Below are 72089 nucleotides of genomic sequence, written 5' to 3' on the forward strand. Positions count from 1 at the left end.
TAGCAGACTTTGTACCTCTTTTGACTTTTTCCTTTCTTGCCAGTTTGGGGAACTTCTCCTGGAAAGTGTTGCCCTGGTACGATGCGTGTGGCCTTGCTTCCAGAAGTACTGGGTGTCCCCCCTTCTTGGTCCCTAAAAATTAGTTTCTTGATAACCACCTCTTGAAATTCCAGGAAAGTTCCCGTCTGGCCTGTACATGGATGTAGCACGTACGCATTGTACAATGCCATCTGTATGATGTGCACGGCCAGCTTCTCATACCACACCGCATGGCGCAGTAGGGCTTCAGGACTTGATCTGACAAGTCCACCCCTCCCATGTACCTATTGTAGTCCAGGATGCAGTCTGGTTTGGGGGTCTCTGTACTGGTACCTCGTACAGGTACATGGGTACTGGTGTGGCATCTCTCTTGTCTTGTACTTGACACACAATCTGTTGCTGCTAGATTGTGCCCTGCTCTCACCCCTTCTGAGTGTTTGCCCTGCAGAGTCTTAGGGAGGCCTCTCAGATTTGTTCTAGCAGTGCCGCATGCCGCCGGACTTCTGGAAGCGAGGCACTTGAAGAGTGGGACGCTGGTATAAAAATTATCCAGGTAGAGGTGGTAACCCTGGTCCAGCAGTGGGTGCACCAAATCCCACACAATTTTTGCATAACTCCCAGTAAGGCCTCATGCACACGACCGTAAAAACACCCGTTATTGCGGGTCGTTATTACGACCCGCAATAACGGGCTCATAGGCTTCTGTTAGCCACGGGTACCTTCCCGTTTGCTCACGGGAAGGTACCCGTGCCGTTAAAAAAGATAGAACATGCCCTATTTCATGCCGTAATAACGGCACGGGCATCCCATAGAAGTCTATGGGGCTCCCGTAATCATGGGTGGCTCCGTGTGTTCACCCGTGATTACGGGAGCGTTGCGAGGTGAGGCGAGGTCAGGGGACTACCCGGTCTGCAGGCCACAGCCCAGTGGCGTAACTACCGCCGGGACTACAATGAAAACTATGGCAGAGCGGGGAGGTATCTCCCCGCTCTGCCATAAACAAAAGACATGTATCCCCTATCCTGTAAAAAATAAAAATAAAAGACGTTCATACTTACCGACAACTTCCTGCTTCCTCCAGTCCGGTCTCCCGCCCGTTGCCTTGGTGACGCGTCCCTCTCGACATCCGGGCCGACGTCCTGGATGACGTTTCAGGCCATGTGACCGCTGCAGCCAATCACAGGTCAATCACAGGCTGCAGCGGTCACATGGACTGCCGCGTCATCCAGGGATGTCGGGCTGGATGTGAAGAGAGGGACGCGTCACCAAGACAACGGCCGGGTAAGTATGAATTTCTTTAACTTTTATTACAGAAAAGGCTGTCCCTTCTCTCTATCCTGCACTGATAGAGAGAAGGGGCTGCCGATTAGTGCAGTGCTATTTTGCTGCCAAAAACGTGCTCGTAAATACGGGTGGAATACGTGTGACACCGGACCCATATTTACGAGCACGGGTTCGTAAATACTGGTGCAAAACGGGTGGAATACGTGTGACACCGGACCCGTATTTACGCCAGTATTTACGGGTGTGAAAAAATACGGTCGTGTGCATGAGGCCTAAGGGGGGGGGCATTCTGGGGGCTGAATACTGGTGCCCTTCCCTTCATGTATCCTAAATCTGTAGGTATACCCTGATGCACTCACACAGCTTACACATCTTCACGCCATACCTTGCCCTCTTACCCGGCAGGTACTCGAGGAATTGAAGCCTCCCTTTAAAATGTACCAAGGACTCATCAATAGAAATACACTTCTCGGGGGTGTATGCTTGGGAAAACCGGGCACTGAAACGGTCTAATAGGGGTCTCCGTTTATACAAACGGTCAAAACTGGGGTCATCTTGGAGTAGCCAATGCTCATTAGGATTTTTTTTTTTTTAGGTTCCAGTTCAGTTCTGATGTTGCTTTGAGGGGCCTATATATTAGACACCCCATTTTAGAAACTAGACCCCTCAAAGTATTCACAACAGCATTTAGAAAGTTTATGAACACTTTAGGTGTTTCACAGGAATTTAGAGCAAAGTAGAGGTGAAATTTACATATTTATTTTTGTCAGAAAATCATTTTTATACCTTTTTTTTCTATAACACAAAAGGTTTTACCAGAGAAACCTCAATATTTATTGCCCAGATTCTGCAGTTTTGAGAAATATCCCACATGTGGCCCTCGGGTGGTAATGGACTGAAGCACCGGCCTCAGAAGCAATAAAATAGTGGATTTTGAGGCCTCTTTTTTTATTAGGCACCATGTCCGGTTTGATGAGGTCTTGTGGTGCCAAAACAGCGGAATCCCCCAAAAATGACCCCATTTTGGATACTAGACCCCTTGAGGAATCCATTGTAGTTTTCTTGGGGTGCATGCGGCTTTTGGATCAGTTTTTATTCTATTTTTAGGTGGCGCGGTGACTAAAAAACAGCAATTCTACTATTGTTTTTTTATTCTATTTTTTTTACAGCGTTCACCGTGCGCTATAAATGACATATTCACTTTATTCTGCGGGGCAATACGATTACGGCGATGCCAGATGTTTATAGTTTTTTTTTATGTCTTATGGCGTTTGCACAATAAAATAAGTTTTGTAAAAAATCATTCACTTTTTGTGTTACCTTATTCTAAGAGCCAGAACTTTTATATTTTTCCATCAATAAAGCCGTGTGAGGACTTATTTTTTGCGTAACGAACTGTAGTTTCCATCAGTAACATTTTTCGGTACATGCGACTTTTTGATCTCTTTTTATTCCATTTTTTGGGAGGTGAAGTGACCAAACAATTGTGATTCTGGTACGGTTTATTATTATTTTCTTTTCGGCGTTCACCACGCGGGATAAATAATGAAATCATTTTGTAGTTCAGGCCGTTACGGACGCGGCGATACCAATTATGTATAGTTTATTTGTTTATTTATCTATTTTTATTAATAATAAAGGACTGATAAGGTAAAAAGGGGGATTTTTACTTTTATTACTTTTGCATCTTTTATTTTCTTATTTTTACACATCTTTTTTGTACTTTTTTTTAACTTTATTACTTTGTCCCATTAGGGGACATGAGGGCAGGAGGTCCTGATCGCTATTCTAATACACTGCACTACATGCGTAGTGCAGTGTATTAGAGCTGTCATCTACTCACTGACAGCAAGCATAGTGGGTCCTGACTTTGTCGATGGCATAGCCGGACGCCATTGTTTGGTGTCCGGTTGCCATAGTTACAATCGCCGGCCGCTATCGGGGGGACCCAAACATATCTGCTAGAAGCGAGGGTGCCCATATTATACCAGGACAACACTTCCCAGCAAAATTCCACAAACTGCAAAGGTGCGGAGTGTGGACCAAAGGGGGATAAGAAAGGACGCCATATATGAGTGCGACACGGGCCTGTGCAGAAAGGATGGCTTCACTGCGTAACACACATCTATGGATCATTTTATTGGTTTTTTACCCCATTATTATGCCACCTGACTATGCCCCTGATGTACTCTGCCCAGCTTACATGTACCCCCACATTATAAATGGAAACACCAGTAATACTCAAACAAAACTACTACCAAGCAAAATATTCGCTTCAAAAGCCAAATGGCGCTCCCACCCATCTGAGCCCTACAGTGTGCCCAAACAGCAGTTTACTTCCACATATATGGCGCCGCCATACCCGGGAGAACCCTTTTAACAATTTTTGGGGTGTGTGTCTACAGTGTCCTAAGCTGGGCATGACATACTTGCCACTGAATTGGCAATTCTGGGGAAAAAATTTAATTTTTACTTTGCACCATACGCAGCACATTTATTTATGGAAAAAAACCTGTGGGGTGAAAATGCTCACTACACCCCTTACTAAATGCCTCGAGGGGTGTAGTTTCTAAAATGGAGTCACTTCTGGGGGGTTTATTTTATTATTTCCCATCTGAGCCTCTGCAATTGTGAACCAATTCTGTGTAAATCGCCAAATTAGGCCTCAATTTCGCATGGTACTCTCTCAATGAGCCCTGTCAAATGTCCAGGCTAAAGATTAGGGCCCAATGTAGGGTGATTCTAAAACCGGGAAACACAGCATAATAATTAGAGCGCGGTCTTGTTATGGTGGTACAAGCTGGGCACCACATATTGGCATATCTATTGAAAATATCCCATTTTCACTCTGCAATATCGAGTGCACACTAATTTATGCAAAACAGCTGCAGAGTTAACATGCTCACTACACCACTAGGTAAATGCATTGAGGGGTGTAGTTTCCAAAATGGGGATCACTTTTGGGGGGGTTTCCACTGTTTTGGTCCCACAGGGGTTTTGCAAATGCGACATAACGACCAGAAACCAATCCAGCAAAATCTGTACTCCGAAAGCTAAATTGCGCTCCTTCCCTTCTGAGCCCTGCTGTGTGGCCAAAAATGAGTTTATAACCGCATATGGGGTATTGCCGTAGTCGGGAGAAATTGCTTAACAAATTTTGGGTTCTTTTTCTGCTTTATTTTTTGAGAAAATGAAAATTTTTGAGCTAAAGCTACGTCTTATTGGGAAAAAAAATGTAATTTTTATTTTCACTGCCCAATTCAAATAAAATCTATGAAACAGCTGTGGGGTCAAAATGCTCACTACACCCCTAGATTAATTCCTGAAGGGGTGTAGTATCACAAATGGAGTCACTTTTGGGTAGTTTCCACTGTACTGGTACCTTAGGGGCTTTGCAAAAGTGACATGGTGTCAAGAAACCAATCCAGCAAAATCTGGGCTCAAAAAAGCGAAATGCCGCTCCTTCTCTTCTGTTCCTTGCCATGTGCCCAAACAGCAGTTTATGACCACAAATGGGGTATTGCCGTACTCAGGAGAAATTGCTTTACAAATATTGGGGGGGGGGGGGTTCTTTTTTTCCTTTATTTGTTGAGAAAATTAAAAATGTTGACCTAAAGCTACATCTTATTGATGAAAAAGGATTGTTTTTATTTTCACTGCCCAATTCTAATAAATTCTATGAAACACCTGTGGGGGTCAAAATGATCACCACACACGTAGATCTTCAAGGGGTGTAGTTTCCAAAATGGGGTCACTTTTTTGGCGTTTTCATTGTTTTGTCCCCTCAAGGGCTCTGAAAATGTGTCCTGGCCATTCCTGCTAAATTTGAGCTCCAAAAGCCAAATGGAGTTCTTTCCCTTCTAAGCCTTGCCGTGTGTCCAAACAGCAATTTATTGCCACATGTGGGGTATTGTTTTACTCTAGAGAAATTGCTTTACAAATTATGCGGTGCTTTTTCTCCTTTAATCCTTGTGGAAATGAGAAAAAATTAGCTAAACCTACATTTTCTTTGAAAGAATATAGATTTTAATTTTCACGGCCTACTTCCAATAATTTCTGCAAAAAACCTGCAGTGTCAAAATGCTCACTATACCCCTATATAATTTCCTCAAGGGGTGCAGTTTCCAAAATGGGGCCACTTGTGGGGGGTTTCCACTGTTTTGGTCCCTCAGGGGCTTTGCAAATGCGACATGGCCTCCGCAAACCATTCTTGCTAAATTTGAGCTCCAAAAGTCAAATAGCGCTCTTTCCCTTCTAAGCCCTGCTATGTGTCCAAACAGACGTTTATGACCACATGTGGAGTATTCTTTTACTCGGGAGAAATCGCTCTACAAATGTTGCGGTGCTTTTTCTCCTTTAGTCCTTTTGGAAATCAAAAAAAATTTGCTAAACCTACATTTTATTTGAAAGAATGTAGATTTTCATTTTCACAGCCTACTTCCAAAAAATTTCTGGAAAAAAACTGTCTTGTCAAATTTCTCACTATACCCCTAAATAAATTCCTTCGAGGGGTGTAGTTTCCCAAATGGGGTCACTTTTGGGGGGTTTCCACTGTTTTGGTACCACAAGAGCCCTTCAAAACTGACGTGAAGCCTAAAATATATTCTAATAAAAAGGAGACCCCAAAATCCTCTAGTTGCTCCTTTGCTTCTGAGGCCGGTGCTTCAGTCCATTAGCACACTAGGACCACATGTGAGATATTTCCTAAAACTGCAGAACCTGGGCAATAAATATTGAGTTGCGTTTCTCTGGTTAAACTTTGTGTTACAAAAAAAATGGATTAAAAATTAATTTCTGCAACAACAAAAAATTTAGTTTGTAAATTTCACCTCTACTTTTGTTTAATTCCTGTGAAACGTCTAAAGGGTTAAGAAACTTTCTAAATGCTGTTTTGAATACTTTGAGGGGTGAAGTTTTTAAAATGGGGTTACTTTTTGGTGGTTTCTAAGATCTAAGGACCTCAAAGCCGCTTCACAACTGAACTGGCCCCTGTAAAAATAGCCTTTTGAAATTTTCTTGAAAATGTGAGAAATTGCTGCTAAAGTTCTAAGCGTTGTAATATCCTAGAAAAATAAAAGGATGTTCAAAAAACGAGGCCAATCTAAAGTAGACATATGGGGGATGTTAATTAGCAATAATTGTGTGTGGTATTACTATCTGCAGGCAGATACATTTAAATTTAGAAAAATGCTAATTTTTGCAATTTTTCGTTACATTTTGGTGTTTTTCACATTTAAATACTGTATGTATCGAGCAAATTTTGCCAGTAACATAAAGTCCAATGTGTCATGAGAAAACAATCTCAGAATCGCTTGGATAGGTTAAAGCATTCCGAAGTTATTACCACATAAAGGGAAACATGTCAGATTTGAAAAATGAGGCTCTGTCAGGAAGGTCAAAAGTGGCTAAAGAGGGAAGGGGTTAATATTATGTGTGATGTACTGGGAAGCTGGAATTTTTTTTTTAGAATGGAGTGGAATTGGAAAAAAACAGCAGGCCGGCATTTTCTTATGGATTTCGTTTTTACGGTGTTCACTGTACAGTGAAAGTGACGTGTTACCTTTATTCTGAGGGTCAGTACGATCGCGGTGATACCAAATTGATATAGTTTTTGTTATGTTTTATTACCTTTAAAAAAACGACAAAGTTTGAAAAAAATATTTGCACCATATTGTGACCCCCATAATAAAGTTTTTATATTTCTGTGTACAGGGCTGTGTAAGGCGTCTTTTTGTACGTGGAAAGATGTGGTTTTTATTGATACCATTTTGGGGAATATCGGGCATTTCAAACACTTCATTCAATTTTGTGGGTGGTTGTAGTGGCAAAAAAATAGCGATTCAGACATTTTTTTTTTTTCACGCTACGGTGTTCACCATATTGGATAAATATTTTTATATTATTATAGTTTGGGTATTTTCGGACGCAGGGATACCTAATGTGTTCATGTTTATTTTTATATTGTGATCTAGGGAATTATTTTTATTGTTTTTTAGCCCCTCTAGGGGATTTGTACCTGCGATCATTGGATCGCTTGTGCCATAGACTGCAATATCACAGTATTGCAATCTATGGTGAAATCAGTACTTTGTTATTGAGACCTGCCACAGGCAGGTCCTAATAGCAATCTTCCTATAGCAGGGCTGGGAGCGTTCACAAGGCGGCCAGCTGCTAGAGGAACACACCGGCTCCCGCCATCTTGCCGCGTGTGAGCCGGTGTTACACAGCAGAGACCCAGCGGCTATGACGCCCGCTCTGCTTCTGAGCAGGCGCCATATTTAAATACCCTTTCCTTTACATAAATAGCCAGTGCAGCGACAGGAAAGGGTTAACAGGAAATAACTCAGAAGCAAAACGTTCTTCTTTTCTGCCTCCCTTCAGCCCCCGTAGCATTGATTTTATCATATCTCTATATAAATAGTAAATCTGTCTAGCTATGAAGTGATATGTCACCTCACCATACTGTAGCGTTACATTACTAAGCAGTCTTGCCATTCAGGAGTGTGGACAATTTGGGTGACAACAGTTGTCTGGGTTTTCTCTGGGCAGATATACAGAAGTGTTCTTCCTTAAAGAGGCTCTGTCACCAGATTGCAGCTGCGCTGCAATGTAGATTACAGTAACGTTTTTATTTTTTAAAAAACGAGCATTTTTGGCCAAGTTATGACCATTTTTGTATTTATGCAAATGAGGCTTGCAAAAGTACAACTGGGCGTGTTTACAGTAAAAGTACAACTGGGCGTGTATTGTGTGTGTTACATCGGGGCGTTTTTACTTCTTTTACTAGCTGGGCGTTAGGAATGGGAGTGTATGATGCTGACGAATCAGCATCATCCACTTCTCTTCGTTACCACCCAGCTTCTGGCAGTGCAGACACACAGCGTGTTCTCGAGAGATCACGCTGTGACGTCACTCACTTCCTGCCCCAGGTCCCTCATCGTGTCGGCCACATCGGCACCAGAGGCTACAGTTGATTCTGCAGCAGCATCAGCGTTTGCAGGTAAGTAGCTACATCGACTTACCTGCAAACGCCGATGCTGCTGCAGAATCAACTGTAGCCTCTGGTGCCGATGTGTCCTCGCTCGTCCGACACGATGCAGGACCTGGGGCAGGAAGTGAGTGACGACACAGCGTGATCTCTTGAGAACACGCTGTGTCTGCACTGCCAGAAGCTGGGTGTTGTGAAGAGAAGTGGATGATACTTCTCGTCAGAACGCCCAGCTAGTAAAAGTAGTAAACACGCCCCGATGTAACACACATAATACACGCCCAGTTGTACTTTTACTGTAAACACGCCCAGTTGGACTTTAGAAAGCCTCATTTGCATAAATACAAAAGTGGTCATAAATTGGTCAAAAATGCTCGTTTTTAAAAAATAAAAACGTTACTGTAATCTACATTGCAGCGCCAATCTGCTGCAATAGCAGATAGGGATTGCAAAATCTGGTGACAGAGCCTCTTTAACTTATGTCTTCGGCCCCATGCAAACGACCGTATTTTTCATCCGTAATTACTGACCCATTCATTTCTATTGGCCACGGACACATTTCTGTATTTTTGCTGAAAAAATGATAGAACCTGCCACTCTCCCATAGAAGCCTATGGGCGCTTCCGTATATATGGACGGCTACGGATGTGTATGCATAAACCATCCGTATTTACAGAAGCGTTGCTAAGCAACATGTTAGTGACATCATTTGCAGCCTCCCTTTTTTTTTACGTATACGTATATACGGATCAAATACGGATGCACTATAGACCGTATTTGCGGATATCGTTCCATATATATGACTACGGATTCGTATTTACCGACAGTATTTACGGATAGATGAAAATACGGTCATGTGCATGGGGCCTAACCCGAGATATATGGCGCGAGATGTTAAACGACGATGTAAAAGAAAGTATTTACTCCGACGGATGCCATATGTCGCCCATAGACTCCCATGTTAAAAACAAGTGTATGTTGCTTTTTTTTGCTAGATGGCACGAGATTGTATTGAATTGGTATTATGATACATTGTATAACTTGATGCAAGTTAAGGGTTAACACATCTGTATGGCCCAGTTCACACAAAGTTTTTTGATGCGGAAACCGTATCAGATTTAGTGTAAAAAAAAGTCCCAAACCACCTCCCATTGTTACAAAAAAGCGGCATACTCTTTCTTTCCGCCGTTTTTTACCCGAAAAATGCAGCGAAAAAGGCCACGAAAATAGCGGCAAGAATTTGCAGGCAGATTTTCCATTCCTGAATGAATTTTGAGGCAGATTTTTCGGCCTGCAAAAAAACTCTGTGTAAACGGGGTCTAACTGAGAATTATTATTTTTATTTACAATCTATTTACTGTTTTTTCTTCCCTTTTTAGAGATGACGTGTCTTCATATGATGTCATCAGTCCTACTCCTATGTGGTGAACAGGTAAGTTACAAGAGGTAGGTGACTATTTAATATGAATGTATTGTCTGCGTTATTCACATAGAGTATATATGTATACTGCTACACATGGCCCGACGTGTTGCACCCATAAAATGGCGTAATCAGGAAAGATTGGTGACATATTTAGGAATGAATTACTCTCTTTTATGGACAGTTGTAGACACATGAAGGATTTTTGTGGGAATGATCTTCTACATGGGGAATAATGCCGGGGTTGCAGATATCTTGTAATGTCTGCCCCTTACATGAAGAGAGTCTCTATAATGAGACATATGAGAATGCGTGTACGATTTGGAGCAGATCCCATCTACAGCCCCCATATCCTTCCAAATCACTTTACTGCATCATGGGAAATACCTATTTTTGTTGGCAGCTTTGCCCATGAAGGAACTTTATGCTTTAGGTTGGGGCTACATGGGAATTTCTAATCATGTGCAACACAAATGACTACTAGTACTACAGGGACTCAGCAAATGTGACATGGCGCCCAGAAACCATTCCAAAATCCAAATGGTGCTCCTTCCATTCTGATCCCTACCGTGTGTCCAAACAGATGTTTATGACCACATGTGGGGTATTGTTTTACTTGGAAGAAATTGCTTTACAAATGCTTTTTCGCCTTAAGTCCTTGTGGAAATGAAAAAAAATTAGCTAAACCTACATTTTCTTTGAAAAAATGTAGATTTTCATTTTTACGGCCTACTTCCAATAAGTTCTGTAAAACGCCTGTAGGGTCAAACTGCTCACTGTACCCCTAGATAATTTCCTCATGGGGTGTAGTTTCCAAAATGGGGTCACTTGTTGGGGGTTTCCACTGTTTTGTCCCCTCAGGGGCTTTGCAAATGCAACATGGCCTCCGCAAACCATTCCTGCTAAATTTGAGTTCCAAAAGCCAAATGGCGCTCTTTCCCTTCTCAGCCCTGCCGTGTGTCCAAACAACCATTTATTACCACATGTGGGGTATTGTTTTACTCGGGAGAAATTGCTCTACAAATGTTGTGGTAAAAAATGTAGATTTTAATTTTCATGGCTTAGTTCCAAAAATTTTTGCAAAAAAACTGGCGGGTCAAAATGCTTGCTACACCCCTAAATAAATTCCTTGAGGGGTGTAGTTTCCCAAATGGGGTCACTTTTGGGGAGTTTCCACTGTTTTAGTTCCACAAGACCTCTTCAAAGCTGACATGGTGCCTAAAATATATTCTAATAAAAAGGAGGCCCAAAATCCACTAGGTGCTAATTTGCTTCTGAGGCCGGTGCTTCAGTCCTTTATCACACTAGAGCTACATGTGGGATATTTCCTAAAACTGCAGAACCTGGGAAATAAATATTAAGTTGTATTTCTCTGGTAAAACCTTCTGTGGTACAAAAAAAATGGATTCAAATTGAATTTCTGGAAAAAAATAATGAACTTTGTAAATTTCACCTCTAGTTTGCCTTAATTCCTGTGAAATGTCTAAAGGGTTAAGAAACTTTCTAAATGCTGTTTTGAATACTTTGAGGGGTGCAGTTTTTAAAATGGGGTGACTTATTGGGGGTTTCTAATATATAAGGACCTCAAAGCCACTTCACAGCTGAACTGGCCCCTGTAAAAATAGCCTTTTGAAATTTTCTTGAAAATGTGAGAAATTGAAGTTTCTAAGCCTTGTAACGTCGTAGAAAAATAAAAGGATTTTCAAAAACAGAGGCCAATCTAAAGTAGACATATGGGGGATGTTAATTAGCAACATTTTTGTGTGTTATAACTGCCTGTCTTACAAGCAGATACATTCAAATTGAGAAAAATGCTAATTTTGGTGTTTTTCACAATTAAATACTGAATGTATCGGGGACATTTTGCCAGTAACATAAAGTCCAATGTGTCACCAGAAAACAACCTCAGAATCGCTTGGATAGGTAAAAGCATTCTGGAGTTATTACCACATAATTGAAACATGTCAGCTTTGAAAAATGAGGCTCTGTCAGGAAGGTCAAAAGTGGCCACAGCGGGAGGGGGTTAAAGAGGCTCTGTCACCACATTATAAGTGCCCAATCTCATACATTAGGAGATCGGCGCTGTAATGTAGGTGACAGTAATGCTTTCTATTTTTAAAAAAACGATCTATTTTCACCACTTTATTAGCGATTTTAGATTTATGCTAATGAGTGTCTTAATGCCCAAGTGGGCGTGTTTTTACTTCAGACCAAGTGGGCGTTGTACAGAGGAGTGTATGACGCTGACCAATCAGCGTCATGCACTCCTCTCCATTCATTTAGGCAGCACATAGGGATCCTTTTAGATCGCTATGTGCTGTCTTATACTAACACATTAACAATACCGAAGACAGTTTTGACAGTGAATAGACATTCCACGGGATGTCTATTCACAATCCCTGCACTTCGTTAATGTGTCTATGGTAGTTACAGTAGAGCACAGCGTAATCTCGCGAGATTACGCTGTAGATGAAAGGTTACAACGAGATGTTGCCCTAGAAAAGGGCCAAAACAAAGAGAGCCCTAAAGAGGCCAAATAAATGGTACCCAAATGAGGACCATAGAAATGGTTCCTGAGTAAGAACTATATAAATAGTGGCCGAGGACCACTGAAATGGTGCCTGCGTGTGGCCAAAAACAGATGATGCCCTAGAAAAGGGCCAAAACAAAGAGAGCCCTAGAGAGGCCAAATAAATGGTACCTAGATGGAGACCATAGAAATGGTTCCCGAGTAAGGACTATATAAATAGTGCCCGAGGACCACTGAAATGGTGCCTGCGTGTGGCCAAAAACAGATGCCCTAGAAAAGGGTCAAAACAAATAGAGGCCAAAATAAATGGTACCCAAATGAGGACCATAGAAATGGTGCCCGAGAAAGGACCATATAAATAGTGCCCGAGGACCACTGAAATGGTGCCTGCGTGTGGCCAAAAACAGATGATGCCCTAGAAAAGGGCCAAAACAAAGAGAGCCCTAAAGAGGCCAAATAAATGGTACATAGATGAAGACCATAGAAATGGTTCCTGAGTAAGGACTATATAAATAGTGCCCGAGGACCACTGAAATGGTGCCTGCGTGTGGCCAAAAACAGATGCCCTAGAAAAGGGTCAAAACAAATAGAGCCCTAAAGAGGCCAAAATAAATGGTACCCAAATGAGGACCATAGAAATGGTGCCCGAGAAAGGACCATATAAATAGTGCCCGAGGACCACTGAAATGGTGCCTGCGTGTGGCCAAAAACAGATGCCCTAGAAAAGGGTCAAAACAAATAGAGCCCTAAAGAGGCCAAAATAAATGGTACCCAAATGAGGACCATAGAAATGGTGCCCGAGAAAGGACCATATAAATAGTGCCCGAGGACCACTGAAATGGTGCCTGCGTGTGGCCAAAAACAGATGATGCCCTAGAAAAGGGCCAAAACAAAGAGAGCCCTAAAGAGGCCAAATAAATGGTACCTAGATGAAGACCATAGAAATGGTTCCTGAGAAAGGACTATATAAATAGTGCCCGAGGACCACTGAAACGGTGCCTGCGTGTGGCCAAAAACAGATGCCCTAGAAAAGGGTCAAAACAAATAGAGCCCTAAAGAGTCCAAAATAAATGGTACCCAAATGAGGACCATAGAAATGGTGCCCGAGAAAGGACCATATAAATAGTGCCCGAGGACCACTGAAATGGTGCCTGCGTGTGGCCAAAAACAGATGATGCCCTAGAAAAGGGCCAAAACAAAGAGAGCCCTAAAGAGGCAAAATAAATGGTACCTAGATGAAGACCATAGAAATGGTTCCCGAGTAAGGACTATATAAATAGTGCCCGAGGACCACTGAAATGGTGCCTGCGTGGGGCCAAAAACAGATGCCCTAGAAAAGGGTCAGAGCACATAGAGCCCTAAAGAGGCTAAAATAAATGGTAATGGATGAGTATAATATAGTGAGTGTGGGTAAGTTTGTGTAAAATGGAAGTGTGTTATTTAGTGAGTGCAAAGAAGTATATAATAGATGAGTGTAAATTAGTGAGTTTGGGTAGGTAGGTATATAATCGATGAGTGTAATATAGTGAGTGCAGATAGGTAGGTATATATTGGATGAGTGTAATATAGTGAGTGCAGATAGGTAGGTATATAATGGATGAGTGTAATATAGTGAGTGCAGGTAGGAAGGTAGGTATATAATGGATGAGTGTAATATAGTGAGTGTGGGTTAGTAGGTGTATGTCACGTAGTGATGGAGGTATGTGGTGGTGGCCAGGAGCCAGAAGACGTCATGTGGAGGTAAGTATATGGCAGCCGCAGAGAGCCTTATGCCCCCTCTTTTTAGCCTTGTGGGGAAAGTGAGGACAATATTTCCAGAGGAGAGATGAAGCATGATCATTTTCCTCAGGTTCCCAAGATTTCTCCTCAGACCAAAGATTTTCTAATTGACCAGGTACCGGAGCTTCCCTCTGGACCTCTTGGTGCCCAGAATCCCGTTGACTTCATACTCTCTATCAGGAGTGGAGGAAGCAGGAGAACGAGGAAACTTCTTGGAGAAGTGATTCCGGAACAGAGACTTGGGAAGAGGCACATGAAAACATTTGGGAGTTTTCAAAGACTGTGGGAGTCGGAGCTTGTAGAAAACCAAGGATCCAATTTAAAACAGTGGGTCCTCAAACAAATGTACTTGGTGGATAACTAGACCTTGTCTCCTGGGTGGAATTGTGGAGGAACTCTATACTTCTTGTATGCATTTCCCTTCAATCGGCCTACTCCTTTACTTATAGACTCCTTGGCCTCCTGCCCTTTGTGCAAGAATTGAGTGAAACTGGGTGCTGGAACTTTGGACAGTGTTGGAACTGGCAGAGGGATTCTTGGATGCTGTCCATAAATCAAGAAAAAAGGTGTGAATTCCCAGGTGTAGTTATTATAAGCAAACTCTGCCCAGGGAAGGAGACTAGTCCAGTCATCTTGAAGTGCGGACACAAAATTGCTGAAAACGTTTTCCAAAACCTGGTTGAACCATTCCAATTCTCCATTAGATTAATGGTGGTAGGCGGAAAGAAAATCCAACTTAACTTCAAACAACTTGCAGAGTGGCCTTTAGAACTTTGAAGTAAATTTCACTCCTCTATCAGACATGATATGCTTAGGGAGTCATCGCAGACGAAAAATGTGTTTACTGAAGAGATTAGACAGACTTTTAGCAGAAGAAAGGCCGGTCAGAGGAATAAAGTGTGCCATCTTCAAAAAACAGTCAACTACGAACCAGATTACAGTACAACCAGAGCAACTTGGTAAGCCAAGTCCAACCTGCTTGATGAGGGTTTAGTTTATATGCTGTTTGCAGATACAATACATTTTTGTGGTCGGTGTAGACAGTGATGGGATAATGAGCACCTTCTAGCAAACGTCTCCATTCTTCGAGAGCTAATTTTATGGCCAAGAGTTCCTGATCTCCATTGCCATCATTTTTCTGGGTAGGGGACAAGGCATTGGAGAAGAATCCACAGGAAAGCGTTTTTGCTTTATAATTTTTTTGAAAAAGAACAGCACGCACTCCTTACAGATGAGACCTGCTTCTCCAAGATGGAGGTTTTACTGTAGTCCGGTCCATGGAGAACTAAGGCAGAGGAGAAGGCCTGTTTAAGGCTGAGGAAAGCAGAAACAGCTTTAGAAGTCCGAATTTTGGCAATGAAACCCATTTTGGTGATAGCAGAGATGGGTGCCACCAGGTAAGAAAATTTAGGAATTAATTGTCGATCATAATTAGTAACTTCAGGAAGTCGTTGTATGGCTTTGAGTCCATGGGGACTAGACAATTTAAGTACTGCTGGATCTATTTGAATTCCTTGATCAGAGATATATCCTACAAAAGACAGTCTGGATCACTCAAAAAGCAATTTTTTAAGCTTGGCATATAGATGATTCTCTGTAAGTCGGTGCAGAACAAGACTCTATTGCTTGCGATGAGTATAGTGGTCTAGGGAGAAAACAAAAATGGCATCCAAATATAACAAAACACAGCCGTATAATAGATCTTGCAAAATGTTGTTAACATGTTCTTGAAAGACAGCCGGGGGATTTCTGAGACCAAAAGCCACAATTAGATATTCATGGTTTCCATCTCTAGTGTTAAACATGATTTTTCCCTCATTCCCTTCACAGATGTGAATCAAATTGTAAGTACCACGTAAGTCTAGCTTGGTGAAAATCTTAGCACCTTGCAGTCAGTCAAAGAGCTTGGAAATGAACGTGTTTGTTTTTTTATCGTGATTTCATTAAGACCTCGGTAGTTAATACAGGGCCTGTTCATCCTTGATGCGGTCTGCCAGACCTTTCCAAAACATAGCGACAAGAGAATCAATGTTCCACTGTAACTCTGTGGATAATGTGCAAAACTGGATGGCATATTGTCCTACTGGAGTAGTGACGAAGAAGCAGATGATGACTTTTTTAAAAGTCGTGAAAAATTCTTGGATAACAAAGATGATGGGTTTTTCCTTTTCCATAGAGGTGAAGCCCAGGCCTGCGCCTCACCAGACAGTAGAGACAAGATGTTGGCTACCTTAGCGTGGTCGGAAGCTAATTGCTGCGCTACTAGCTCAAAACGGATTGTGCATTGATTTAATCCTCTACAAGGCTTGGAGTCGCCTGTGTAACGTGGAGGAGTTGGAAGATGCAATCCAGGACTGAAGGCAGCAAATTGAGGAGGTGGCGATTGCGCCCCAGGAGCAGATAAAACACTTAAATGTGAAGAAACATTTTGTAATAACTGATACAATTGATACTAGCGGACACGTTGCCTGAAATGGTGTCGAAAGTTCTCTAGGATCTGGTTGACCCTCTCCACTTGGCCATTGAACTGTGGATGGTATTCAGAAGAAAGATCTGACTTGACTTCCAGCAGGCCACACAGAGCTCTCCAAAATCTTTAGGTGAACTGTACACCGTGGCCTGAAACAATATGATGGGAAAGAACATGCAGGCGAAATATATGCTGTATAAAGAGACCGGCAAGATGAGGAGCAGAAGGCAAACAAGACAAAAGACCAAAATGTGCCATTTTGAATAAGCGATCTACCACCGGCCAGATGGTATTGCATTTGGATGAAAGGAGTAGATCCCTCACAATGTCCATCGCAATATGTTGCCACAGAGAATCAGGGACTGGAAGAGGTAGAAGAAGACCAGGTGGTCTGGACTTGGAGGTCTTGTTCTGGGAGCAGAAGGAACAGGAAGCCACATAGTCCTGAACATCCTGGACCATGGCTGGCTACCAAAATTGATGAGAAATGAGCTCTCTGGTTTTACGCACTCCTGCGTGACCGGCCAGTTTAGGGTTATGTCCCCAGGAAAGCACTGTCCTTCTGGCTGAGGGAACAAAGGTTTTACGATGATGGATATCCTTCAGTAGGACCGGAGCCACCAGAATGATGCGAGAAGGATCGATATAATATGTTTCACTTGATCAGAGTCATCAAATCACCGAGACAGATTCGGATATTACATCACTGAAAGGTTTGGCCTCAGCTTACTTGTCCTTAAACACCCACAGCTCATTTCTCAAATTGAAATACATGTCTCAGTGGGAGACGGATATGGGTCGGGAGTTCTCGGAGGAGGACTGGAGGGCTGCTTTACATCACTCACATAGGATATCCAAATGTGTCAATCATATAGAAGCCATTAGGATAATTCAGTTTCGTTGGTACCTCACACCTGTTACAACATATGCACGCCAGGGCTTCTCCTTTGTGTTGGAGGGAATGTGGAGCAAGGGGCACATTATTTCATCTATGGTGGACATGTAAATCAGTCTACCCATTCTGGAAGCGTATCTTCCGCTACATATCAGAATTAATGGGAGCAGAACTTTTACCTTCCCTTGCATTGGCTTTAACTGATATGCAGATGGATGAGATCCCTTTAGAATTTAGGTGGCCAATAAGCCATATTCTTATCGCTTCCAGATTCCATATAGCCAAGAGATGGAAAACAGCTGAGGCTCTGAATCTCTCGGAGGTGCTAAACAGGGTTTATCTTCACTTCTATTACGTATTGCACTTTGCTACATCTAAAGGTTATAGGCAGAAGTGTTTGTCTCAATGGGCCCCTTGGACGGAGTTACCCCATGTTCAACTTCTGCTCCGCAAGAACTCTGTCACTCTGTGAATGTATCTGTGCTAACTTATACATGGTTTTCGTATCCTGCATCATCCTGTTCCTTTTTGACATCTCATATGTATAATTGCTTGTATTTATCACCACCACTCTTTGTATGTCTGTTTTTATGTTTGTTTGTCTGTTAATATGTCAGTATGTCAACGTCCGAGGCACGTTTCTGATATCTAAAGGTGCAAGCTTTTTCTGTGTTCTGTATACAACACTGTGAGACTGTATCATTGGGATGTTGTATACTTTTGTATTGTACTTTGGAAAAATAAAAACCAAGTTAATTTCAATTCACCGAGACAGAGCGTCAGCCTTAGTATTCCTTTCAGCAGGACGGAAATGTAACAGAATTTCAAATCAGGCAAAGAAGAGCGCCCACCTGGCCTGGCGCGGATTCAACCGCTGAGCGGTCTGTAGATAGACCAAATATTCGTGGTCTGAAAATAATTACAGGATGCATGACCCCTTCTAGCAGATGTTTCCACTCTTCCAATGCCAATTCAATGGCCAGAAGCTCCTGATCTCTAAGAGTAATTCTTCTGGGCAGGAGAAAATAACTAGGAGAAGAAGCCGCAGGTGACAGTCTTGCCGGTAAGACCTTTTTGCATCAGGTCTGCACCTGCACCGATAATAGAGGCATCCACCTCAAAGAAGAATTGCTTGGAGATGTCCGGATGCTGCAATATAGGGGCGGCAGAGACAGACTGAGTTGAAGAAATGCCAATTTGGTCTCTTGGGTCTCATTTTTGGCATTCACTCCTTTCTTTGTAAGAGCTGAAATAGGCGCCAGTAATGAAGAGTAGTGGGGAATAAACTGCCGGTAGAAATGTGCAAATCCCAGAAAGCGTTGAATTGCACGGAGACCCTGAGAACAAAGCCAGTTCAACACAGCAGATGTTTTGTTGGTGTCCATCTTCAATCCCTGGTCAGAGACTATATAATCTAGAAAGGGAAGGGAGGATTTCTGGAAGACCCACTTCTCCAACTTTGCACAGAGCTTATTCTCCAGCAACCGTTGAAAGACCTGTCGAACACGTTTCCAATGTGTAGTCAAAGCGGGTGAGAAAATCTTGATGTCGTCTAGATACATCACCACATTGACATATAACGGATCCCGGTGGATGTCGTTAACTTGCTTATCATTGCTTTGCATCAAAAGAGACTTACAGGCAAAGACATTGCTGCTTGTAAGATTACCCCAAAATGAACCATTTATCGGATCATCCAGTACTTCAAGGAGAGAGGTTCATTTGCTATGAAGAAGGCTTCAGGGTGTCCATGAAATTCCAGCAAGTACCAGGACCTTCTCCTAAAGAGGATTCAGCTATGGGATCGGTTCAACAGCAGTGCAGCGCTTCCTCAGACATCTGTCAGTGCATCTGCACGCACAGTGAGGTGAAGGCTTTTGGAGGCTGGACTGGTGTCAAGAAGAGCTGCAAAGAAGCCACTTCTCTCCAAGAAAAACATCAAGGACAGACTGACATCCTGTTTTAAGTATATTGATTGGACTGCAGAGGACTGGGGTAAAGTTATTGTAACGCTGGCGGCAGGTCCCTCTCCTGCCAGTGGTCTCCGTCGCTGGATCCTGTACCTTGCTTGACAGCCTCCTCCACCACGAGGTCGCTAACGTCCACTGATGTCTCCTGCTCACGGCAGCCGGATCCCAAGTGCGCGCTGGCCCAGGCCGTTTCTTAAAGGGCCAGCATGTAAGTATATAATGGATGAGTGTAATATAGTGAGTTCAGGTAGGTATATAATGGATGTGTGTAATATAGTGAGTGCAGGTATGTATATAATGGATGAGTGTAATATAAAGAGTGCAGGTAGGTATATAATGGATGAGTGTAATATAGTGAGTGCAGGTAGGTATATAATGGATGAGTGTAATATAATGAGTGCAGGTAGGTATATAATGGATGAGTGTAATATAATGAGTGCAGGTAGGTAGGTATGTCAGTAATACACTGCAGAATTAAGGCGGGATTCACACGACAGGGTTTCCCGGCCGGATGCCGGCCGTTCATAAATCGTCCGGCACCCGGCTGCATTAGGAATAATAGACCCCTAATGGAGCTATTCACACGACCGATTTTTTTGACGGGCCAGGAAAACCGGCCGTCAAAAAATGGGACATGCCCTATATTCGGCCGGGTACCCGGCCGCCCGGCTCCCATAGAAGTCTATGGGGCCGGGTAATACACGGCCATCACCGGAATGTGTCCCGAGTGATGGCCGGGTCAACCGTCACTCGCGCACTCACACTGTGGTGCAGAGTGCATGTGAGGAGGAGGAGTTGATGCCATTCGGACGAATGGCTACGCTGGTGATACTGTGTGGCAGGGTCGGGGTGTACAGCAGGTGGAAGGGAGCGCTGCGCTGGCTCCCTTCCCCTGCTTGTTACGGTTCCCGACCGCTGGCTGTGTTTTTACGGCCAGCGGTCAGGGTCCTTAAAACCCGAGCCATAGACTTTTTACGGCTCGGGTTTTTACTTGCTGCCCGCGCGATCGGGCAGCTGAATGTCGGGTCTCCGGCTGTCCGTGACTGCCGGGGACCCTGAGGAGAGGATAGAAGCAGCTTTCACTGCTTCTGTCTTCTACGATGTCTTTTTACACAACGCTCAATGAACGCTGTGTATAGAAATAGAGACAGCAGCGGTGCTGTCTCTATTCCTCCCGGTGATCATGTGACTGGTCACATGATCGCCGGGTGCCGTTAGTGACAGACTGCTGCTGGGTCTTACTAGACCTAGCACAATCCTATTAGTGACAATCGTCACTGTGAGAGGGCTGATTTCCCCTGTAACTGGGGCTGCTGTGCAGCTCCAGTTACAGGGAAAAACATGGTGTAAAAGAAAGAAAAAAAATATTAAAAGTTCCAAAAAGGTCTTTTTTGACCTTTGAGGGACAGAACATAATAATAAAAAAATAAGTAAAGTGCAAAAAATTAATCCGATTAAAAAACGGTCAGGGAAAAAACCGGATGCAAATCGGGTCCAAATCGGCCGGTAAAAACAGCAACACGGCCCGGAACGGAATCGGAACGGATGCAAACCGGCCGGGAAAATCGGCCAAAAACGGCCGATTTTCCCGGCCGACACTCGGACCCTGTCGTGTGAATGAGGCCTACGGCGGGATTCACACGACCGGGTCGCGCCCGAGCCCGAGTGCCGGCCGGTAAAATCGGCCATTCTGCCCGGCTGGTTTGCATAAAGTTTTGCATCCGGGCCGGGCAGATCTGGACAGTGACATCAGCGGCAACTCCTGAAGGGGAATCCCCATGTGTTCGGGGATTCCGCTTCAGGAGTTTCCCCTGATGTCACTGCCCAGATATGGACAGAGACATCAAGCGCTCTGTCCAGGAGCGGAATCCCCGAAAACACGGGAATTCCGCTCCTTCAAGGAGCTAAAGTGCGGCTAGCACATAGCAGAGCGGGGAGATACCTCCCTGCTCTGCGATAGTGGCGTCGCTGCAGTAGTAGCAGCCGCAGCAGCTGCTAGCGGCGCCATCGAAGGTGTTGCCGGGCCAGGGTGCTTTTAAAACAAGCAGGGGAAGGGAGCCAGCGCAGCGCTCCCTTCCACCTGCTGTACACCCCGGCCCTGCAACACAGTGTACAGCAATGCCATTCGTCAGAATGGCATCAACTCCTCCTCCTCACATGCACTCTGCGCTGTGAGGAGGAGGAGATAGAGCGCAAGCGCCGGAAAACCCGGCCATCACTCGGGACACATCCCGGTGATGGCCGGGTATTACCCGGCCCCATAGACTTCTATGGGAGCCGGGCGGCCGGGTACCCGGCCGAAGATAGAGCATGTCCTATTTTTTGACGGCCGGTTTCCCCGGCCGTCAAAAAATCGGTCGTGTGAATAGCCCCATTAGGGGTCTATTATTCCTAATGCAGCCGGGTGCCGGCCGATTTATGAACGGCCGGCACCCGGCCGGGAAACCCTGTCGTGGGAATGAGGCCTAACGCAGCATGTGATTACGATTTTTATAAATATTATTCACTTGTATTAAATAGATTTCTACTACATGTAAACATAAAGGTTTTCTATATTTTCTTTGCTATCTTTTCTCTACCCCACATGGCCACTCTATGGTGATGCAGGTGGTGGCGCTATTTCACTGTTTACCTCCGGCAGCAGAAGGGCGAGGTGCAGCCCTGCCACACAACAACAATCCTGGTTCCGCAGTAGAATTTTCAGTTTTTTTGGTGTAAACTTTTTGCATAGATTTTCATTGTAGGATCTGTACAAAGTGGAGCTGCCAGGAGATCGGAGACTTGATGAGATGGACGCATGCAGCTCCCGTCAGGTACATACTGGTTAGGTGAGTCGTCCCACCTCATAATATCCATGAAATATGGAAATAAATAGGTTTTGGACAAATATCAAACTATCACTGCCAGGCAAAAAACTTTAAAACAGAATTTTTAATAAATATTAACTGTAAAAAAAATAATCAAATACCAATTTAATTTTACTACAAAACACATAGCACCTCGATCAGTGGTACAAGCATCTTTGGGGTACTCCAGCGGGTAGAGTTCATAGAACAGGGTATAATACTAGTAATACCAGTTCAGTATCAGGGCATAATAAATGAGTATTCCCACCTCCCCTTTCTTATCCATATTAGGCTCTGTTCACATCTGCGTTGGGGTCCCGTTCTGACGTTCCGTCGGAGGTTTCCGTTAGAACGGGACCCTGAGCAGACACCGACGAAAACCAGGGGTTTCCGTTTCCATCACCATTGATTTCAATGGTGACGGAGCCGGTGCCCGTGGTTTCCGTTTGTCTCTTTTGTGCTCCGGACCCTTCGTTTTGCCGGAAGCAATAGCTTAGTCGACTACTGAAATCAATGGTGATGGAAACGGAAACCCCTGGTTTCCGTCGGTGGCAGTTTGTGTCTGCTCAGGGTCCTGTTCTGACGGAAACCTCTGACGGGAACGTCAGAACGGGACCCCAATGCAGATGTGAACAGAGCCTTAGGGCATGACCAGACGTGGCGGAATTGCTCTGCAATTCCGCTGCGGATAGTCCGCAGCGGAAATCCGCAGCGTACACGTTTCTCCATTGCTTTCCACAGCTTTTTAGTTGGGTTCGTTTACACGTTGCGGACAATTCTGCGGAGCATAGGCTGTGGTGCGGAATTTGGTGTCCGCAGCATACACTGGCTGTTGCGGACGTGTAGCGGACTTGTTGCGGACTCATTGCGGAATTTATCCATTGACTTCAATGGAGAGTGAAAATTCCGCAATGAAGTCCGCAGATGTTATGTGTGCTGCGGAGCGTACTGGTTTTACTAACATGATAGTTCTTCATTCTGGCTAAACCTATGTATCTCTAGATCTACAGCCAGACTGAGGAAGTCAATGGGGCTCCCGTAATTACGGGTGATTACGTGTGTGCACCCATAATTACAGGAGCGTTAATAGGCGATGTCAGTAAATAGTCACTGTCCAGGGTGCTGAAAGAGTTAAACGATTGGCAGTAACTGTTTCAGCACCCTGGACAGTGACATCCGATCACAATATACATCAGCCTGTAAAAAAAATAGAAGTTCATACTTACCCATAACTCCCTGCTTCTTCCTCCAGTCCGGCCTCCCGGGATTACGTTTCAGTCCAAGTGACGGCTGCAGCCAATCACAGGCCAATCACAGGCTGCAGCGGTCACATGAACTGCCGCGTCATACAGGGAGGTTGGGCTGGATGTCGAAAGAGGGACGCGTCACCAAGACAACGGCCGGGTAAGTATGAATTTCTTTTTCTTTTACTAGGGAAAGGGCTGTCCCTTCTCTCTATCCTGCACTGATAGAGAGAAGGGAAGCCCTTTCCCCCTCAATACGCAACGGCCAGTCCGCATCAATTTAATGCCCATTTTAGGCAAAGCCGCGACAGAATCTGCAACGCAGATTATGTGCGGCATTGATGCGGACAGTGTATGCAGAACTCCGCCACGTCTGGTCATGCCCTTAGACTGTCACACAGAAACCTCTGCATGTTCTTTATATCCACAATTTCTAGTTATAATCCCTCCTCATCGGGCTGCAGCGGCCAAACCGCAGGAGAAGTGGGGGGTGTGAACATAATCTTAGGCAGCCTTGGCTGGAATTACAGCTGTGATTGGATAGAGTAGGTCACATGTGGACACGAAGTCCCTGTTTACACACCAAGTTTTTTGCAGGTGGAAAAATCTGCCTCAAAATTCCTTCTGCCGCTTTTTTTACGCATTTTTCGACCACGGCCATTGAGCACCGCATGCAAAAATGCTGCGAAAACCATTTTCTTTGCCTCCCATTGATGGCAATGGGAGGTCAGAGACGGAAACGCTTGAAGAAAGGGCTTGACGCTGCTTTTTCCTGTGAGTGTTTTTTTCTCGTGGGAAAAACGCCTCTGCATCCCATTGAAGTCAATAAGATTAGTTTTCGGACGTTTTTTGATGCGGTTTTCGATGCGGTTTCCATGTAAAAAAATGCTCCAAAAAAACTCTGTGTGAACTAGGCCTAATATTTCTCCATATATTACATGTGGCTTTTGCAGCATATTTGGCTGTGCATCCTTTGCATTACAATCTACTGCAGATTGTTACTGCTGCAAGTTTATGCAGTTTTCTATAACCCTATTCACATTCATACTTTATGTGTCAATTTGACCATGGAAATCTGCAATAAATATGTAACATGTGAACATAGACTTAGGGGCTACACGTGATGTTTCAGGCTACATTTACACACTGCAACCAGGTTACATCACACTTGTCTTCTCTCCCAGATTGTCCTGGAGACTTCCAAACTAGGGAAGATCTTACATGATGTAGCTGCATAAAGGAAGGCACTCTGCTGGGACTATTTGTGAGGGGGAACTCTGCTTGTAGTGGTTATTGGGGGCAGTCTGCTGGGACTATTTGTGAGGGGGAACTCTGCTTGTAGTGGTTATTGGGGGCAGTCTGCTGGGACTAATTATTGGAGGCACTTTGCTGGCAATATGGTTTATTGAGGTGGTCTCTGCTGGTAGTGTTGTTTATGAGGGGGCAGTATACTGGCACTGTTTAAGGGACAATACTCTGCTGGCACTGTATGGGGGCACTCTGCTTAGTCTAATGATGGGGTCGCTCGCTGATAACTGAGGCTTCTTAGCTGTCCTTATCGGTGGGGTTTACATAGGAAAGAAATTCTCAAACCACATCTCAAATCTCCCTGTAGTTGATTCTAAAAACAGACAAGTATGGCTCAGAAAAACGGCTGCAAACAAATAACCATTGATGTGAATGGAAATGAACAAAATCTTTTTTGCTTTCTGCGATTATTATTGACATGTTTTATAAGACATGTTACATCTCGTGTTATACACAGCAGGAGGCAACAGCACACGTCTTATCACACAGGAAGAGGAAATACATCAGAAAGGGAAACAGGAAGAGGAAGAGCAGCCATGTCATACAGGAAATACAGGGAAGTGACATCATCACAGGAGGTAACGTATATCCTGTGTGCGGGGACCCCAGAAATATGATGACACTGACGTATCAGGGCTGATACATAGTAATGTTATGTTATTATATATCATTACGTGTGTGTTTAGGCTGTGCTTATATATGTTAGTAGGTCGGACCAGAAGGATCGCGTGTTCTGAATACAAGCTCCAGATAAGAAGAACATGGATCAGCACAACAACACCAGCGCTCCTGGGACTGCGCTCCAACCACACAGCATTTCATCCGGAGGATCGACTGTTCCGTAGTCCAAAACGTCACTTCTCGGGTTCTATTCCTACAATGGAGGAAAAAGTCAGTTACATATTTTCAGTAATTATTGTTACAATATCTCCATTAAGGAAATCTCATGTATGGAATATTTTTTTGTATCACCTTAACTTCTGGTTACACCTGAAATGCCCTATAAGGGTATTTAGATATCATAGAGGGGGGTATCACGCTGGAGACCCTCTCTATGACCCAAATGGAAGCTCTGCGCCACCTCTGTCCAGAGGCTGTGTGTGGTATTGCAGCTTTTCTGTATTGAAATGTATAGGGCTAAGCTGTCCACACACTGCACATCACCTGTGGACAGGTGTGGCACTGTTTTTGGAAGATATCAGCTCTATTTTTCTAATTATGTACAACCCCTTTAATTACATAATCTCTTTAGAGGGTTTTCTCCATCTCAGACGTTTATGTGATATCCACCTATGCGCATGCACGCAGCTCTCTCCGTTCTGTACTATGGGAGTTACGCAAATAGTTCAACAGCGCTCAGCTGTTTCCGAAACTTCCATAGAACAGAATAGAGAGAGGGACGTGCGAGGCCTTTCCGAAGTCATTCTCCACCTGGAATCAGCAGCCATTAGACGGGACAGGGATCTGGGAACAAAGCAGGAGAGGGTCAGGGAGAGACCTCCGTTTTCCACATAGGTGTGAGTCCCAGAGAAATAGTAAGATGGGAGTACCCCTTTAAATAAAACTTCTTGGTGATGATCCATTTTCTTAAGGTGTTTAATTAAACTATGGACAGTGAGGTCGAAGAACCGGCACCCAAAATATCTATACTGGAGTGACATGCCTGTTACTAACGCTGTATACAAGCTCCCCACGTATAACAGACAGGGCCCTCACTGAGACTTTGTAGGGGCTCCTAGAGACAGATATATATTGATGTACAGACATTTTCCCCTCCGTTATTGTGCAGCAAGACCTCCCCACATATAACAGGCAGGACCCTCACTGACCCCCTGGACAGACACATAGGCCTGAATATATTTATATCTTTATATTTTCCATTATTCACCTGCAGGAAATGTTATTTTTAGAAATGGGGAGAAATACTTGGAATTGTGTTTTTTTAGTTTCTGATGTTATTTTTGTTACTTCTCAGGTATAAGGAGAAAAGTATCCGGCACATACAAGATGAGACGTGGATGAAGATGTGCGGAGGACTGTACCCCCCCGGGAAAGAGCGGGCTGTCACTGGTATTACCATGGGGCAGATTTACTAAGGCCTCATGCACACGACCGTAGTGAGGTACATTGACCGTGATTTACGGCTTGTACGTCCGCGGAGTGTCACCCACAGCCACCCTCAAATCGCGGGCCGTGCATATGACCGCGTGCATTATTTTCTATGAGCCTGTACCGCAAAACACGACCGTAATAAGACATGTCCGTTGTTTTTGCGGTCCAGGTTCCTGGGCAATGCATGGACCGTGGAAACCAAGGTCGTATGCATGGGCCCATTGAAATGAATGGGGTCGCAATTCACCTGCAGATTTGCGGGTGAATTGCGGCCGCAAAAATAAGTTAGTGTGCATGGGGCCTAAAACTATCTGAGTTTTACACAGTGTAAACTGATACAAGGAAGTCAGAAATTGCGCCAAATTTATCACAGTGGTGCACGATGTATGATAGATTTTGCTAGACATGTTAGACACTTTTCTCTTCCTTATACCACCTCTTGGTTGGCTTAGTTTAAGACACGCCCCTTTATTCTAGGCCACGCCCCTTGTCAAGCACGCCGCAAAATGTGTCTAAAACAATTAATAAATATGGCACACAACATGTACGCCATAATTCTGCCTCAATTTGAATAGTAAATCTGCCCTACTATAAATGTAATATAAATTTGGGGTTAGTATTCAGGGCATATTCCCTATTTAAAGAATTGCTAAGAGTCGGGAATCCTTCAGCTTAGTCCATTCTCTCTACTATCAGTCAGTACAGGGAGTAGTAGTACATATAAAACATTACATGGTCACCATGTCAGCTTTATTCTGCCTGCACTGACAGCACAAAGTCTTCATGGTGACTGCAGGACTGGAAGTCAAGGACCACCTCTATGATGTCCGCGGGACCTAATAGGGATATGGCGCTTTTTCCATTTATTTGTTGTTGTACTGTAATGAGAATATTATTTACATGCAGTATTTATTGCTAGGGGTATTTTTTTTTCTGAAAATTCTATAAAGAGCAAGTGGTGTAGGATTGGTTCAGACTGGTGACATCAAGACACAAATGTGACCTCAAGAATTCGTCAATGAGCTGATAATCCCGGTGCCAATTCTGGCTGCAAGTAATATATAAAGGGGCACACCTACCTCAAGTACTGGCACAGTATAAGGTCATCAGGGTGACTGCAGGACTGGAATTAACGCTCTTTTATGAAAAGTGTGTTTTGCAATGTTCAGCACATGGCAGCTTTGTGTATATAGTAGTATATAGACCCTACTGCACTGATTCTTCATACTATACCCTAATAGAGCATAGTTGACAATATTTGGAATTTATTTCTAGGGACACTTCGGTTTCAGATGGATTGAGACAGGACTTGACAGGGTGTACCTTTGACGGAACGTGGTTCATTGGGCATGGCTTGTCATGGGGCAGGGTTAGTGAGAATACACTTTGTGTACCAGATATTCCCTGTATTCTGTCCGCACTATAAAAACCTTGCAGTAAGGACAGTATAGAGGGAGGGTATCGCCTGCAGAAGTGATCTAAGTAAGTATGGCACGTGACCACTGTGGCCAGTGATTGACTAGTGCGATCCTGTGCCGATACGGGACATCACTGGTCCAGCCTATGTAAACAGGCCGGCAGGGTATTGTGAACCGCCGGCACTGGAGCCGCAGAGAATTAGAAGGTGGGTATTTGCTAAATGGTGCAATTTTCAGTTTGAATTACAATTTTTATAAAGCCTGGAAAACCCCTTTAATACCAAACCCTAAAATGTATTCAGACCCCCGGACAAATCCCCTTTATGTACTTCCCGCTCCTTCAGCAGCTCTGGGTCCCATTCGGCTCCGGACCCCACCTCGGCTGGCTGAGCCAGGAGCTGTTAGTGATATCGGCCTTTACATATTGGAGTAATCCAATAGATAACAGACAATTTTTTGAATAAAATCCTGCGATGTAGTTTGGGTGGGCACTGCGCCTTTGATTGCATGACACATTTTTCTTGGAGTTCCCCTTTAAAAATTGGTAAGCGGCGGGTAACACAAATACTTCACACGTGGACAGTAAAGTAAAACCCATTTTATTTTGACTGTATTTCTGGACCGGACTGGTCCGGGACTAAACTTGACTGGTCCCTTCGTCAGGTTAAGATCAGATAAAGGGACAAGTTGTGCCAGAAACACGTATTTAAATAAAATTCTACCATCGCTTGGCGCCCTATCTGTCCCCGTTTTGAAACCTTTGTGTTAACCGTATCTTAGTTGAGCAGATTTACTTGTGAATTTTGTATCTTAGTTGAACATAGAACGCACTATCTACCTACCTGGCAGACAAAGGGTCTTGGTGTGGGTCACGGGGAATATCTTCAAGAGAGCAACTCTTCACTAGGACATTTTATTTATTCTTGTTTCAGAACTGAAGGGAATGTACCGTACAACATCAGCAGGAGGAAGCCCTGGTGTCGAGAACGTCAGCCATGGAAAGGGATGTGCCAGATCAAGGTCTCTACGCTAAAGAGGCAGCAGATATGAACCACTAATGTCCATCTAAGAATGCCGGAACGTCATCCGTCCACACCTCCTCCTTCCCATCCCCCACTGTCCAGAAGGGGTTTTTAAGATCCATCCAATTAAAAGACAACTGTCCAGAAGTCTTTGAAAATGAAGCCTTGTCCATGATTCGCAGGGCTGTGGTGAAGTACAATGGTTTTGGGTGTTTAATGGCAAGTCTCTTCAGATGCCCGGCAATGGACTGCCTCCCCTCATCCTGTTTGGTAGGGTCTCTGCACTCCCTTTCCTGTAGAACAGCTGCCTCTACAGATTCCCAAGGCCATCCATATTTTTTTCCCGTCTGGCTGATAGCAACACATGTCAATAAAAACATACCTCAATGTATTTATTGTATTTCTAATAAAAATGGATAGACAAATACATAAAAATAATTTGTTTTAATTCCAAAGAACTTTCAAAAAATCTATATTATACATGTGTAATCAATTGTGGACATGGTCACTGATTCATTGAAGTCCAGCAAAGAAATCCCCCAGCCTGAGACATACTGTACTCCGTGTCAGAAGAACAAGAAGCTACAAAAAGAGAGACAACTGCATCCAGTCGATGTTCTTATCAACAAAGAGGTTTAAAAGGTGAGAAGACTAATTTACATTTTTTTTCAAGGTATTACTCTAGGGAGCGCTCCTGTTATCATCTTTTTCTCATACTGTATTTTCCTAAGGTACTGTATACATTTCACTCATTAATGCCGACCTAGCCAAGTGAGCACACAACAAAGTAAGCCTGCGCACCCAAATAGAGTACCAACCATCTACGCATCATGCCAATAAAGGAGTTTTGCCTTTGCACAGTGCTCCAAGGGGAGCACAATACAACTTCAATACTGCAAATACCTAACCTGAACGTCACATCTGCACCTTCCTCTTCTCTTTTGAAGATGTTAGTGTACAGAGTAGTAGGGGAATTGACCAGACATGATGTGCTGCCTCGTGGACTGTCCTATATTTCCAGAGCGAATGAAAGATAGGTGGTCTGGCCAGTTGTAGACTTCATCCCTAACATCTGAGACAGACCAAAATAAGTATTCGGCACTCAAAGCCAAAGTTTTAAGAAATCTCAAGTGCGCCAACTACAGCGGTCAGCCGCCATTCCGAACGAAGCGCCAACTACTGGATGTACCAGCAACCAGAACGGCACAGTGCCTGATGAAGGTCATGTAATGACCGAAGCGTCGCCCTAAGCCTCTGGCATCTACACACACTTGAAAAAAAATCAAGATTTCTTATTTAAACTTCAGCTTTGTGTGCCAAATACTTATTTTGACTACGATTGGGTTGGGACCCTATTCGTGCACCTACATCGTCTAGTGCGTTCTGAACCACTACTTATCTGACACAGACCATCCTGGAGCTGAATGTCTCTGAGGCTGCTCTTTCAAAGTTGCTAATGTAGCTCATCTGGGCTCCATAGACCCAACCTTTATATATGACTCCTAGAGAAATGGGTTAGTGAAAGAAAAAGGTATAATTCAGATCCTGGAGGCCATTGAGTATGTCAACCTTTGGACCTTGATTGGCACCTACGCCATATTTTCAGAGTAATCCATCAGATGTCTCAAGAAGAACATTTTATGAGAAAATGACAATGTTGATGAGATTGCAGGTCCTCCTGTTTCTAACTCACATAATTATTACCCAGCATCCAGGTAAATAGTGCATACAAAGTCCAGAAATATAACCAGGCGACTGTCCAGATAAACATTGGATACAGCGCCCAGAAATGGTGCATTGTGCCCCGGTAAATATTTCCTTAAAAGGAATGTCCGAGAAATTAAACTAGTTGCATGGAATGTTTTGAAATGAAAAAAACAGCCATTACACACCTGTTAAATCCCCTGCACCCATGATCTGGTGGTCAACCCGATGGGTTGATTGAAGAGACTACCCTACGTGGATCGACACCCGCTACAAAATTCTCACCCAAAAATTAAAATACGGAATAGGTTACCCCTTTCTATGGCAGATCGAATAGCCGTAATTAAAATGATAGTATTACCCCAGTTGTTGTATCCACTGATTATCAGTCCCATATGGATAGGAGAAAAGACGTTTAAATGCATAGAAAGCTTAACCCCTTCCCGACATTTGTTGTAAGTATACGACATGGAAAGCCAGTGCTTCCCGCAAAATGTCATATACTTACGCCAAATGTTTGGCACCGGCTCAGAAGCTGAGTCGGTACCATCATCGCCGGATCTCAGCTGTATCTGACATCCGGCTCTAATGGCGGGGACCAAAATTAGCTTCGATCCCCGCCATTAACCCCTTCAATGCAGCGTTCAAACGTGATCGCTACATTTAAGCTGTTTGCAGCTCATTGGAACCACAGCAATGAAATTGCCGGGGTTCCGGTGGCTGCAATAGCAATTGGAGGCCTAATACTGGCCTCCCAGTCTGCCTAGCACGGAAGCCGGTCAAGATCCGCCCAGCGGCGGAGCCTGATCGGCTTCCGTAGCCGCCGGCAAGATGGCGCCAACTCAGGAGCTGATCCGGCGTCATCAGCGGTGGAGGTCAGCTGTATATTACAGCTGACATCCACATGAAATGGCAGGAACCGGAGCTAGCTCCGATCCCTGCCATTAACCCCTTTGACGCAGCAATCGAAAGCGATTGCTGCATTTTAGCGGTTGCTAGCAGATCGCCAGCCCTGACAGGCAATCAGGACTTGCGACTGCTGCTATGGCAACAGGAGACACAATGGCCTCCTGCTCTGCCATTACGGAAGCTGATTAGGTCCCGCCGGGAGGCGAAGCCTAATCGGCTTGCTGTCAGTGAATAACTGACAGATCTAATACATTTCACTACGTAGGTAGTGCAATGTATTAGAAAAAAACTAAAGCTGACAGTTGGACCGTCAAGTACCCTAGTGGGACTTGAGAAAAAGTGTAAAAAAAAAGTATAAAAAAGTGAAAAAAATAAAAGTTTGAAAACAATAAAAGTTTCAAGTAATAAAATAAAACACAATCGCCCTTTTTCACTTATCAAGTCCTTTATTATTGAAAAATAATAATAAACCATACGTATTTGGTAACGACCTGAGGTATCAAAATATTATATTATTTATTGCACACGGTGAACAACGTAAAAAAAAACCGTAAAAAACTTTACCAGAGTTTCTGTTTTTTGGCCACTTTGACCTACATATATTGGAATAAAAAGTGATCAAAAGTCGCACGTATCCAAAAATGGTACCTATAAAAACTATAGCTCGTCTCGCAAAGAACAAGCCCTCATACAGCTCCGTCAACAAAAAAGTAAAAAAGTTATGGTTCTCACAACTTGGCGACAGAAAAAATACATTCTTTTTACAAAAGTAATTTTATTGTGCAAAAAGTTGTAAAACAAAAAAGTGCTAGAAATTAGGTATCGCCAGAATCGTACGGACCTGCAGAATAAAGTTAACATGTAATTTATAATGCTTGGTGAATGCTGTATAAAAAAAACCTAAAAAAAAAACTATGCCAGTATTGTATTTTTTTGTTTACCTGGCCTCCCAAAAAATAGGATAAAAGGTGATCAAAAAGTCGCATGTACTTCAAAATGGTACCAATAATAACTACAGCTCGTCTAGCAAAAAAAACAGCCCTCATACCGCTACGTCTATGAAAAAATAAAATTAGTTAAGGCTCCAATAAGTCAGGAAAGAAAAAATATGCAGTTGTGCCGGCCCGAGGGGAACATTTCTTCTGTTTCAAGAGGCGATTTACCAAGGACCTAAAATTAGGGAACCAGGAAGGGCAGGGCCCAAACATATCTGCTGGAAGCGAGGGTGCCCGTATTATACCAGGACAACACTTTCCCAGCAAAATTCCCCAAACTGCAAAGGTGCGGAGTGTGGACCAAAAGGGGGATAAGAAAGGACGCCATATATCAGTGCGACACCGGCCTGTGCAGAAAGGATTGCTTCACAGCGTAACACACATCTATGGATCATTTTATTGCTTTTTTACCCCATTATTATGCCACCTGACTATGTCCCTGATGTACTCTGCCCAGCTTACATGTACCCCCACATTATAAATGGAAACACCAGCAATAATCAAACAAATCTACTACCAAGCAAAATCCGCTCTCAAAAAGCCAAATGGCGCTCCCTCCGCTCTGAACCCTACAATGTGCCCAAACAGCAGTTTACTTCCACATATATGGCATCTTCATACCTGGGAGAACCCTTTTAACAATTTTTGGGGTGTGTGTCTCCAGTGGCATAAGCTGGGCATGACATATTTGTCACTGAAATGGCATATCTAGGGAAAAATATAAATTTTTAATTTGCACCATCCGCATTGCAATAATTTATGGAATAGACCTGTGGAGTGAAAATGCTCACTACACCCCTTAATAAATGCCTTGAGGGGTGTCGTTTCCAAATGGGGTAATTTCTCAGGGGTTTCTTTTTATTATTCCACATCTGAGCCTCTGCAGTTGTGAACCAATACTTTGTAAATCGACAAATTAGGCCTCAATTTTACATGGTACGCTTTCACTCCTGAGCCTGGTCGAATGTCAGGGCAAAAGATTAGGGCCCCATGTAGGGTGTTTCTAAAACCGGGAAACACTGCATAATAATTAGAGAGCTGTCTTGTTATGGTGGCACCAGCTTGGCACCACATATTGGCATATCTATGGAAAAACTCCCATTTTCACTCTGCAACATGGAGTGCACACTAAATTCTACAAAACACCTGCAGGGTTAAAATGCTTACTACACCCCTAGGTAAATGCATTGAGGGGTGTAGTTTACAAAATTGAGTCAATTCCGGGGGGTTTCCACTGTTTTGGGCCCACAGGCGCCCAGAAACCAATCCAGCAACATTTGCACTCCAAATGGCGGTCCTTCCCTTCTGAGCCCTGCCGTGTGCCCAAACAGCAGTTTATGACCACATATGGGGTATTGCCGTGCTCCGGAGAAATTTCTTTACAAACGTTGTGTTCTTTTTTTCCTTTATTTGTTGGGAAAATGAAAAATTTTGTGCTAAAGCTACGTATTATTGAAGAAAAATAATTGTTTTTATTTTCACTGCCCAATTCTAATAAATTCTATGAAACATCTGTGGGGTCAAAATGCTTACTACACCCCTAGATGAATTCCTCAAGAGGTGTAGTTTCTTTTTGGCGTTTTCATTGCTTTGTCCCCTCAGGAGCTTTGCAAATGTGACATGGCCTCTGCAAACCATTCCTGCTAAATGTGATCTCCAAAAGCCAAATAGCGCTCTTTCCCTTCTAAGCCCTGCCGTGTGTCTAAACAGCCACTTATTACCACATGTGGGGTATTGTTTTACTCGGGAGAAATTGCTTTACAAATTTTGCAGTGCTTTTTCTCCTTCAGTCCTTGTGAAAATGAGAAAAAATTAGCTAAACCTACATTTTCTTTGAAAAAATTTAGATTTTTATTTTCAGGCCTAGTTCCAATAATTTCAGCAAAGACCTGTGGGGTCAAAACGCTCATTATACCCCTAGATAATTTCCTCAATGGGTGTAGTCTCCAAAATGGGGTCACTTGTGGGGGGGTTTCCACTGTTTTATCCCCTCAGGGGCTTTGTAATTGTGACATGGCCTCCGCAAACCATTCCTGCTAAATGGGATCTCCAAAAGCCAAATAGCGCTCTTTCCCTTCTAAGCCCTGCCGTGTGTCCAAACAGCCGGTTATTACCACATGTGGGGTATTTTTTTACTCGGGAGAAATTGGCTTACAAATTTTGTGGTGCTTCTTCTCCTTCAGTCCTTGTGGAAATTAGAAAAAATTAGCTAAACCTACATTTTCTTTGAAAAAATGTAGATTTTTATTTTCAGGGCCTACTTCCAATAATTTCTGCAAAAAAAACAGTGGGGTCAAAATGCTCACTATACCCCTAGATAATTTCCTCATTGGGTGTAGTTTCCAAAATGGGGTCACTTGTGGGTTTTTCCACTGTTTTGTCCCCTCAGGGGCTTTGTAAATGTGACATGGCCTCTGCAAACTATTCCTGCTAAATTTGAGCTCCAAAAGCAAATGGCGTTCCATCCCTTCTAAGCCCTGCCGTGTCTCAATACAGCCAATTATTACCACATGTGGGGTATTGTTTTACTCGGGAGAAATTGCTTTACAAATTTTGCAGTGCTTTTTTCTCCTTTAGTCCTTGTGTAAACCTACATGTTCTTTGAAAAATTTTAGATTTAATTTTCACGGCCTACTTCCAATAATTTCTATAAAAAACCTGTGCGGTCAAAATGCTCACTATACCTCTAGTTAATTTCCTTGAGGTGTGTAGTTTCCCAAATGGGGTCACTTTTGGGGGATTTTCACTGTTTTGGCACCGCAAGAGCCCTTCAAACCTGACATGGTGCCTAAAATATATTCTAATAAAAATAAGGCCACAACATCCTCTAGGACAGACATGGGCAAACTACGGCCCGCGGGCCACATACGGCCCGTTAGGCTTTTTAATCCGGCCCGCCGAACTTGTCCAAATCATAGTAAAAACCTCCTTTTTTTTCCCCTTTCCCTGCAATGCCCACGTTTTCCCAATAGATGGCGCACTCAAAACACATTGACGATTCCGGCAGTTTAACCCATTAAATGCCGCTGTCAATAGTGACAGCGGCATCTAATGTGTTTGACAGAGGGAGGGAGCTCCCTCTGTCACCCGATCGGCGGGTCGCCGTCGGGTTTCCATGACAGCCGGGGGTCTAACAAAGACCCCCAGGTCTGTCTTCCGCAACTGCCTGTTTGGCGATGCCGGAGGCATGACCTAATAGGTTGCCTGTCAGTTTTACACTGACAGGCAATAATGCTTTGGTATACTAAGTATACCAAAGCATTATATATGCGATCGGCACATCGCATAGTGAAGTCCCCTGGTGGGACTTAAAAAAAAAATGTCAATCAGTTAAATAAAGTTTGTTGAAAAAAAAAAAAATAATTACAGTCAAAATCAAATAAAACTACTTTTTTTGCCCAAAAAGTGGTTTTATTCAGTAAAAGTGTCAAAACAAATAACACATACACATATATGGTATCCCCGCGATCATAACAACTTGACCAATAAAATGAACACATTAATGAAACCGCCGGATGTACGGCGTCCAAAAAACCCGCAAAAAACAACGGCAAAATTCTCTCTTTTCTCCCATTCCCCCCATAAAAAATAAAATAAAAGTTAATCTATAAGTCCTATGTACCCCAAAATAGTACTAATGAAAACTACGCATTGGCCCGCAAAAATCAAGCCCACGTACGGTCACATCGACGGAAAATTAAAAAAAATGATGGCTCTTGGAACGCGGCGATGCAAAAACAAGTAATTTTTTTCTAAAAGGGTTTTTATTGTGCAAACATAGGAAAACATATAAAACCTTTACATATTTGGTATCCTCGTAATCGTGCCGACCCGTAGAATAAAGGTAACATGTTATTTATGCTGCATAGTAAAGAGCATAAATTTATAACGTGAAAATTAATGCTGGAATAGCTGCTTATTTTCAATTCTCTCCTAAAATAAAGTTAATAAAAGTTAATCAATATGTTATAAGCATCTAAAAATGGTGCAATTACAAAATACAACTCGTCCCGCAAAAAACAAGCCCTTATACGGCTATGTCGACGTAATAAAAAAAAAGTTACGACTCTTGGAATGCGACCATGAAAAAACAAAAAATAATCCTTGGTCATTAACGTGCAAAATGGCCCGGTCATTAAGGGGTTAATGTGGCGCGTATTTCTCTTTATTTCACTTTAATTTTCACTTCGTTTCACGTCACCATTAAGCCCTTCGGTTTTCAAAGAGTACAATATCAGCCGTCACTTTGCCACGAAGCATGCAAACTATGCTAGCAAGCAGTCAACACAAGAACGGGCGGCTACTGCTCAGAGGTTGGCAGCTAATTTACAGAGTCAACAGAACTTTTTTCTTGATAAATCACAGTGCGTATGTTATTTTAATCTATTTACATTTCCTCCTCCCAGTATCTGCGAAATAGTATGTAAATGCCATATCTTGCATATTCCTTGAGACAAATTTATTAACTGATAAGGGCTATTTTTCACATTTGAAAGACAGTTAATAAATTGGGTTGTAGTGTTCTTACTGTGCTATGAGGTTTGCACACACTACATTTAATGCTTTAGTATATCCGGCCCAAACACTCCCTCCAAATGCTCCTGGCCCGGCCCCTCTGTCAAATTTTAGAACCCATTGTGGCCCGCGAGTCAAAAAGTTTGCCCACCCCTGCTCTAGGAGGTCCTTTGCTTCTGAGGCCCGTGCTTCATTCCAGTAGCGCGCTACGGCCACATGTGGGATATTTCCAAAAACTGCAGAACCTGGGCAATAAATATTGAGTTGCATTTCTCTGATAAAACCTTCTGTGTTATAAAAAAAATTGTATTAAAAATGTATTTCTGCAAAAAAATATGAAATTTGTAAATTTCACCTCTACTTTGCTTTAATTCCTGTGAAATGTCTAAAGGGTTAACCCCTTAGTGACCAGCCCCTTTTAAGCTCTAATGACTAAGCTATTTTATTCGTTTTTCCATAGTCGCATTCAAAGAGCTATAACTTTTTTATTTTTTCGTCTACATAGCTGTATGAGGACTTGTTTTTTGCGGGATTAGTTGTACTTTTTAATAGCATCATTTTTGGGTACATATAATTTTTTTATTAACTTTTATTTACTTTTTTTGGGGGGTTTATTAAAAAAACTGAAATTCCGCCATTGTTCTATGCGTTTTTAAATTGACGCCGTTCACTGTGCGACATAAATAACATGTTACCTTTATTCTATGGGTCGGTACAATTACACCGATACCACATATGTAGAGGTTTCTTATGTTTTACGACTTTTGCACAATAAAAACACTTTTGAACTAAAATTATTTGTTTTTGCATCGTCGCTTTCCAAGGGCCATAACTTTTTATTTTTCCATCAATGTAGTGATTGTTTGGGCTTGTTTTCTGCGGGACGAGACGTAGTTTTGATTGGTTCTGTTTTGGGGTGTATGGGACTTATTGATTCATTTTTATTATGACTTTTTTGGGGGGCAATGGAAAAAAATTGCAATTTCGCCATTGTTTTTTTGCGTTTTTTTTTACGGTGTTCACTTTGCGGTTTAAATTACATATTAACTTTATTAATGGAGTCATTACGGTCGCGGTGATACCATATATGTGTACTTTTATTTTTTTTTTACACTTTTACTAAATAAAACCACTTTTTATGGAAAAAAATGGTTTTATTTATTTTTTTACTGTACTTTTTATTAATAATCTTTATTTCACATTGATGACTTATTTTATTAGTCCCACTAGGGGACTTTACTGTGCGATCTTTAGATCGCTGCTATAATGCTCTGGTATACTTCGTATACCAGAGCATTATTGCCTGTCAGTGTAAATCTGACAGGCAATCTGTTAGGACGTGCCTCCGGCACGTCCTAACAGGCATATGTCCAGGGCAGACCTTTATCAAGCCCCCGGCTGACATGACACCCCATCGGAGACCCGTTATAGCATTTGCGGGCCGCCGATGGGTGACGGGGAGCTCACTCCCTTTGTAAACAAAGTTAGATGCTGCGGTCGCTATTGACGGCGGCATTTAACGGGTTAAACGGCCGCGATCGAAGTAAACTTCGATCGCGGGCGTTGGAGCAGGAGCTCAGCTGTCATCAGACAGCTGAGCCCCGGCTCCAGCCTGCATGGGAGACCCATGCAGGACTTAGACTAGGCTCACGTGAAAAGGCGTCAGCCTAGCCTAAGGCCCCTTAGTGACGAACGTAAAAAGGCATATTGTTGGTCACTAAGGGGTTAAGACATTTTCTAAATGCTGTTTTGAATACTTTGAGGGGTGAAGTTTTTAAAATGGGGTGACTTTTTGGGGGTTTCTAATATATAAGGCCCTCAAAGCCACTTCACAACATAAAGAGGCTCTGTCACCAGATTATCAAATCCCTATGCATGTGATCAGCGCTGCAATGTAGAAAACAGTAACGTTGTTTTTTTTTTTTTTAAAACGATAATTTTTGCCCAAGTTATGAGCAATTTTATATTTATACAAATGAGCATTTAAATGGACAACTGGGCGTGTTTTCTCGTATTTCCAACTGGGTGTGTATTGTGTTTTTACCAACTGGGCGTGTTTACTTGTTTTACCAACTGGTAGTTGTAAATAGAAGTGTATGACGCTGACAAATCACATACCCTGCACTGTACTCCCTGACGCCTGGTGCTGATGTGTCTTCTCTCTTCCGACGCCAAGGTTGAAGGACCTGTGGGTGACGTCATCATTCCCAGCCAGCTTCTTTCACTGCAGACACAGCGTGACGTCACCCGCAGGTCCTTCAACCTTGGCGTCGGAAGAGAGAAGACACATCCGCTCCAGGCGTCAGAGTACAGTTGAATTTGCAGCAGCATCAGCATGTACAGGTAAGCATAGCAAACTCCCTAGAGACGAGCATATTAACCTTTTGGACGCCTGGAGCCTATGCATCTTCTTTGTCAAGGTTGAAGGACCTGTGGGTGATGTCACGCTGTATTTCTGCAGTGAAAGAAGCTGGGTGGGAACGATGAGAAGTGTATGATGCTGATTTGTCAGCGTCATACACTTCTATTCACAACGCCCAGTTGGTAAATAACACAATACACGCCCAGTTGGAAATACGAGAAAACACGCCCAGTTGTCCATTGAAAAGCTAATTTGCATAAATATAAAATTGCTCATAACTTGGGCAAAAATGATCGTTTTAAAAAAGAAAAAAAAAAGGTTACTGTAATCTACATTGCAGCGCCCATCACATGCAATAGGAGATAGGGATTTGATAATCTGGTGACAGAGCCTCTTTAACTGGCCCCTGCAAAAATAGCCTTTTGAAATTTTCCTGAAAATTCTGAGAAATTGCTGCTAAAGTTCAAAGCCTTGTAACGTCCTAGAAAAATAAAACGTTGTTCAAAAAACGATGCCAATCTAAAGTAGACATATGGGGGATGTTAGTTAGGAACAATTTTGTGTGTTATAACTGCCTGCCTTACAAGCAGATACATTTAAATTGAGAAAAATGCTCATTTTTGCAATTTTTTGCAAAATTTTGGTATTTTTCACAATTAAATATTGAATATATCGAGCAAATTTTGCCAGTAACGTAAAGTCCAATGTGTCACGAGAAAATAATCTCAGAATCGCTTGGATAGGTGAAAGCATTCCGGAGTTATTACCACATAAAGTGACACATGTCAGATTTGAAAAATGAGGCTCTGTCAGGAAGGTCAAAAGTGGCCAAAGAGGGAAGGGGTTAATGAGGGAGCTAATTTGGAGAGGAAGGAAACCCAGGATGAAGTTAAAATACTTGACGGATAGAGGAGAAGAGGTGGACTGGCAGTACCTGACTTGAGAATATATTTTTTGTCAGGACAGTGGAGAAATATTTTGAGTGGGAAACAATCTCCGTTTATACAAAATATTAGTAAGTCTAGTAGGGGCCATCTTCAGAATATACTTGAGGTAATGGAGTCCGGACAATTGAGAAATTGTAAGGAGTATCCAACAATATATATGATGCATGAAATTGGGGTTAAATTAAGAAAAATGTTTCATTTAAATGGAGCATTGAGTTTCACAACATTAATTGGCAACTTTAATATATTAGAGGTTAATAAAATAACTGATTGGAGTGGATGGTCCAAATATGGACTTAGGTTGGTTAGACATTTTATTTTTTCTAATGGCAATCTGAAAGATTGGGATACACTGAGTACAGAATTGAATATTCCTTCACATATAAGATGTAAATATTTGCAAATACATCACGCGGTGAGTGCGACTCGGGATAAAACTTTATTCCATTTGGAGTCTTCTGACTCGTTATGGAACTTATATCAATTTGGGAGGGGAAAAGGTTTACTAGAATGGATTTATAAGAAATTAAAATGCGAGTCTAGAGGGGAGGGGAATCAAAGAGGAAGGGGGGAGAGGGAATATATTTTTGGGATAATAGATGACAATGAATGGAGAAAAATAAGCAGATGCACTGGTAAATTTTAATTGAATAGATCCCATAGAATGACATCATATTTTATTATACACTGTTTGTATTTAACGCCAAAGAAAATGAAAAGGTTTTCAGGAAAAAATTGCGGGAAATGCATCAGATGTGGGATATCAGAGGCAGATTTCTCGCACTTGTTTTGGAATTGTCCTATGGTTCACCAATTCTGGGTAAGCATGGCACAGAATAATACTAATGAATATAAACATGGAGTTTGGATATTATAATAGCAAAAATAGAAACTTTACATTTGAACAACTATGGGAACCATGGATCAAGAGCATGACAGATGAACAAAGGGTTATGTTCAACTCAAGGATGACAATTGGGTAAAGACGTGAGGGTGCTCGGAGAGCTACGTATGGGAGAGAGTTGAAGGTTTTTGCTTTTTTTAAACTAATAATACATATGTATACGCTTAAAATGTACTTTGTTATGTATAAGTAAAGTTTTTGTATTAGGATTAGGTTGGGGGAGGGGTCGGGATTGTTTTTTGTTATATGTATTAATATCTTATTGGAATGAGAATAAAAAAAAAAAACAGAATCGCACTCTCCGCTTATCTGGATTTTGGAGCGGCTGCAAATTTCATCCAACAGGCCTTAGTAGACCGTCTCTATTTGCCCACGACGCCTTTGGAGAAACCTCCAGCTGTCGCTTCTGTGAATGGTCAACCTCTGCCAGACCCAATTATTTCCATTACTGAACCTAGTGAAAACATGCCGATCATCCATGTGAACACTGCAGCCAATCACTGGTCTCAGCGGTCATGTGCTGTACATGCTAGCGTCACTGCTGAGGTCAATGACTGGCTGCAGTGGTCTTGTGGATGTACGGCATGTGTCTAATGTATGAGTGGTGAGTACAGCATGTATCCTATGTGTGAGTGGCGTGTACAGCATGTATCCTATATGTGAGTGGCATGTACAATATGTATCCTATGTGTGAGTGGCGTGTACAGCATGTATCCTATGTGTGAGTGGCGTGTACAGCATGTATCCTATGTGTGAGTGGCGTGTACAGCATGTATCCTATGTGTGAGTGGTGTGTACAGCATGTATCCTATGTGTGAGTGGCGTGTTCAGCATGTATCCTATGTGTGAGTGGCGTGTACAGCATGTATCCTATGTGTGAGTGGCACGTGCAGCATGAATCCTATGTCTGAGTGGCGTGTGCAGCATGTATCCTATGTGTGAGTGGCCTGTACAGCATGTATCCTATGTGTGAGTGGCGTGCGCAGCATGTATCCTATGTCTGAGTGGCGTGTGCACCATGTATCCTATGTGTGAGTGGCGTGTGCAGCATGTATCCTATGTGTGAGTGGTGTGCACAGCATGTATCCTATGTGTGAGTGGCGTGTACAGCATGTATCCTATGTGTGAGTAGCATGTACTGCATGTATCCTATGGGTGAGTGGCATGTACAGCATGTATCCTATGTGTGAGTGGCATGTGCAGCATGTATCCTATGTGTGAGTGATGTGTGCCGCATGTATCCTGTGTGAGTGGTGTGTACAGCATGTGTCCTATATGTAAGTGGTGTGTACAGCATTTATCCTATGTGTGAGTGGCGAGTGGTGTGAGTGGCGTGTACAGCATGTGTACTATGTGTGAGTGGCATGTACAGCATTTATCCTATGTGTGAGTGGCGTGTACAGCATGTGTCCTATGTTTGAGTGGCGTGTATAGCATGTTTCCTATGTGTGAGTGGCATGTACTGCATGTATCCTATGTGTGAGTGGTGTGTGCAGCAGGTATCCTATGTGCAGGGGCGTAGCTAGGGTGGGCAGGTGAGGCATGTGCCCCGGGCGCAACTAGGTGGTAGGGAAGGGGGGGCGCCGCAGAGCAGCTGATCGCTGCTGATAGCCGCCCTGTATGTCGGACACCTGCAGCAGCTTTAGGAAGAGCCAGGAAATCACGCAGCGTCATTCTGACTGAGGTCTGTGACGGCCAGGGATTGGACCAGTTCAATCACCCTACCTGTCACTTGACCTCGTGTCAGTGACATGAGGTCAGATGACTCAGGTCAGGGGACTGTACTGGTCCACTCCCTTGCTGCACCCTCCCAGCATGTAGGGGGTGCCACTGGGCTCTGCCTCTACTCTGTGCTCTGCTGTTACACACACGGAGCAAATAACAGCCGAGAAGCAGAGGAGGAAGCTCCTGTCCTGAAAGAAACTTGTGATCCTGTCAGCAAGGATACATGGTGAGTGTCTGTGTGTATATGTGTGTGTAGTGTGTATACAGTATGAGTCTCTGTGTTTGTATGTGTATATGTTACAGTGTGTGTGTGTGTGTGTGTGTGTGTGTGTGTGTGTGTCTGTCTCTGTGTCTCTGTATGTGTTTGTCTCTTACATCTACTACATTATCTGTACTCAGAGAGTTATCACTGTGTTATCTGTGGTGTTACATAGGACTGCAGGTAACATCTACTGCATTATCTGTACTGAGAGAGCTATCACTGTGTTATCAGAGGTGTTACATAGGGCTGCACGTGAAATCTGCAACAATATCTGTACTGGGTATATATGGGTCTGGAAAAAAGGGGACAAAAGTCGATGGTCCAGCGCAGTCAAGTTTAAAACAGAACGTAGTTCCAATTTTATTTGGATAGTTAAAACTAGAGATGAGCGAACCGGGACAACCGAACCCGGTTTCGGTCCGAACTTCTGGAAAAGTTTGGTTCGCAGCGAATCCGAACTTCACCGGGTTCGGCCGAACCCCTTTTGACCGAACCCGGTCAAAAAGTATTATAAAAATCGGCAGCCACTTGTCTCTATCAATCACTGATAGAGAAAAGAGGCTGCTGATTAAAATAAAATAAAAAGCATTTCATACGTACCTGGTCGTTGTCTTGGGGACGAGTCCCTCTTCTTCCTCCAGTCCAACCTTCTTTTCTGACGCGGCAGCCTGTGATTGGCTGCAGAGGCCTCTGCAGCCTGTGATTGGCTGCAGAGGCCTCTGCAGCCTGTGATTGGCTGCAGCGCTCACATGGGCTGCATCGTCATCAAGGAATGTCGGGCCGGATGTCGAGAGGGACGCGTCACCAAGGCAACGGCCAGGAGACCGGACTGGAGGAAGCAGAAAGTTCTCGGTAAGTATGAACGTGTTTTTTTTTTACAGGTTACTCTATATTGTGATCGGTAGTCACTGTCCAGGGTGCTGAAACAGTTACTGCCGATCAGTTAACTCTTTCAGCACCCTGGACAGTGACTATTTACTGACGTCGCCTAGCAACGCTGCCGTAATGACGAGTGCACACATGTAGCCACCCGTCATTACGGGGCCTCATGCACACGACCGTAAAAACACCCATTATTACGGGTCGTAATTACGACCCGAAATAGCGGGCCCATAGACTTCTGTTAGCCACGGGTACCTTCCCGTTTTCTCACGGGAAGGTGCCCGTGCCGTTAAAAAGATAGAACATGTTCTATTTTTTTATTTTACGGGCCGTGTTCGTAATTACGACTCATAATTACGAGCACGGCCGGGCACGGCCAGCCACGGGCAGCCGGCCGCTTTTGCGAGCCGTGCTGTCATTATAAAGTATAGCAGCACGGCCCGTAAAATAGAAAAATAGAACATGTTCTATTTTTTTAACGGCACGGGCACATTCCCATGAGAAAACGGGAAGGTACCCGTGGGTAACAGAAGTCTATGAGCCCGTTATTGCGGGTCGTAATTACAACACGCAATAACGGGTGTTTTTACTGTCGTGTGCATAATGGGAGCACGGCTCGGAAAAACGACCGGCTGCCCGTGGCCGGTCGTGCTCATCTCCTGAAATACTCTGTGCTGCCTTAAACTCTGTGGACAGGTCAGGATCCTGTTTCTTTTAAATGCTGCTAGGGAACCCACTCGATACACTATATAAGGCTGTGCTACAGTGCAGCATTTAAAAGAAACAGGATCCTGACCTGTCCACAGAGTTTAAGGCAGCAGAGAGTATTTCAGGAGATGAGCGTGCAGATTCAGTGCTGCTGTGAACTCTGCTCTTACCATTACGTAGCTCTCAGTCTGTTACCTCTCCTCCACTACTGTCCTCAATAACACCTTCATGATTGGCAAGTCACCACGTAACGGTAAGAGCAGAGTTCACAGCAGCACAGAGTATTTCAGGAGATGAGCGTGCGGATCTTGTGCGCGGTGGTGACTTGCCAATCATGTGAAGGTGTTATTGAGGACAGGAGTGGAGGAGAGGTAACAGACTGAGCTACGTAATGGTAAGAACAGAGTTCACAGCAGCACAGAGTATTTCAGGAGAGGAGCGTGCAGATTCAGTGCTGCTGTGAACTCTGCTCTTACCATTACGTAGCTCTCAGTCTGTTACCTCTCCTCCACTCCTGTCCTCAATAACACCTTCACATGATTGGCAAGTCACCACGTAATGGTAAGAGCAGAGTTCACCGCAGCACAGAGTATTTCAGGAGATGAGCGTGCGGATCTTGTGCGGCGTGGTGACTTGCCAATCATGTGAAGGTGTTCTTGAGGACAGGAGTGGAGGAGAGGTAACAGACTGAGCTACGTAATGGTAAGAGCAGAGTTCACAGCAGCACAGAATATTTCAGGAGAGGAGCATGCAAAATTTAGCTATTCTAATGGAAGACGAGGCCCTGTCAGATATTTTGAAGGATGGTTGTCGTGTGGAGTCCAGAAAAGCTCCTTCCCTAGGTGACCTGTTGTCTTCTTCTATATTTTCCTCAAACATTCCCAAACTGACATGGCTTCAATATACGGGTTTCTTTAAATGCGGCTCGCATCCATGTAAAATCTGTTCATATGTCAAGCCTACTAAGATTTTTAGAGATTCAGACAACAATACAAATTTTTAAATTCAAACTTACATTAATTGCAATACCGAGGCAGTAATATATATTGTGGAGTGCATTGAATGCAACCTAATGTATGTGGGTTGCACCAGCCGCAAGTTCAAAGCTAGAATACTAGAACATTTGGGCTATATAAGTGTTAAAGGGGGTGGGGTAATAGCGGGATTCACTGGTTAGTGGCACCCACTATTACTACCGCCTTTATAATCAGTGTCACTAGGGTTATGCCTAGTTCCCCTACCTATTCCTTATACGAACGTCGATCTAATTGCTTTAGCGGCTACTCAAGGGAATAAGAACGTATAGTAAATAAAGGTAATATTTATTAACATACAGTAATCACTCTCATATATATAATACAGTAACTAATCACAGTACAGTATAAACACGGTATCACAATATTATACCGCCACCCACTTACCTAAACATACATAGAATACAGTTACGTTACAACACAATACACATAAGTTACTTGTGATTCTCACACGCTCTCTATCTCTATCCCACTCCCTCCTAATATAACTTTCCCTATACACTAAGGGTTAATACGGGATAAGGAGGAACAAGGGTAATGGGTTACTGTGTAAAACAGACAGCAAGGGTTAACTCAGGGACTCTGGGACAGCAAGGGTTAACTCAGGGACTCTGGGACAACAAGGGTTTACTTAGGGACTCTGGGACAGCAAGGGTTAACTCAGGGACTCTGGGACAGCAAGGGTTAACTCAGGGACTCAGGGAGAGTAGGGACAGTACTCAGGGGGAGCAAGGATTACAGCAGGAGACAGGGAGAGACAGGGTTAATTGTAGCAGGAGCCATAGCAGGTCGTTGGTCGAGAGAGACAGGACAGGGGAGGTGAGCCAGTTCCTGGTGGTGTGGGAGGCAGGCAGGCAGGTCCCAGCTGGTGGTGAGGTCATCTTCAGCTAGCTCCAGCTAGCTTCGGCTCCTGAGCGTACCGACGCAGGGCTATTTAACCCTGTCGGTACGCTCGTAGCGGGGGATGTGGCGCTTGCCCCTGGCTAGTATGGGTCGGTATGGTGATAATGTATCACCAGCCAACTCATGAGCGCCCGCACGAGACAGTCCGTGCACGCGGGAGACTTGAAATAACTATCCCTTGTCTCCATGGTTTCCAAACAAAGCAGGGCCATGCTAATTGTTCTGCTTCGCTTAGAACAGCATTCATGACCAGGGCTGTTGTTGTTACAGCCCTGGCTCATGATACATTATATGTATTATACACACACATATATATTATATATATGTGTATATATATATATATACATATACACTGTATATATACATACACTATATATATATATATATATATATATATATATATATATATATATATATATATATATATATATATATAGGGAAACTTCCCTTTACAATAAGAAATCCTAACCTCACCAATATCTCCAATGTATATGTGTTAGTTTGTGTATATGTGTGTGTATATGTGTGTGTGTTTGTGTATATCTTGTTTGGATATGTGTGTTTTTGTTTGTATATGTGTGAGTTCGTGTATATGTGTGAGTGTTTGTCTGTTTATGTGTGTGTGTGTGTGTGTGTGTGTATATCTTGTTGTGTTTGTGTATATATGTGTGTGTTTGTGTATGGTTGTTTGTGTGTGCGTGTATATATGTGTGTAGGTGAGTAGAAGTATTGGTATTATTCACATTGATAACTGTTTTTTTATGTTGTTGCAGATTTTGATGTACCGATTGGACTACATCTTCGATTCGTTGGACTACTGCTTAGATCTACGTTTTTTCAAATTTTAATAAAATGGTTAACGAGGGTTTTGTTGGGGTTTTCTTATTTCAATAAAAAAGAATTGTCTTTGTGGTTTTTTTTAAACTTTATTAGTGCCTAGATAATGGCAGTTGGCTGATTGACAGCGTCCATTATTAAGGCGGTACTTAGTGTTAGCCGGTGCAGAGGCTAGCACTAACCACCCATTATTACCCCGGTACCCACCACCACCAGGGGTGCCGGGAAGAGCTTGGTATGATCCAGTACCCGACCATCTGTTGTGGTGGTCGGGTACTGGGGCGGCCGTAGGCTGGTATTATGAGGCTGGAAAGGGCCAAAAACAGTGGACCTTCCCACCCTTGTAATGCTAGGTTGCTGCTGCTGTGTTGTATCGGGCTGGTTATAAAAATGGGGGGGGACTCTAGGATAACTCTAGGAACCTATACTCCCAGAGATACCAACCAGTCAGCAAACCAAGGAAGTAAAAAAACGGGGAACGTGGGGCGGTAGGAAACATAACCCAAACAGACCAGGAACAAAACCGCCACCTACGGAACCGCAGGAATCCACACTCAGCATTAATGTGATCAACCTTTCCTCATCCGAACTGACTCCAGCACAAGTCAAAGTTATGTCGTTGGGCCTCAATTTTGCCCCTAATCGCATGTTCGATACTTTCAACACACAACTGGACATTAATCGAGTTGTAAGGAATTTAAAGAGGCTCTGTCACCAGATTGTGCAACCCCTATGTGCTATTGCAGCAGATAGGCGCTGCAATGTAGATTACAGTAACGTTTTTATTTTTAAAAAACGAGCATTTTTGGCCAAGTTATGACCATTTTCGTATTTATGCAAATGAGGCTCGCAAAAGTACAACTGGGCGTGTTGAAAAGTAAAAGTACAACTGGGCGTGTATTATGTGCGTACATCGGGGTGTGTTTACTACTATTACTAGCTGGGCGTTGTGTATAGAAGTGTCATCCACTTCTCTTCACAACGCCCAGCTTCTGGCAGTGCAGCACTGTGACGTCACTCACAGGTCCTGCATCGTGTCGGCACCAGAGGCTACACTTGATTCTGCAGCAGCATCAGCATTTGCAGGTAAGTAGCTACATCGACTTACCTGCAAACGCCGATGCTGCTGCAGAATCATCTGTAGCCTCTGGTGCCGACACGATGCAGGACCTGTGAGTGACGTCACAGTGCTGCACTGCCAGAAGCTGGGCGTTGTGAAGAGAAGTGGATGACACTTCTATACACAACGCCCAGCTAGTAAAAGTAGTAAACACGCCCCGATGTACGCACATAATACACGCCCAGTTGTACTTTTACTTTTCAACACGCCCAGTTGTACTTTTGCGAGCCTCATTTGCATAAATACGAAAATGGTCATAACTTGGCCAAAAATGCTCGTTTTTAAAAAATAAAAACGTTACTGTAATCTACATTGCAGCGCCTATCTGCTGCAATAGCAGATAGGGGTTGCAAAATCTGGTGACAGAGCCTCTTTAACAGTAAAGAGGCATTTTTATAATACGCTCTCAATGACAACAGACTCCGAAGATTTTTATCTCAGAGAATTCAATACAAACATCCATGACCATAGATCACTATCGTTTGAGGAACATAGGGCAATCCAATGCTTAGAGAGTCTGAACCCAGAACTTCCTATAAGAAATATTCATTTTTCTGCGGACTTTGTTACGAAAAATCCAAGCTTCCATCCTCTGGCATCCAGGACAGACTCTATGGACAGATTTCAATGGGCAATTGAAAAGGATCTCCAGCAACTATCTTAAAATTCGAAGTGTTGCAATAAGAACTTTAATATCTCTAATGAGCTGAATATGGCAAAAAAATCGTTAAAAAATAACAAGGATATTATTATTAAGATGTCGGATAAATGGGGCAGTATCACTGTGTTAGATAGGGAAATGTACAAAACCCAAATTTTGAAACTCCTAGCAGACACAGACACATATAAAAAACTAACGTGTAATCCAACATCCATGTTCCAAAAGAAGCTCAACAAACGAATAAACGATGGTTTAGGTAGTGGCGTATTAACAAGTAAACAAGCAGAATATATTATGGTCCAATGTCCCACAATTCCAATCATGCACGCATTGACCAAGATTCATAAAGGCATAAACCCCCCACCTATGCGCCCCATAGTATCAGGGATAGGATCACTAACAGAAAAACTCTCTGAATGGCTAGACTTCTTGTTACAACCCCTTGCACTAAGAACCCCAGGCCATTTACGTGACACCAGAGATGTGTTATGCTCATTTCACAAAAAAGATGGGAAAATAAATTTACATGGCTGAGCTGTGATGTGACCTCACTTTATACCAGCATTCCACACGAAATAGCCCATAGGGCACTAGAATATCATCTTTTTAAACACAGCACTTACAGCTTTGAGCTACAATCATATATACTAGAGGTCCTTGTCTTCCTGATGACAAACAATTTCTTCCAGTTCGATGGGTTGTTTTACCTACAACTTAAGGGAGTATCAATGGGAGCTAAATTCTCCCCTTCTTTGGCTAATCTTGTGATGGCTTGGTGGGAGGAACTTTTCATTTTTTCTAGTGATAATCCTTTTGGCAGATCTCTTAACTCGTATGCAAGGTATATAGACGACCTGCTATTTATATGGGAAGGCAATATGTCAGATATCCCAAATTTCATCAATTATCTTAATGACAACCAATTCAACTTGAAATTTACCTATTCTTCACAAAAAGACACTATCCAGTTTCTGGACCTAGAACTCACAGGTCATGCAGGGGAAATAATTGATACTAAACATATCGTAAGCCTATCTCAGGAAACACCATCCTGCATGCTACAAGCGGTCACCCGAGACAAACCATCTCATCAATCCCAGTGGGAGAAATGTGCAGAGCAAAAAGAAATTGTAGTAACGACCCCAATTACCGGGTGGAACAACAGCAAATTTGTAGGAGACTACGCAAAAGTGGGTATGCAGAATGGACCCTCAAAAGAGCAACCTCCATTGTAGAAACAAAGCCTCGAGATCTACTTCTAGAGGCAAAACCTAATAATAAAGATACTGGTCTAAATGTACCTACTTTGGTGTTACAACACAGTAGTCAGTTTAATGAAATAAAGAAAATCGTCCATAAAAATTTAGCCATCCTAATGGAAGACGAGGCCCTGTCAGATATTTTGAAGGATGGTTGTCGTGTAGTGTCCAGAAAAGCTCCTTCCTTAGGTGACCTGTTGTCTCTTTCTATATTTTCCTCAAACTTTCCCAAACTGACATGGCTTCAATATACGGGTTTCTTTAAATGCGGCTCGCATCCATGCAAAATCTGTTCATATGCTAAGCCTACTAAGAACTTCAGAGATTCAGATAACAATACAAATTTTTCAATTCAAACTTACATTAATTGCAACAGTGAGGCAGTGATATACATTGTGGAGTGTTTGGAATGCAACCTAATGTATGTAGGTTGCACCAGCCGCAAATGTAAAACTAGGATACTAGAACATTTGGGCTATATAAGAAATCCTAACCTCACCAATATCTCCAATGTTGTAAAACATTTCATAACCTTCCATAATAGATCAATTACAAGTCTGAGATGTTATGCCATAAAAAAAGTCAAAACTCCAACCAGAGGGGGGAACATTAAACATAAAATCTTATCAAGTGAAGCATACTGGATATTTACACTAAAAACGAGGTTTTCTAAAGGTCTGAACCTAAAAAAAGAATTAATATCCCTGACAGCGCATACAAAGCCAGCTGACTTGCAGACCAAGTCAATTAGACCACACACAGTGCTGTTAGCTACGGCCGTCTCCGCAAAAACGGAGATATAAGAAAATATAATAGCTAGCAGCTTCCTAAGAAAACATACTTTCAAGCGCAATCCTAACTGAATATACAGCGCTTAGATTAACACGATGATATATACAAGCGGCCTGGTCATAACTTAGCGCGTCGATGCACACAAGCGGCCAGATTATAAAATTTCAATCGGCTGCTGCTCGCTGCTTTTGACAGAAGGCAGACAGCAAGTAACCTACATATAAAGTTAATACAAGCAAATCATCTTGCTACTGATCCCAAATTGAGGATCGGAGATACAAGCAGCATATAACACACAAACTACCCAGCCTAAAAACCGCATAGCACCAATGTGAATAGCCTCCTACATAATTAAGGAGGAAACCAGTTCAGAGCACACTACAACGATAGTACACCCTATAGTGCTCACCTTTTACAAGTTACCGCACTGGCACTACTTGAGGTAGCCAGCGTAACATAACATAATTTGGACTGCAAAAAATCATATAAGAGACAATAAATAAATAATATATAAAAAATAAAAACCAAATCTCAGCAATGACTGTTGCAATTTATCCTGAGAATATGATCTAACAACATCAGTACAAAGCACAAACAAATAGATAAAGTGTCTGTCTGATTTCAGTACAAAATGAATAGACACAATGTATAACTAATACTTGTCTATTTACAAACAGAAAACATTGGAAATATCAGTACATACAAAACTGATACAATGTTTAATGATTGACAGCTAACACTGATTCACACAGTACATGTAATATATCTACCGGTATGTCATTAGATCTATACTCACCTTAGCAAGTCCAACTTTAATGTTATATGATAGTAGCATATAAAAGACAAATTATTTTCTTTAAATGCAGGACAAGGGGTCTTCTGCACTACTGAATAATTGACCTACATTGAGAATTATAGAAATATTAAAATATTTTAATATAAATACAATTAATAAAATTTATTATTTTCAATTTATAATAGGAACCACAATTCTTTTCCTCTCTCCCTATTTCCAAAGTAAAATAAGTGCGGGATATCAAGCACGATATGCTGTGCTTGTGGGTTTCTTATCCCGGGTTGGTTATAGTGTGGTCGGACATTGTTCCGAGGAAGCATTGGCGACTGGCTAGGTCAGTGGAAAGAGTCAATAAGGCTCGCATAAAGGTTAACCGTGCTGTGTCCCGTTTTGTAGCCAAGAATGGGGGCATGTGTGTGCGGCATAGGGATTTGGAGTCAGGAGTGGGGAACTACTGGAGGAGTGATGGGGTTCATCTGACCGAGGTTGGGATTGATCTGTGGAGCCTGGCAATAGCAGAGGGAATTGAAAGGGCGGTGGTGGTGTGGCGGAACTCACAGGCTTAAGGTGGTCAAGGCCTGTTTCGCTGTGGCGGGGGGAGTCCTTGAGGTCGGTCAGTACAAAATGGTGGGGGGGTCGCATCGGGGGTATGCATCCCCCAAAAAAGGTACATGGTTGAAGACTTCATCGGGTGTTATCCCTTTGAAGTGGTCTTCTGGTGGTTGGGGCCATCCGCAGAGGTGAGCGGTGCCTCCGAGCTGGTTTACGGCTGGAGGTAAGGTCTTGGTGGTGTTGCAGATGGCTAACTCGAGTGTTTAAAAGGAATATCTAAAATGTCTTCAAGGACTTCCCCTGCTCGGATTAATGTTAACGTTAAATTGTTATTTATGATTCTGACCCATGTTGGGTCATGTGAATTATTAGGAGGAATTCTCTGGTTGGATTCCTAATTAGTATCCGAATGTTTCGGATTTAAATTGCATTTTCAAAAACGGTGAAGTTAATAAACGGCTGCTGTGGCCATTTCACATCCAACCTCGGTGTCACGTGTCTTTTCTAAAAGGTGGGGGTGGGGGGAAAGAAAGGGATAAGTGAAGGTTCAATAACACATGACTCTACTTAGGCAGGTCAAGTGGGGAGCGGAGAGTGGCCCCCCGGTCAGACATGCTTGCAGCAGGTGTTTGCCGTTTGAAAGCCGTGACAAGCTGGCTGCATAGCTTCTTTCGATAATAAGCCAATTTTTCCTCCCTCTCGGAAGGCGCAAAAAACTCCCCCATTCTGGCTTTATACTGAGGATCTAAAAGTGTGGCTATCCAGTACTAATCTTTTTTTTTGCTTCCTGCTAACAATACGACAGTCAGCGCTCAAGTAACGAAGCATACAGCTTGCCATCCTGGCCAGCATTTCAGAGGGCCCGGTTGGTTCCATCTCCGCCCCATACTGCCATTGTTGTCCATCATCAAGGTCGTCGTCAGACTCGTCATCACCATCACTGTCATGTTGTGCGGCTGCCTCGTCCCCTATCCCTTCCTGTGATTCCATCTCCAAATCCAGCTCCTCTTCAGGTCCTGTTTCCTCATCCTCATCCTCCTCCTCCTCAACATCCATAGCCAGATGTGATCCTTCCTCCATCCTTTGCTGAATCATCGCTGTGAGCGTTTGCTCCATAATGAATATCAGCGGCATAACATCGTTCATTCCGCTAGCGTCACGGCTCACAAATCGTGTGGCCTCTTCAAAGGGCCTCAAAACGCGACATGCGTCTCTAACCAGCTGCCAGTGCCTGAGCTCGAAATTACACTGGCTCCAAACGCTGCCCGTCTGCTGCATCAGGAAATCATTCACGGCTTTCCGTTGTTCGTACAGACGGTCCAACATGTGCAGGGTGGAATTCCAGCGTGTTGGAACGTCGCAAATCAGGCTATGTTCTGGGAGATTGTTTTGACGCTGCAAGTCCAGGAGGGTGTGCTTAAATGTATACGAACGTCTAAAGCGAACGCAAACCCTCCTGGACGTGGCCAGCACACCCTTCAAACCAACATATGACTTTAAGAAGCGTGTTATGACCAGATTGATGTGCCATGCAAGGAGCATGTGTCAGGTGACCTAGACGCAGTGCAGCCACAACGTTCTTCCCGTTATCAGAGACAACATTGCCCAGTGTGAGTTTCAGAGGAGACAGCCAGCGTGCGATTTCCTCCTTCATGCACAGCAGCAGCTCCTGCCCTGTGTGGCTTTTCTCGCCCAGGCTCAGCAGGTGTAAGATAGCGTTGTGGCGCTTCACCTTGCACCTATGAAAAGAGGAGGGAGCAGGAGTGGAAGATACGCTGTGTCCTGACGGGGACGGGAAGACCTCCATTGAGGAGGGCAAGGAGGAGGAGGAGGAGTAGGAGGAGGAGGATCGTAGGCGCCTGGTGTCCGGAGTTGAACCAGAAAGATACAAGCGTGGAGGTGGTAATGCCTGGCATTGCTGCGGTGGTGCATCGGACTGCAAAATATTGACCCAGTGGGCCGTGAAAGACATGTACTGTCCCTGCCCATAGTTGCTGCTCCACGTGTCGACGGTGGCATGTACCCTGCTGCACACGGATAATTGCAAGGACTGGCCCACCTTTTCCTCCACGTGCTTGTGCAAGGCAGGGACAGCTGTTTTGGAGAAGTAATGGCGGCTAGGTATTCGCCACCTAGGCTGAGCGCACGCCATCAATTGCTTGAAGCCGGCGGAGTCGACCAGGTGGTACGGCAGCGACTGCACCACCAACAACTTAGCCAGGTGTGAATTAAGCCGCACGACAAGTGGATGACTGGGTATATATTGTTGCTTATTGGACAACGATTCTGTAATGGATAACTGACGGGACGTAGGAGGAGCACTAGATGACAGTGATGATGATGATGACAACGACATGGTGGATAAGGCCTGGCTACTACTTAGATGACAGGGACTCGGAGCAGCAGCAGCAGCGGCAGAGGTGTCTTCATTAGATGTACATGATGGTGGGGCATGTCGATTGTCCCACATGGCCTTGTGATGCCGCTCCATGTGTTTACGTAGAGCGGTAGTTCCTACATTGCTGCCCTGCCCACGCCTTATTTTCTGCTTGCAGATACGGCACTGTTTTCGTCCTCCGGGAAGGTACAGAAAAATTGCCACACGGCAGAGTACCGTAAAGAGGTAGTACCACGTCCACCACCACCCGAGCTTGCCCCTTGTCTGTCAGGCTTTTTTCAGGAGCCTACACCAGCATCTGTGTCGCCGTCACCGGCTCCTGAGCTGATCCTACCGCTGCAACGTTTTGCAGATTGACTTCTGCCCCTACCTCAGCTTGGCTGTTTATCACTGCCAGTGCCACCACTACTACCCTCCTCCTCTGACGCCGTCATCACCTCGTCACCTGGTTCCCACGTCCTGTCTAAAACAACATCATCATAGCCCTCCTCATCATCCCCGCCACTTCTGTCACTGTGTTGTGAATGTGATGTGACATCATGGCTGGCTCCATGCCCCCCCCCTCATTACTGCGTCTGCCACCACGGCTACCACCAACGCCCCCACTACCACAGCTATGCGTCTCGGACACCGCTTCCACCTCCACCACCGCCGCAACACACTCCGTTGGCTGACTCGCGAAAAACAAATCATCATCACTATGTTGTTCAGTATCTTCCTTCGCACCCGAGGAGATGTCTCTTAGGACTCTCAGGAAAGATGGCTTCCCGCTAGGAAGGGGGAATGAAGACATAGATGATGGAATGGAAACGCTAGAAATAGCCATATTACTACTGTCACTGTGCCAAGGAACTGTAGAGCATCTGTAATCCAACTAAACCTGACTTGAAGCCAGATCATCAGAGTCTTCCTGCTGAGATGACCGCGAGCCAGCCAACCAGTCCACAATGGCCGTATTGTCTAAAGTAACCCACCCACCGGAGGAGATGGACAAGTCTGGCTTGCTGATACTGCTACTACTACCAGCAGGCACATGGCTGCTGCTACTAGTAGAACTGGGCACATGTCTTGTGCCACAAATGCTGGTACTGGGTCTGGCACCAACAGATCCAACATTTGGACTGGAAGATGACATGGCATGGGTGTTTTTTCCTCTACTCCGTCCTTTCACAACTTTTTTTTTACCAGACATTTCACTGCTGTGCTGGAGTGCAGCAAGTTTAATCAAAACCCCTACCCCTACTAGAGGAATGAGGCACTTATAAAATATGGCTGAAAATGAGTGACCGTGAATAGGTGGCAGTCAGTGTATGCTGTGACTTGTATAATAGCACCAAAGGCACCGGCTGTACTTAATTAGCACGTTGAATTAAACCCTTAGACAGAAATGAGGCCCTTTTAAATTGTTATTCGGACTGGCGGAAAATCAGTGACTCATAAGGTACCGGTCAGTCAGGGAATGCTGGGCGTTGTAGTACTACAAAGGCTGCCTGTATTGCAAGTTGGATGTTAACCCATGTAACGGGGATGAGCCCCTTCTAAAAGCTTATTCACACACTGGCTTGGCAAACGGCAATGAATGAGAATTTCTATCAGCCACGGTGCACTCAGGGAATGCTGGTCATTGTAGTACTACAAAGGCTGCCTGTATTGTAAGTTGGATGTTAACCCATGTAACGGGGATGAGCCCCTTCTAAAAGCTTATTCACACACTGGCTTGGCAAACGGCAATGAATGAGAATTTCTATCAGCCACGGTGCACTCAGGGAATGCTGGTCATTGTAGTACTGCAAAGGGTGCCTGTATTGCAAGTTGGATTGTTATGTTAACCCATGCAACGGGGATGAGCCCCTTCTAAAAGCTTATTCACACACTGGCTTGGCAAATGGCAATGAATGAGAATATCTATCAGCCACGGACGGTGCACTCAGGGAATGCTGGGCGTTGTAGTACTAAAAAGGCTGCCTGTATTGCAAGTTGGATTGTTATGTTAACCCATGCAACGGGGATGAGCCCCTTCTAAAAGCTTATTCACACACTGGCTTGGCAAATGGCAATGATTGAGAATTTCTATTAGTCACTGTGCACTCAGGGAATGCTGGGCATTGTAGTACTACAAAGGCTGCCTGTATTGCAAGTTGGATTGTTACGTTAACCCATGCAACGGGGATGAGCCCCTTCTAAAAGCTTATTCACACACTGGCTTGGCAAATGGCAATGAATGAGAATTTCTATCAGCCACGGAAGGTGAACTCAGGGAATGCTGGGCGTTGTAGTATTACAAAGGCTGCTTGTATTGCAAGTTGTATTGTTATGTTAACCCATGCAACGGGGATGAGCCCCTTATAAAAGCTTATTCACACACTGGCTTGGCAAATGGCAATGAATGAGAATTTCTATCAGCCACTGTGCACTCAGGGAATGCTGGCAGTTGTAGTACTACAAAGGCTGCCTGTATTGCAAGTTGGATTGTTATGTTAACCAATGCAACGGGGATGAGCCCCTTCTAAAAGCTTATTCACACACTGGCTTGGCAAATGGCAATGAATAAGAATTTCTATCAGCCACGGACGGTCCACTCAGGGAATGCTGGGCGTTGTAGTACTACAAAGGCTGCCTGTATTGCAAGTTGTATTGTTATGTTAACCCATGCAACGGGGATGAGCTCTTCTAAAAGCTTATTCACACACTGGCTTGGCAAATGGCAATGAATGAGAATTTCTATCAGCCACGGTGCACTCAGGGAATGCTGGGCGTTGTAGTACTACAAAGGCTGCCTGTATTGCAAGTTGGATTGTTATGTTAACCCATGCAACGGGGATGAGCCCCTTCTAAAAGCTTATTCACACACTGGCTTGGCAAATGGCAATGAATGAGAATTTCTATCAGCCACGGTGCACTCAGGGAATGCTGGGCGTTGTAGTACTACATAGGCTACCTGTATTGCAAGTTGGATTGTTATGTTAACCCATGCAACGGGGATGAGCCCCTTCTAAAAGCTTATTCACACACTGGCTTGGCAAATGGCAATGAATGAGAATTTCTATCAGCCACGGTGCACTCAGGGAATGCTGGGCGTTGTAGTACTACAAAGGCTGCCTGTATTGCAAGTTGGATTGTTATGTTAACCCATGCAACGGGGATGAGCCCCTTCTAAAAGCTTATTCACACAATGGCTTGGCAAATGGCAATGAATGAGAATTTCTATCAGCCACTGTGCACTCAGGAAATGCTGGGCGTTGTAGTACTACAGCTGCCTGCCTGGATTGCAAGTTGGATGTTAACCCATGCTACGGGGATGAGCCCCTTATAAAAGGTTATTCACACACTGGCTTGGCAAATGGAGAATTTGTATTGCAATTTGGATGTTGATTGTTGAGTAGAGTAGACTCCCGCTGTAGTGGATGAGCCCCTTCGATTGCTGGATTCCTAAAGCTTTCCCTTACTGCACAGAGATGCTATCCCTACAGCTCCTGTCTCTAAAATGGCCGCTGAGCTCCGTGCATAGACTTTTATTGCAGGCTTGAGCCCGCCCCTATGCTGCCTCCCGATTGGCTGAGAGAGCCGTTTGCAAGGCATTATGGGGTAGCCTGATGTCAGGTGATATTTTGAAATCCCCCATTTTACATCTAACATGTGGCAGGTGCCAAAATGTAGCCGGGTTCGGTCAAAACAGGTTCAGCCGAACCCGGTGAAGTTCGGATTCGCTGCGAACCGAACTTTTCACAATGTTCGGACCAAAACCGGGTTCGGTTGTCCCGGTTCGCTCATCTCTACTAGCCAGGATAAGGGAGGGGGGATTCTGTGAGCTCACTAGAGTGAGTGTGTATTCTCAAATTTTGCAGCATAAAGCAATGTGGTTGCTTTACCACATACCAATGCTGCAATTTTGGGAATTGCTCCATCTAGTGACCAGCACTGGGAAATGTTATAAATTAGAATCTAATTTATAATATTTCCTGACTCGTGAAAAAATAAAAAAAATTAGAACAATGTTTAATCATTTATACACTAACTGTTTAACTAAAAAAAAAAAAAAAAATATTCTAGCGACACATCCCCTTTAAGAAGTGCTTTAGAAACAAAAATTTTTTCGTGACACCTTCCCTTTAAAGGGGTTTTCCACGTTCTGACAACTGATGACCTATCCACTGGATAGGTCATCAGTATATGATCGGTGCGTGTCCGACACCTGGACCCCGAACCAATCCACCACTCCAGCTGCCTCCGGGCACCGAACAACACTGCCGGAAGCAGATGGCTCCGGTCAAAGAATAGAGGCCGAGCTGCAGTTCTGCCGAACGGCCGCTATGCAGTGGTCAGAGCCATCTGCTTCCGGCAGTGTTGTCCAGTGCCCGGAGGCAGCTGGACTGGCAGATCAGTGCGGGGTCTGGTGTAGTAACGATTGTTTTCCCCATACATTACTGATGATTGCTCCTTGTGACACGCTGTATCGTCGATTGGCGCTGGTTTTAATGGTCAGTATCGGGACGTCTAAAAGGACCTTTATTTCCTCAGACACCACCATAACTAGGCATTGGAACCAACCCTTCCACCTTAGCGGGTAAAGATTAACCATCTAAAAGGTTCACTATATACACATAAGGGCTAAAGGTGAAAACACAGAGGTGCTCGCCATATATCCAGCGTATAACTGTGTCCTCCAAATCTTAGGAGTGCACGGAGCAGGAGTTGTTCTAGATTCCTGTTTATATCCCAGACACGTTCATACCATTTTAGACAATGAATCGACATATCGCAAACTTGTGGCGAAACCAAGCACCACATGTAAAGAACCTTTAAAAAATCTGCTAGAAGAAGGAATTGAATTAGAAGTATTAGCCAAGAAACAGGCTGAATACTTACTGATAGAATTCCCTATTGTTCCCATATTCCATGGGATGTCAAAAATCCATAACGTTTCATGGTCTTGAAACTCGGGTTATCTGTGACGTAGTTGGCTAGTACCCCAGCAAACAGGCCTGCCATCAGGGTAGTACCGCTGGTACTACTGTCAGGGGCCTGGCCACAAAAGTAAAATAAAGTGGGCAGCCGCCGCTCATCAAGGTTATGATCAGCGGTAATTGGTTTGTAGAAAGGAATGGGACCCATGCAGGGGCCAGAAGCAGCAGCCAGCTCTGCAACTTGGTGAGTGACTCTGTTTTAAAGCAGTAGATTCAGTTTAATTATTTTTTATGTTGCCCCTTCTCTCCCACCTTCCCACCGGTCTCTCTCCCCTTCCCACCGGCCTCTCTCCCCTCCCCACCGGCCTCTCTCCCCTCCCCAGACCCCGGTCAAGCGTCATATCCACTCTGGCCCAACTCCCGCTTCGGCCACCTTCCGTTCTCTTAGCCTACTCCTCCGCCCGCTCACAGAGTCAATTGCACTTTGCGTCCTGCTCCCATCCCATGACTTTTCGTTGCCACCTCTCCAAATCCCCTAATAATGGGGGACCCAGATGTATTTCCTGAAATGGAATTCCACTGACTGTATGAGACCCAGACATTTCTGATGGCGGGCCTGCCTGCATACCACATATTCCGGCGATCAAGGCAATGGAATTCCATTTGAGGAAATATACCAGGTATTCCAAATGTCTACAAGAATTTATATTTAAAGAGGCTCTGTCACCAGATTTTGCAACCCCTATCTGCTATTGCAGCAGATAGGCGCTGCAATGTAGATTACAGTAACGTTTTTATTTTTAAAAAACGAGCATTTTTGGCCAAGTTATGACCATTTTTGTAGTTATGCAAATGAGGCTTGCAAAAGTCCAAGTGGGCGTGTTTAAAGTAAAAGTCCAAGTGGGCGTGTATTATGTGTGTACATCGGGGCGTTTTTAATACTTTTACTAGCTGGGCGTTCTGATGAGAAGTATCATCCACTTCTCTTCAGAACGCCCAGCTTCTGCCAGATCACGCTGTGACGTCACTCACAGGTCCTGCATCGTGTCAGACGAGCGAGGACACATCGGCACCAGAGGCTACATTTGATTCTGCAGCAGCATCGGCGTTAGCAGGTAAGTCGATGTAGCTACTTACCTGCTAACGCCGATGCTGCTGCTGAATCAACTGAAGCCTCTGGTGCCGATGTGTCCTCGCTCGTCTGACACGATGCAGGACCTGTGAGTGACGTCACAGCGTGATCTGGCAGAAGCTGGGCGCTCTGAAGAGAAGTGGATGATACTTCTCATCAGAACGCCCAGCTAGTAAAAGTATTAAAAACGCCCCGATGTACGCACATAATACACGCCCACTTGGACTTTTACTTTTAAACACACCCACTTGGACTTTTGCAAGCCTCATTTGCATAACTACAAAAATGGTCATAACTTGGCCAAAAATGATCGTTTTTTAAAAATAAAAACGTTACTGTAATCTACATTGCAGCTCCGATCTGCTGCAATAGCAGATAGGGGTTGCAAAATCTGGTGACAGAGCCTCTTTAATGTCAGTGGAGTATCTGCACTCACATAATTACTTCTGCCTTGATAGTTTTATTTTATTGCAGATAGAAGACGCCCTGATGGGGTCAAAATTCTCCCTCTCCATGGACAATTTGTTTATGACATGGTGGGAGAACAACATTTTTTCAGCCAATAATCCCTTTTACGAGTGGATTGTGTGGGATGGACGCTACATCGATGATCTTTTTTTGTTTAGGGGTCGTGATGTGGCGTCTGTACCACCATTTATGGAATACAATAAAACCAATACATTTAATTTACAATGTTACAGGCTCGGCATCCATGGATGGAATTGTAATACAGAAAAGGAATCATTTTGTGAACCCTCTTCGGGCACTACCATCCTTAATGCTAGGAGCTGTCCCCCAGCTCACACAATCTAGGCAATACCTACAGGGGACCTTATAAGAACTAGGGTAGCCTGCTCAAATGATAAGACATTTCACAACCAATGTATAAATATTGACCGTGGATTACATCTTACAGGATATTAACAATGGATGTTAAGAAGGGCATCAAAACAAAGGACACAAGAATCCATCTTGTTTAATAATAAATACTGAAGCACGAGAGATCAATTATCAGTTTCTTCAACGGCATAGAGCCAAAAGTTTGGAGAAATATCAAAACATTATTCAGAAAAAACGAACCCATGTTAAATCCGGATCCAGTCCTGACACAAATTGTGGGTAAAGGCAGCCCTTGGGTCACCTAGAGGATGAGATTAGTTACATGTTGTCACAAGTCTTTTCTACAGTGTCGCTAACAACAAAACTTGACTTTCCCCCCCAAAAAATATTTTTTAAAAAGTACTTACGATATTGATGCGTTTATAAATATTTTACTAAGCATCATGTAATGTATGCCATTAAATGCAAACAATGTGATCGCGTGTATGTACGGATGTAGCCATCTTTATCTTGACTCGGATAACTTGCAGCAGCGTGATATCACACAACAAAAGTCATTAAAAAGTCATTGAAAAAACACAGCCACTGTGTATTTAAAGAGGCTCTGTCACCACATTATAAGTGCCCTATCTTCTACATAATGAGATTGGCGCTGTATTGTAGATTACATCAGTGTTTTTTAATTAGAAAAATGATCATTTTTGACGGAGTTATGACCTTTATTAGCTTTATGCTAATGAGTTTCTCAATGGACAACTGGGCGTGTTTTACTATATGGCCAAGTGGGCATTGTAAAGAGGAGTATATAAACTAGAGAAACAAAGAATCCAAAGTATCCAAGTATTTAGAAAAGTACAAAATCTTTATTTGAACAACACATGAGAATCTAAAATACAATGTTTTAACTGGATCATAAATGGACGTACATTAAAAAAATTATTAGAAACAGGTAATGCATGAAAAAATATAAGTTCCAATACAAGTAATATATAATATAGTGAAATCACTTTTAAGGAACAAACTCATATAAATGAACGTCGGTAAGAAAAAACAACAGAAGGAAAGTGACAGTAAGATGTAAGTAATAACACTTCCTATCAAAAGGACGTAGAGAGTGTCCTAGTTTCTAGTTACAACTTGAAACAGTAATCGTTCAAAACTTACCCATTATCAGTGGTGTAGTGGTATACATTACCTCTTCCCCTGAAGAAGCGATACGCGAAACGCGCGTTGGGGCACCTCCTTACTTACTGGGTCATACCACTACACCACTGATAATGGGTAAGCTTTGAACGATTACTGTTTCAAGTTGTAACTAGAAACTAGGACACTCTCTACGTCCTTTTGATAGGAAGTGTTATTACTTACATCTTACTGTCACTTTCCTTCTGTTGTTTTTTCTTACCGACGTTCATTTATATGAGTTTGTTCCTTAAAAGTGATTTCACTATATTATATATTACTTGTATTGGAACTTATATTTTTTCATGCATTACCTGTTTCTAATAATTTTTTTAATGCACGTCCATTTATGATCCAATTAAAACATTGTATTTTAGATTCTCATGTGTTGTTCAAATAAAGATTTTGTACTTTTCTAAATACTTGGATACTTTGGATTCTTTGTTTCTCTAGTTTATATAATATTGTTTGGAGTCCGTATCTCCGAAAAATTGCAGGTGGTTGAGATTTATATCCCACCTTACATTGTTGTGTCCTGTGAGACTTCTCTTGTTTAATTGTAAAGAGGAGTGTATAACGCTGACCAATCAGCGACCAATCAGCGTCATACACTTCTCTCCATTCATTTACACTGCAGATAGCGATATACTGTATCTATATCGCTATTTGCAGTCACATAAACACACTATAACGCTACTCATGTGTCATGACAATGAATATACATTACCTCCAGCCAGGACGTGACGTGTATTCATTCTCCTGACCACTTCTGTAGCGTCTCTGTGATTTACAGCATAGCAGGGGTAGTCTCGCGAGATTACGCTGTAAACTGTCATTCACAGCGAGATCTCTCTGTGCTGTGCTGTAAATCACAGAGACGTGCAGAGAAGTGGTCAGGCGAATGAATACACGTCACGTCCTGGCTGGAGGTAATGTATATTCATGGTCATGACACATGAGTAGCGTTATAGTGTGTTTATGTGACTGCACATTGTGATATAGATATATCGCTATCTGCAGAGTAAATGAATGGAGAGAAGTGGATGACGCTGATTTGTCACTGATTGGTCAGCGTCATACACTCCTCTGTACAACGCCCACTTGGTCATATAGTAAAACACGCCCAGTTGTCCATTGAGAAAGTCATTAGCATAAAGCTAAAATAGGTAATAACTCTGTCAAAAATGATTGTTTTTCTAAATAAAAAACACTGTTGTAATCTACATTACAGCGCCGATCACATCATGTACAATATAGGCCGCTTATAATGTGGTGACAGAGCCTCTTTAAGGCGTTGAAAGTCAAGATAAAGCCGGCTACATCTGTAGGGCGCACGATTAGAAACTTCAAAACGCGCATTGTAGAACACATTTCAGATACAAAAACAAAAAAAACACTAATGCCTCTCTGGTGCAGAAAAACACTTCTTAGAAACACATAATGGCAATTTTTAAAGCTTATGGGGGAAATGTATTAACCTTTCTACGCCAGTTTTCTAAAAGGGGGCTTCCCAAAAGGGGGCAGGGTGACAGCAGCTCAACAAATTTATAATAATTTACACCTGGCGTAAACTATAGTCGAAATCTACGCCTGCTAATAATTGGCAAAAATGTCACTATGTGGAGCGTAGCAAGGTAGAGGCCCATGCCAGGCTCCTCTCCGTCCCCTCTATCGGAGAATTAAATAAAAAATGAATGCTCACCTCACCACTCCTCTTCTGGTCCCCTCATGTTCTCTCCGCAGCCTGCGGCTCATACAGTGCAATGATGACGTTGAGTGCTGTGTCGCATATAAAGAACCTGACGCTGCTCGTGTCAGTGTATTGTATGGGCAGCAGGGAGTCTTAGGGGATCAAGGGGGAAGAAGAGAAGCGGAGAAAAGATTATACTTATTTTTTATTTTACATTATGTCGGATGGGTAGGGGGAATGGATGGAGCATGGCCGCGGTCGCTACATAACGATTGTGGCGCACGAACGGCCGAAAGATGTGACACATTTAATAAATGTATTTCATCTTACTCCAACTTTCTTTATATTAAGACTGGCATATGAAATGCCATCTTAATAAATTCCCCCCAATGTTTTTATGGCCTTGAACAATTGAAGAAACCAAAGACGGGTGGATATTGGAGAAGACACTTCCTGAATAGGGAGGCGTTCTGCGATCTGCAGCTTCATACAAGATTCCCGAAGGGTCTTAATTGGAGGAATGATGTGTTATATGTTTACTTAAGTGGAATAACACTTAATACACAATGTATATATCAACGACATAGCATAACAGTCATTTTCCTCTCATAATATGCAGTTTGATGACTTTTATGGCGATTTGTTTTTTAAATATTGCATATTTAAATATGGTGCTAAACTCCTGTTAAATAAAGATTCAGCTTCTCCCCTACTTGAGTAGCTGTGCAGCACCTGCACGAATTTGAGAATTTGCCTCTCTGGTCATGTGATCACAGGTCCTGCACACATAACACAACAGCACTACACAAACTATTTATGCAGTTTGTTCACTAGATGGCAGCAAAGCACTGAAATGATATACACATACACGTTTACAAAGGCGGCATACATGTTTACATAGGCGGCGCGCTTGGTGTTAAACTTGTAAATAAAAACACAACAATCAAAAGTATCATCAACTATAAATTTATAATCCATGCCCACCTGCGGCTGCTGCTACGCATATCCTCACCATTGTGGTCGGACAGTCTGAAGGTGACAGTGGAGAGGATTATTTTCAGACACTTCTACACTGGTTTGGACTGGTTCACTGGTTTCTCAGTTTGATCGGCTGCTTGTCTCATTTGAATTAAGAACCTCCTGAGCTCAGGACAAGGGGCAAATAACAGAAATAGTCCTAGAAAAAGTCTCTGTCCACCTGCAGCAAAATAGACAAAGTGGTTCCCCCCATTCCTCACACTGGCCCCAGATAAAACTGCTATGGCGAAACTCCAGTTGGCGACAAGTTGGCAGCAATCCTGTATTTAATAGAAGTGCATGTTCTGCACTGTGTGACCGAGGCCTAAATCTTTTCATGCATAGTTTGAGCTCTCAGATTTTTCAGGTACAGATTATACGATATCTACCAACGTGGTGTTTCCTTCGAGGATTCTTACAACATTTAAAAAACACAGGGAAATATGACCTGGAAATCCACAGACACTTCCCCCCTGCCCTTTCTCATTAGTTACAACTTGTCAATAAATATGTCCTCCTGTATAACATTTTATATATGAGTAGGAAATGTCTCTACAAATTAGAAAAGATTTGGTCCCGATGGGTTAAGCTGAAAGAAACGGCTACGTAACTTGTAGCTCAAATGTGAAGGAAATCATTATCTATCCTTATAACTAAGGCTTCGTTCACATCGGCGTTGGGACTCCGTTCATGGCTTCCGTCGGACCTTTCCGCCAGGGGAACACATGAACGGACTCCAAACTGAAATCATAGGTTTCCGTTTGCATCACCATTGATTTTAATGGTGACGGATTCGGTGCAAATGGTTTCCATTAGTCACCATTGTGCAAGGGTTCTGTTATTTTGATGGAATAAATACCGTAGTCAACTGTGCTATTCATTCTGTCAAAACGATGGAACCCTCACACAACGGTGATAAACGGAAACCATTTGCACCGGATCCGTCACCATTGAAATCCATGGTGATGCAAACGGAAACCTATGGTTTCTGTTTCTTTCAGTTTGGATTCCGTTCATGGGTTCCTCTGACGGAAAGGTTCGACGGAACCCATGAACAGAGTCCTGATGCAGATGTGAATGAAGCCTTAGATGAGGAAATGGACGCTTCTCTGTGTGACTGGTTGGGTTTGTTGGTTAAATAGAATTCAATGTGTTATTATTTGCTTTTCATGCCTTGTAGTTTTTTTGTCCGTTTTTTTTTTGCAAAATTATAAATTAAACCTTTGAAAAGTGAAAAAAAAATGGCAGGAAAACAGTTACCAATTTTCAGATTACTATTCAGATCACTAAAATTCTAATGCCAATTTAATAAAATGTGGTGAAAATCCACATGTGAACAGACTCTAATTGAAGCTGAAGGATCTCCAGCTCGTCTTGGTGGCCGTACAACTTATTTTTCCTTTTTATACACAATCCCCCCCAGTACTATATTGTAAAGCTTAGACACTGTTTTCTTATTTTCTCCTGTATGTATTCTGTCGTATTAGGCAATGTGAGCATTGTGTATTTTTTATATGGTTCCCATTAGTGGAATGAAGGGAAAACTTTTCCATAAGGGAGAGATGTGGGAAGGTTTTTCCTGCTTTCCTCTGATGGGATCAGATACAACAGCGATCAAACTGACCTGACAATACAAGCACGTGATACAGCCTGGAATGGAGAACATCAGTATATTGTAAAGGTTTTTTTTTTTTTTTATGTTTTGTGGCCATATAAACCCATTTAAATGTTCCTGGAAAACTCCTTGAAATATGTAGTAAATTTCATTTAGTGTTAAGTACACTGTATTATTAGGGCGCTGTACTACAGCAGTATTGTATTGTATGGTGCTAATATTGTCTGACACTTATTTTGGCTCCCAGCAGTGTGTTCGGTTCGGGACTTGCGGCCAAAATTTGTTCCGTCCATTACAGACGTAATGTGCTCGTGTGAATCCAGCCTTACTCTCGTCAGACTTTCCTCTATTCAAATTTAATTTCTCTAACGGCAAAAGAGAGAAAATCTCAACATATTCATCACGCCAAATACGATCTCTAATCTCCGTCTTAAGGGAGCTCTCAAAACAAACATTTGGCTAACCGAACCCCATGCAGTTGAACCGCAACAGGAGCGCCAGACCCACCAGCACTCCCAGTGACTTTAGAACCTAGCGCCGCAGCCCCAGATACCGAACCGTACCACGCCGCCACAGGAGAAGGAGCAAGGGGGACCACAGGTGGTGGGACCTTACGCTGCACCAAAGCCTCTCTAACACCAGCCAGTAATTGAGCCACTACCTGTCCCAAATCAGACACTGTCAAGCTGGGGGCTCCTGACTATGGTGTGAGCAGGGCTCAGGAAGCCTTGACCTCCTAGCTAGTCTTGACTTGGGGATTAGCGGCATATCCCTGAGCACCCCTGATGGTAAGTCTGTTTAACCTTTACCTAACAATGTCCACCACCCCGGTCTCCTTCTGCTTTATGGGAGGCTTCTGTTCTCCCTGAGGTCATCTCAGGAGCAGGACGTAGAAGAATATTTATCACCGCTTAACTGCAGTAACTCTGCTCAATCTTTATTAAAACCATAAAGAAGTACAAAATGTTAAAAAAAAATGCAGCTCACCAAAAGACAATTAGGAAACAATGTAAGCGTCGTCTTTACCAAATCTGTACTTTTATCAATGAGAAAGGTTAAAATAACAAGCAATAGACAGATGACAATTACAGAGAGAGAAGAAAAAAATTGAATGGTCGGGCACTACAGCGAGGTAGCAGAGTGGAGGGGGTTAGCGGTCAACCACTCAGAAAATGCCTGAGATTTTACTTCAACAATCGGCAGAGTTGCTGGATTCTGAATATCAGTGAATGTGGCCAAACATTTAGATATGTACCGGGGAATTGTAGACTTCCAATGTCTAGGCACAACCTAGTCTGAATAAATGGAGGAGAACCTTCTTCTGGAAAGAAATAGATCTGGAGAGAATGGAGCGGAGAGGGCATGTTCAAAGAGAGCATTTATTGCCAACCAAAATGGTGCGATGTGCCTACAATGCCATCAGATGTCAGTAAGCGTACCTACCATTCCCCCACAGCTCCAACATGTCTCCAAACACTCCATGGGTAAAGCCCATGGAGGACCACCAGGAGTCCTGAACCAACATGTATGTAAAAGTTTTTCTAGTTTTGCACAATAAAAACACTTTTTAATTTTTTTACAAAATAATTTGTTTTTGTGACGCTGCATTCGAAGATGAACTGCATAGTTTTTCAACTAATCTGGTCCCCATGGCAGAATTATGTCTTTCCATCTGGCACCTCCAGCAGACTCCTTTCAGTCTAGTTTGATTTATTTTACCTCAGAGTTCCTCTTTTTCCCTTTTTTTAATTTCTTCTCTCCCCCTTTTTTTGAACTATTTCTAACAGGGGCTGTGCAGGATTAGAAAAATATGGCTGCTTTCTTCCAAAAACAGCACCACACCTATCCACAGGTTGTATCTGGTATTGCAGGTTTGCTCCATTGAAGTGAATGGTAATGAGCTGTAATACCACACACAACCTATGGACAGGTGTGGTGCTGGTTTTTGGAGAAAGCAGACAAGTTATCTTATCCTGGAGAACTCTTTGTCATGGATTGTTCTTGTGCGGAGATGCTCCCTGCATTATCCCTTTTCCTTTATGGCCGCTGATATGTACTATTCAGCTTTATGGCCTCTGTGGTAAGTACACTGCCAGTCATTAAAGGTTTAACACTTCAGACCACTGTGGGTGACGTCACAATGAACGAGGCGGCAGTGGTAAGAAACTCCTGTAGCAATGATGATGAATGCGCTGATGTCATAAACACAAATGTTTATGACATAAAGAAGATTCCATATTAGAAGGTTTTACTGCCACATTTAGTGCCATATTGGATGGGACTGAGGACCTTGAGCTTCACTTCCCCACCAATGCCGACCTGATGTAACTTGTAGGTTCTAGCAGGGAAACCCTACACCCAAGACCACTTCTTCATCACAGTGATGCCATCCTCTTCATATGGGTTGTCTGTAATAGAGGAGGTTTTCCAGCAGGAGATCCCCCCCTATTAGCCAGAGCGGAGACAGGTGCTACAAGGAGGCATCTGGAGGACCCCTCTCAACCGAGCATCGCCCATTCATTTTAATGGGTACCTAGGAAGAGAGACATCCGCCTAGCCAACCAGATCAGCCGATTTATGTGTTTTATGTCGTTCGTTCATTGTAATGTCTTTCCTTGAAAATCTGAGAAAATGTACAAATTCTGTTACAAATTATATTTTGGCACCTTCTAAGCCCAGAGGAAGGGCAATCCTCCAGCCATGGTTTCCCTAGAGGTTTCCCCACAGGGGGTTTTACCTTTCCTGCGTGCTGGAGGGTGACTCTTCGTGAGTCGGAGGTTTGCCATTTTGGGTTTGGTTATATAATATAATAAAAGTATTGACCATTTAACACCCAATTATAATGTTTTGTGTCTTTATTTTGCATGACTTGGGTTAAGTCGAGTGATGTATGTGCATGCAAATTACAGTTACCTATATATCTGTTCCCCATTCATAACCCACACCTTTCTCTCAAGAAGACTTGACACCGAGGGTTTGGATAAAGTGGCCACAGCAGCCATTTTATTAAGAAATAAATATAAAAGTTAGTTAACTCAATTAACCATAAATAAATAATATCCATATTATTTATTAACAAAAACAATAATAAATCAATAATGCACGAACCATAAATTATAACCCAAACACGTCAGACACCACTGACAAACAAACATTAACACATAGACTAGGAGAAGTCCTTGGAGATATCATTAACTTTTTATGTTACCGGCTATCTGCCCCACCATTTTACCCCCAGCCGTAAAAACCCGGCTCAGAGGCACCAATATTCCTGGCAGATGCCGTAAGGTAACTGCCACCTCTCCCAAGGGATAACACCCTAAGGAAATCACACTATCCAACCGCCAGATAGTGTCCTTTCATCTTTAAAACCCGAGGGGATCCATACCCACGATGCACCCCCCCAATAATTATTTGTCTAACTCCAAGGACTCCCCAGCCACAGCGAACAGGCCTTGACCCCCTCAAGCCTGAGAGTCCCGCCACAAGAAAATAGCCCTCTCAATGCCATCCTGCAAGCCCAAGCACCACAAATTTGTTCTCACATCATTCAGGTAAACACCATCTGCACTCCAATACGCTCCAACTCCAGCTTCCAAGTCCCAGTGCCGAACACATATGCCACCATTCCGTGCAACAAATGCAGACACCGCCCTGTTAACTTTTATGCTGGCTTTGTTGATCCGCTCCACCGACCATGCCAAACGCCAGGATTTTCTAGGCACAATATCCGACCACACCGTGATCAAGTTCGGGTACAACGACCACAGGTGCAACAGATCGTGTTTTATGTCCCAAACCAACTCACGGAACGAGCGGGCCCCAAGATCGTTGCGCACAAGAAATCATCTATATAATGAATGATCGAATCCACACCCGCCACAGATTTGACCACCCATTCCAAAAATTAGCTAAACGCCTCAAAGTACGCACAGCCGAAAAGCCGCATCGACATCCGTCTTGGCCATTAACGCCCCCCTACCATGGAAACGCACCCACTGCACCGCCGCGTCGAATGACGTATGCACGACCGAGCAAAGATCCCGATCTATCACGTCATTAACCGACAAGCCCTTAGAATAAGACAAATGGTGAATCAAACGGTATTTGTTCGCCTCC

This window comes from Rhinoderma darwinii, unplaced genomic scaffold (assembly GCF_050947455.1).
Source record: "Rhinoderma darwinii isolate aRhiDar2 unplaced genomic scaffold, aRhiDar2.hap1 Scaffold_127, whole genome shotgun sequence".
NCBI classification, from domain to species: Eukaryota; Metazoa; Chordata; class Amphibia; order Anura; family Rhinodermatidae; genus Rhinoderma; species Rhinoderma darwinii.